Raw genomic sequence first — 71,401 nt, forward strand, 5'->3', positions numbered from 1 at the left:
AACTCATAACTGTCGGAAGAAATCTGATCTCTTCTATCTTTACTTCATTCATTTTCTTATTGTGGAGGTGTTTCCATTCGAAGTTTATTTTTAAATTCATCAAGTTAACACTATCCGCTGAATGGAGTTCAATGGCATAAATAAGTTAATGTAGATCAGTTTCGACGAGTGAAAGTAGTGCAATATCACGATAGCCTTGTCTCAAGGACGTAAAGAACAACAAACTCCATAGGGATAACTCCAATATAAAAGGCGTTGCTTACCATACAGCAAGACACAATCACACAGAACTTCAGTCAGTAAACAATCCAGCACCCCAATAATGGCGTTCAAAGTAAGACTGTCTTCTTCGATATCGTCTTGATAGCATGTTTTACAACATTTGTTTCTTTTTCTGTTCTATAGTTTGTTTTGTTGGCTACTCTGGTAGCTGCCGCTAGCGCTGGTCTGCTCCCCGTGGCCCACCACGGATCGATCGCTACATCGCACTCCACCATCCAGCATCATGCTGCCCCAGCTGTCCACCATGTCGGATCCATCCATGCCGCCCCGGCTATCTACCAGCACTCCGCTCCGACCATCGTCAAGACCATCGCTCAACCCACGATCATCAAGTCCGTAGAGCACCATGCCCCGGCTAACTACGAGTTCTCGTACTCCGTGCACGATGAGCATACCGGAGACATCAAGAGCCAGCATGAGACCCGCCACGGAGATGAAGTGCACGGACAGTACTCGTTGTTGGACTCCGATGGCCACCACCGCGTCGTCGACTACCATGCCGATCATCACTCCGGATTCAACGCCGTTGTGCGTCGTGAACCGTCGGCAGTGAAGATCGCCCAGCCAGTCCACAAGGTGATCGCTCAGCCCGTGCACGTGTCCAGCTATGCCCATGCTCCAGTAGCACACGCTACCGTCCAGCACCACCATGCTGCTCCGATCGCGCACTACTCCGCCCCGATCGCGCACCATGCAGCCCCGATCGCGCATCATGTTGCTCCGATCGCGCACTACTCCGCCCCGATCGCTCACCACGCTGCTCCGATCGCGCACTCCACCTCCAGCATCGTTCATGGACAGAGCCATCTGAGCCATCATCATTACTAAGTTCAAATAGAATTATAGTAAAATCAGTGACTTAGGAAGTGTGTAGGATTATAATAAAAAGCAATTCATAAAACAAACATACTGCTTTCCTTTTTTTCCATAAGCAATTTAATTGATTATTAGCAACTATATGACATAATTCCATCAGCAAAACTCAGAGGGGGTTAGAAGGTTCGTCTAACGATTAATTTGATAAAAATGCACCTTTCTCATTTACTTATCATGTATGAATATGGATCAATCGTTTTGTTAGGAGTAATGATACGTTCATTATCACCATGAGAAGATACATTATTCTAACAGCGAACAAATAAGTGTCTTAATATGGGTATGATATTAATTTTTCAGGCGATACATCCAATCCGATTGAACTCGTGAGCTTCGAAATCCTGTAAGAAATAACGAAGATCCTTGGATTAAATTATCTTCATTACTTTGAGATCCTTTGAAATCCTTTAGGAGTGTCTGCAGTCTTTTCCATTAGTATGTTTGATTTGTTGTAGCTTTACTAGCCATTATAGCAATTATCACATCACATGCCAACTATCACAGCACATCCGCATCGGTCGTCGAAGCGATACACGATAGCATTGGCGTTATACTGGAGCGTATGGCTACCTCCGACAAAATACTTGTTTTTGGCGACTTCAATATGCCATTCATCTCGTGGCAAAATGGGCCTGATTCTAATATTTTCATACCTTCTTGTTTCAGGCAGCACGATGCAGTATTCATCGACCGTCTATACTTCAACAATTTAAAACAGTTGTCGGGAATATCGAACACAAATAGTCGTCAATTAGACGTTATTTTCTGTAATTCTGTTGCCGCATTGGACTGTGGTCCTGTTTGCCGTGCTGCATTGCCGCTAGTTGACGAAGATGCCCACCATCCTGCCATCGGGATGACTGTCCCAGTTGCCCCAGCTCATCCTGAGTGGTCCACCCCAACTGGCACACCACGTAAGCTGAACTTCAGGAAGTTTGACCGTGAAAAATTCGAACAACTGCTCAATGCCAATGACTGGAGCTTCTTGGAGTCTAGCCCTTCTTGGAGTCTAGCGATCGACGAGGCTGTTACCAAATTTACGTCGGTTGTTTCGTCATTCCTCTCCGTCTGTTGTCCATTTCGTACTCCACCACCTAAACCTCCGTGGTCATCTACGTGCGCCCAAGCCTGATCTTAATCGAGCGCGTCGCGCTTACCGTTTGCACCGCTCTCTTTACCACCTACGCGTGTTCAAATATGCAGCATTTGTTCACCGCAGATACAACAGGATCCGATTTGGCACTCATATTGCGCGCATCCAGTCCCAGCTCCTTTCCAATCCAAAATCCTTCTGGCGTTTCGTCCACAGCCGTCGTGACAACTCTGATATTCCATCCACGATGTCAGTGGGCGACCATTCCATATCCTCTCCGTTGGCAATCAGCAACCTGTTTGCACATTATTTTGAAGGCCTTTTCGTAGACCCAACCAGCACATCCGCGTCCTTCGAGTCAGGGCTCATGGGCGTTCCTTCTGACGCCATCAACATGAACTTTGTTACGATCAAGGAACCCATGGTACACACCACACTCGCCCAGCTGAAGCGCTCCTTCTCTCCCGGTTCGGACGGCATTCCGTCTTCAGTATTGATCGATTCTAAGGTGGCGTTTCTCCCATATTAACGCGCCTATTCACTAGGTCGCTTTGTATGGGAGTTTTTCCCTCGCTGTGGAAATCGGCCTTCTTGATTCCGATCTTCAAGAGAGGATGCCGTACTTCTCCTTCCAACTACCGAGGCATCTCAATCCTTTGTACTTTATCTAAAGTCCTCGAGTCTGTCATCCACTCTTCAATCCTTCCTATTGTTCACCCGCTGATCCCTTCCTCCCAGCATGGTTTCATGCCTAGACGTTCTACCCTGTCGAACCTCATGTCAATGATGCTCGACCTGTACCCGCAGATGATTGCTGGTAAACAGGTCGACGTCATATATACTGACTTCAAAGCTGCGTTCGATTGCTTGCCTCATTGGCTGCTCTTAACTAAGCTCGAACGTATGGGATTCGGTGGTCCACTTTTCTTCTGGTTCTGTTCCTTCCTAAAGGACCGCACTTACAGGGCAAGGGTTGATGGTGTTCTCTCCGATCCTTTCGTCGGAAAGTCTGGAGTTCCTCAGGGTAGCGTCTTGAGTCCGTTACTGTTCTCTCTTTTCATCTCGGACTGCATCAGATGTCTCCCACCTAATGGATGTCTGCTCTACGCTGACGATGTAAACTTCTATCTTCCGGTGTCCTCGTCTCTTGACTTCCTCTCCCTCCAAAGCTATGCTGATGCATTTGCAGAATGGTGTTTATCCAACGGGCTCATCCATAGTCAAATGCTGCGTCATCTCGTTTGGTCGCTCTCCCGTCAAGCACCTATTTAATTATCATCTCTGTGGCTCACCCCTCATTCGGTAGAGGCGAATGCTGCTGCCCAGCTCAAAGTCTCTATAAAAACATTAAATGACAACCCCTCATTCGGGTCAGCCTAGTCAAGGACCTTGGGTTATGGCTCGATGACAAACTGTCCTTTGAACCACACTTCAATTCTCTCCTCGAGCGGGCAAACAAGCTATTGGGCCTCATCTCCCGCATGGCGTCTGAGGTTCGTGATCCGCTGTGTTTGAGGGCGCTGTATTGCTGCTGGATACAACCTATTCTGGACTATGCCAGCGTCGTTTGGTCTCCAGCAGGAGTCACCTCTATGGATAGGTTGGTGAGGGTGCAACGGAAGTTTACTAGAATCGCCATCAAACGCTTCTTAAACGACCCCAGCGCTGCTTCCCCTCCCTATACAGTGCGGTGTCAAATGCTTACTCTGGTCGGGCTAAAAGAGCGCTACGATCATGCGCGCACACTGTTCTTTGCCAACATCCTGCTATCCTATATCGATTCCCCTTCCCTTCTGGCGGCCATCCCCCTATATATCTCATCCTACGCAACCCCTCCCCCTCACACTTTCCCCTTTTCATTCCCCTGCGACGCACGCGGTTTTCCATGAACGATCCTTGGGTGCGCGCCCTAGCCTCTTTTAATTCTGTAGGTGATCTGTTTGACCACAATCTATCCCTTGCTTCTTTCCGTTCCCGCATCATGTCTACCTCTTCCTAGTGTATCTCGTTTTTGTTATTGTGTTTTTTTTTTGTTTTGTCTGTTTTTTTTTTCTTCTTTCTGACACTATTGTACAGCCCTCGAGGCAAACAATAGTGATTTTTAAGAAATAAAACTAAAATAAGGTCCTTGGATTGAATTATCTTCATTCCTTTGAGATCCTTTGAAATCCTTTAGGAGTGTCTGCAGTCTTTTCCAGTAGTTTCTTGGAATTGTTGTAGCTTTACTAGCCATTATAGCAATTATTATTATAACTTTTACGAAACACTCGTATTCTATTCTATTATACCCGTATTCCAAGGCAAAACACACATGTGTTTTACTTTACTTTGTATGTTTCTACAGAGCATGAATTTCCTAGGCTTTGAATATGTTTAAGCATAATTAACTAGGTAAATTAACTAGTAATTTAGTGAACAAATTTACTTAGTTACTAGTTAATTTAAATGGATGATTACCTTTGTAAATACAGGGTATTCAATAAGTTCGAATACACATTTGCATCGCCTAATAGGCGTCATTATTTTTTCAACTTCACTTCAAGTTCTTTAAAAAATCTCTGCGAACTAAAGCTTTACATGTTCCTGCAGAACGATGCACCAGCACAAATGGAAATTTGTGCAAATCTGGTTTCCGAACGACTTCACCGACTTTTTGAACACAACTTTGTGGACTCCCAGCTTCCCGAATTTGAATCTAGTCGATTTTATGTTTGATCGATGATGTCGATTCTCAAAGAATACAAGTAGATCGTGTAGTGTGTTTGCAGACCTTTCTTTATTTAGGACGTGCGCTGCCGGGCTGGTGTTAGGGTGATGTTGCCCGGTTTAGATGTGACGAGATAAGAGAGCTCTGTGTGGCGTACGCAACTTATTTATAATGTATCCTAACACTAATACTAGATTCTAGTTCTCTAGACCTAGCTAATTCTATTCCTTACCTATACATACATACTAACGGATGCCATAAAATTACTTAGCTACAGGGTGGTTCTTACCACAATCGATTTCGACCGGTTCAAGACGATAATTCGGAAATCTTGGATCAAGTTCCCATGCCAGGTCATGCGTGCCGCTTGCTTTTGGCTCGATCAACAAATACAGCTCGTAGAGAAGAGGGAACATCAAAACAGAGCATAATTTACATGCAGTGAAATCGAGGATAACATGAGAATGGAACCAATTGATTAGATAGGTCTTTATCTCAAATAGACATCTACGATAAGGAGAGGATGGGTCTGCATTCGTATAAAGGACTTCAAAGGCACCATCACCTATTTGCACAACATCCTTATATAATTTATATATCAGAAGCGACAAGGGATTATTCGTAAGATGTTGTTCCGCATTATTCCGTCTTAAGACACAATAACTGCAGACCGAGGTTTATTACACTTTCCTTACCTTTAAAACAATGCATCCTTTGGGAAGATGTTGAATCCTTTAAAGATGTTATTACATAGGAAAGTCAAACACCTATTACTAATATTCCAAGTATGAATAATCTTTTGGTAGTTTTGATATAGCTAAACTGTGCAAAAAAGGAAACTTTTTGACGGCATTGGTATATCACACCCGGCTTCTTAGGACGAATTTGTTCTCTTCTTCTTCTTCTTCTTTGGCCCGCTCTTATTGTTGAGCACGTCGTGCTGACATGGCCTGGTCACCAATATGTTTCCAGGAGACTCGATCCAGGGCTGCCGCTCTCCATCCTCTGCTGCACCCGATCTTTTGATCCCCGACGAATTTGTTCAAGAGTTGTGAATGAAACTTCAATAATAGAACAGACTTTCATTCTGGGGATTGTAAGTTATAACTTAAACGTCAAATGACTGAGATACCATAATTTATTATTTTGCCAAATTTCTCAACCCTGACGTGAACATTCAATAGTTCATTTCTACACTTGTTAATACACATGCGGTCCGATCGTATCTGGCAACATTTTCACGGCAGATGCGTAATAAATTGGGGTTCGACCAGGGATCTCTGGTTAGCTAAGACCAGGAAAAGTATAAAAGGGGACTGGTAAAAGGAAAAGGCATTCATTTGAAAGAACTCGCGAATATAGTAAATTTTTTAGTCCTGCTCTGCGTTGAATTAAATTAAAGGATAAAAAAAAACTATCCAGTGTTCTATGAGACAATTTTCAGTTGCAATAACGTTTGCAGCAACAGTATTTTATCTTCCGTGGAGGGTAAAATACCACGTATTTTTATTACTTTAAATTCACGATAAGTATGGAACACTGGAGGTGTGACCGTTACACCCTTATTGTTTTACTTTCATCGTATTTTTGGTGACCAATCAGTTCCAGTAGACTGGTTCGTATTTGTTTCAGTGCACTTGATGTAGATCAGTTTCGGTGAGTAAAAGTAGTACAGTTTCATGATAGCATCGCCTCAAGGACACTAGGGATAGCTAATGGAATCCATCGGGTTATAAAAGGCGTTGCTTACCATACAGCAAGACATAATCACACAGAACTTCAACCAGCAAACAATCCAGCACCCCAATAATGGCGTTCAAAGTAAAACTGTCTTCTTCGATATCGTCTTGATACCGTGTTTGACAACATTGGTTTCTTTTTCCGTTCTATAGTTTGTTTTGTTGGCTACTCTGGTAGCTGCCGCTAGCGCTGGTCTGCTCCCCGTGGCTCACCACGGATCGATCGCTACATCGCACTCCACCATCCAGCATCATGCTGCCCCAGCTGTCCACCATGTCGGATCCATCCATGCCGCCCCGGCTATCTACCAGCACTCCGCTCCGACCATCGTCAAGACCATCGCTCAACCCACGATCATCAAGTCCGTAGAGCACCATGCCCCGGCTAACTACGAGTTCTCGTACTCCGTGCACGATGAGCATACCGGAGACATCAAGAGCCAGCATGAGACCCGCCACGGAGATGAAGTGCACGGACAGTACTCGTTGTTGGACTCCGATGGCCACCACCGCGTCGTCGACTACCATGCCGATCATCACTCCGGATTCAACGCCGTTGTGCGTCGTGAACCGTCGGCAGTGAAGATCGCCCAGCCAGTCCACAAGGTGATCGCTCAGCCCGTGCACGTGTCCAGCTATGCCCATGCTCCAGTAGCACACGCTACCGTCCAGCACCACCATGCTGCTCCGATCGCGCACTACTCCGCCCCGATCGCGCACCATGCAGCCCCGATCGCGCATCATGTTGCTCCGATCGCGCACTACTCCGCCCCGATCGCTCACCACGCTGCTCCGATCGCGCACTCCACCTCCAGCATCGTTCATGGACAGAGCCATCTGAGCCATCATCATTACTAAGTTCAAATAGAATTATAGTAAAATCAGTGACTTAGGAAGTGTGTAGGATTATAATAAAAAGCAATTCATAAAACAAACATACTGCTTTCCTTTTTTTCCATAAGCAATTTAATTGATTATTAGCAACTATATGACATAATTCCATCAGCAAAACTCAGAGGGGGTTAGAAGGTTCGTCTAACGATTAATTTGATAAAAATGCACCTTTCTCATTTACTTATCATGTATGAATATGGATCAATCGTTTTGTTAGGAGTAATGATACGTTCATTATCACCATGAGAAGATACATTATTCTAACAGCGAACAAATAAGTGTCTTAATATGGGTATGATATTAATTTTTCAGGCGATACATCCAATCCGATTGAACTCGTGAGCTTCGAAATCCTGTAAGAAATAACGAAGATCCTTGGATTAAATTATCTTCATTACTTTGAGATCCTTTGAAATCCTTTAGGAGTGTCTGCAGTCTTTTCCATTAGTATGTTTGATTTGTTGTAGCTTTACTAGCCATTATAGCAATTATCACATCACATGCCAACTATCACAGCACATCCGCATCGGTCGTCGAAGCGATACACGATAGCATTGGCGTTATACTGGAGCGTATGGCTACCTCCGACAAAATACTTGTTTTTGGCGACTTCAATATGCCATTCATCTCGTGGCAAAATGGGCCTGATTCTAATATTTTCATACCTTCTTGTTTCAGGCAGCACGATGCAGTATTCATCGACCGTCTATACTTCAACAATTTAAAACAGTTGTCGGGAATATCGAACACAAATAGTCGTCAATTAGACGTTATTTTCTGTAATTCTGTTGCCGCATTGGACTGTGGTCCTGTTTGCCGTGCTGCATTGCCGCTAGTTGACGAAGATGCCCACCATCCTGCCATCGGGATGACTGTCCCAGTTGCCCCAGCTCATCCTGAGTGGTCCACCCCAACTGGCACACCACGTAAGCTGAACTTCAGGAAGTTTGACCGTGAAAAATTCGAACAACTGCTCAATGCCAATGACTGGAGCTTCTTGGAGTCTAGCCCTTCTTGGAGTCTAGCGATCGACGAGGCTGTTACCAAATTTACGTCGGTTGTTTCGTCATTCCTCTCCGTCTGTTGTCCATTTCGTACTCCACCACCTAAACCTCCGTGGTCATCTACGTGCGCCCAAGCCTGATCTTAATCGAGCGCGTCGCGCTTACCGTTTGCACCGCTCTCTTTACCACCTACGCGTGTTCAAATATGCAGCATTTGTTCACCGCAGATACAACAGGATCCGATTTGGCACTCATATTGCGCGCATCCAGTCCCAGCTCCTTTCCAATCCAAAATCCTTCTGGCGTTTCGTCCACAGCCGTCGTGACAACTCTGATATTCCATCCACGATGTCAGTGGGCGACCATTCCATATCCTCTCCGTTGGCAATCAGCAACCTGTTTGCACATTATTTTGAAGGCCTTTTCGTAGACCCAACCAGCACATCCGCGTCCTTCGAGTCAGGGCTCATGGGCGTTCCTTCTGACGCCATCAACATGAACTTTGTTACGATCAAGGAACCCATGGTACACACCACACTCGCCCAGCTGAAGCGCTCCTTCTCTCCCGGTTCGGACGGCATTCCGTCTTCAGTATTGATCGATTCTAAGGTGGCGTTTCTCCCATATTAACGCGCCTATTCACTAGGTCGCTTTGTATGGGAGTTTTTCCCTCGCTGTGGAAATCGGCCTTCTTGATTCCGATCTTCAAGAGAGGATGCCGTACTTCTCCTTCCAACTACCGAGGCATCTCAATCCTTTGTACTTTATCTAAAGTCCTCGAGTCTGTCATCCACTCTTCAATCCTTCCTATTGTTCACCCGCTGATCCCTTCCTCCCAGCATGGTTTCATGCCTAGACGTTCTACCCTGTCGAACCTCATGTCAATGATGCTCGACCTGTACCCGCAGATGATTGCTGGTAAACAGGTCGACGTCATATATACTGACTTCAAAGCTGCGTTCGATTGCTTGCCTCATTGGCTGCTCTTAACTAAGCTCGAACGTATGGGATTCGGTGGTCCACTTTTCTTCTGGTTCTGTTCCTTCCTAAAGGACCGCACTTACAGGGCAAGGGTTGATGGTGTTCTCTCCGATCCTTTCGTCGGAAAGTCTGGAGTTCCTCAGGGTAGCGTCTTGAGTCCGTTACTGTTCTCTCTTTTCATCTCGGACTGCATCAGATGTCTCCCACCTAATGGATGTCTGCTCTACGCTGACGATGTAAACTTCTATCTTCCGGTGTCCTCGTCTCTTGACTTCCTCTCCCTCCAAAGCTATGCTGATGCATTTGCAGAATGGTGTTTATCCAACGGGCTCATCCATAGTCAAATGCTGCGTCATCTCGTTTGGTCGCTCTCCCGTCAAGCACCTATTTAATTATCATCTCTGTGGCTCACCCCTCATTCGGTAGAGGCGAATGCTGCTGCCCAGCTCAAAGTCTCTATAAAAACATTAAATGACAACCCCTCATTCGGGTCAGCCTAGTCAAGGACCTTGGGTTATGGCTCGATGACAAACTGTCCTTTGAACCACACTTCAATTCTCTCCTCGAGCGGGCAAACAAGCTATTGGGCCTCATCTCCCGCATGGCGTCTGAGGTTCGTGATCCGCTGTGTTTGAGGGCGCTGTATTGCTGCTGGATACAACCTATTCTGGACTATGCCAGCGTCGTTTGGTCTCCAGCAGGAGTCACCTCTATGGATAGGTTGGAGAGGGTGCAACGGAAGTTTACTAGAATCGCCATCAAACGCTTCTTAAACGACCCCAGCGCTGCTTCCCCTCCCTATACAGTGCGGTGTCAAATGCTTACTCTGGTCGGGCTAAAAGAGCGCTACGATCATGCGCGCACACTGTTCTTTGCCAACATCCTGCTATCCTATATCGATTCCCCTTCCCTTCTGGCGGCCATCCCCCTATATATCTCATCCTACGCAACCCCTCCCCCTCACACTTTCCCCTTTTCATTCCCCTGCGACGCACGCGGTTTTCCATGAACGATCCTTGGGTGCGCGCCCTAGCCTCTTTTAATTCTGTAGGTGATCTGTTTGACCACAATCTATCCCTTGCTTCTTTCCGTTCCCGCATCATGTCTACCTCTTCCTAGTGTATCTCGTTTTTGTTATTGTGTTTTTTTTTTGTTTTGTCTGTTTTTTTTTTCTTCTTTCTGACACTATTGTACAGCCCTCGAGGCAAACAATAGTGATTTTTAAGAAATAAAACTAAAATAAGGTCCTTGGATTGAATTATCTTCATTCCTTTGAGATCCTTTGAAATCCTTTAGGAGTGTCTGCAGTCTTTTCCAGTAGTTTCTTGGAATTGTTGTAGCTTTACTAGCCATTATAGCAATTATTATTATAACTTTTACGAAACACTCGTATTCTATTCTATTATACCCGTATTCCAAGGCAAAACACACATGTGTTTTACTTTACTTTGTATGTTTCTACAGAGCATGAATTTCCTAGGCTTTGAATATGTTTAAGCATAATTAACTAGGTAAATTAACTAGTAATTTAGTGAACAAATTTACTTAGTTACTAGTTAATTTAAATGGATGATTACCTTTGTAAATACAGGGTATTCAATAAGTTCGAATACACATTTGCATCGCCTAATAGGCGTCATTATTTTTTCAACTTCACTTCAAGTTCTTTAAAAAATCTCTGCGAACTAAAGCTTTACATGTTCCTGCAGAACGATGCACCAGCACAAATGGAAATTTGTGCAAATCTGGTTTCCGAACGACTTCACCGACTTTTTGAACACAACTTTGTGGACTCCCAGCTTCCCGAATTTGAATCTAGTCGATTTTATGTTTGATCGATGATGTCGATTCTCAAAGAATACAAGTAGATCGTGTAGTGTGTTTGCAGACCTTTCTTTATTTAGGACGTGCGCTGCCGGGCTGGTGTTAGGGTGATGTTGCCCGGTTTAGATGTGACGAGATAAGAGAGCTCTGTGTGGCGTACGCAACTTATTTATAATGTATCCTAACACTAATACTAGATTCTAGTTCTCTAGACCTAGCTAATTCTATTCCTTACCTATACATACATACTAACGGATGCCATAAAATTACTTAGCTACAGGGTGGTTCTTACCACAATCGATTTCGACCGGTTCAAGACGATAATTCGGAAATCTTGGATCAAGTTCCCATGCCAGGTCATGCGTGCCGCTTGCTTTTGGCTCGATCAACAAATACAGCTCGTAGAGAAGAGGGAACATCAAAACAGAGCATAATTTACATGCAGTGAAATCGAGGATAACATGAGAATGGAACCAATTGATTAGATAGGTCTTTATCTCAAATAGACATCTACGATAAGGAGAGGATGGGTCTGCATTCGTATAAAGGACTTCAAAGGCACCATCACCTATTTGCACAACATCCTTATATAATTTATATATCAGAAGCGACAAGGGATTATTCGTAAGATGTTGTTCCGCATTATTCCGTCTTAAGACACAATAACTGCAGACCGAGGTTTATTACACTTTCCTTACCTTTAAAACAATGCATCCTTTGGGAAGATGTTGAATCCTTTAAAGATGTTATTACATAGGAAAGTCAAACACCTATTACTAATATTCCAAGTATGAATAATCTTTTGGTAGTTTTGATATAGCTAAACTGTGCAAAAAAGGAAACTTTTTGACGGCATTGGTATATCACACCCGGCTTCTTAGGACGAATTTGTTCTCTTCTTCTTCTTCTTCTTTGGCCCGCTCTTATTGTTGAGCACGTCGTGCTGACATGGCCTGGTCACCAATATGTTTCCAGGAGACTCGATCCAGGGCTGCCGCTCTCCATCCTCTGCTGCACCCGATCTTTTGATCCCCGACGAATTTGTTCAAGAGTTGTGAATGAAACTTCAATAATAGAACAGACTTTCATTCTGGGGATTGTAAGTTATAACTTAAACGTCAAATGACTGAGATACCATAATTTATTATTTTGCCAAATTTCTCAACCCTGACGTGAACATTCAATAGTTCATTTCTACACTTGTTAATACACATGCGGTCCGATCGTATCTGGCAACATTTTCACGGCAGATGCGTAATAAATTGGGGTTCGACCAGGGATCTCTGGTTAGCTAAGCCCAGGAAAAGTATAAAAGTGGACTGGTAAAGGCAAATGGCATTCATTTGAAAAAACACGCGAATATAGTAATTTTTTTTGTCCTGCTCTGCGTTGAATTATATTAAAGGATTAAAAAAAAAACTATCCAGTGTTTTATGAGACATTTTTCAGTTGCAATAACGTTTGCAGCAACAGTATTTTATCTTCCGTGGAGGGTATAATACCACGTATTTTTATTACTTTAAATACACGATAAGTATGGAACACTGGAGGTGTGACCGTTACACCCTTATTGTTTTACTTTCATCGTATTTTTGGTGACCAATCAGTTCCAGTAGACTGGTTCGTATTTGTTTCAGTGCACTTGATGTAGATCAGTTTCGGTGAGTAAAAGTAGTACAGTTTCATGATAGCATCGCCTCAAGGACACTAGGGATAGCTAATGGAATCCATCGGGTTATAAAAGGCGTTGCTTACCATACAGCAAGACATAATCACACAGAACTTCAACCAGCAAACAATCCAGCACCCCAATAATGGCGTTCAAAGTAAAACTGTCTTCTTCGATATCGTCTTGATACCGTGTTTGACAACATTGGTTTCTTTTTCCGTTCTATAGTTTGTTTTGTTGGCTACTCTGGTAGCTGCCGCTAGCGCTGGTCTGCTCCCCGTGGCTCACCACGGATCGATCGCTACATCGCACTCCACCATCCAGCATCATGCTGCCCCAGCTGTCCACCATGTCGGATCCATCCATGCCGCCCCGGCTATCTACCAGCACTCCGCTCCGACCATCGTCAAGACCATCGCTCAACCCACGATCATCAAGTCCGTAGAGCACCATGCCCCGGCTAACTACGAGTTCTCGTACTCCGTGCACGATGAGCATACCGGAGACATCAAGAGCCAGCATGAGACCCGCCACGGAGATGAAGTGCACGGACAGTACTCGTTGTTGGACTCCGATGGCCACCACCGCGTCGTCGACTACCATGCCGATCATCACTCCGGATTCAACGCCGTTGTGCGTCGTGAACCGTCGGCAGTGAAGATCGCCCAGCCAGTCCACAAGGTGATCGCTCAGCCCGTGCACGTGTCCAGCTATGCCCATGCTCCAGTAGCACACGCTACCGTCCAGCACCACCATGCTGCTCCGATCGCGCACTACTCCGCCCCGATCGCGCACCATGCAGCCCCGATCGCGCATCATGTTGCTCCGATCGCGCACTACTCCGCCCCGATCGCTCACCACGCTGCTCCGATCGCGCACTCCACCTCCAGCATCGTTCATGGACAGAGCCATCTGAGCCATCATCATTACTAAGCACCGTCCTTAAAACTGCCAATTCTGCGTAGATTATAAGCTGTAAACAGTAATAAATTGCTTTCATACTTGGTATTTGATGAACAACAACATTGTTTTGAGTGCACTTATTTCATACCATATATTGCCGAACAATATTATTTTTTACTCCAAATTCTGTATTGATCATCAATATTTGAAATAAATTACATAATCAATCTTTGATAAATTTGATACAAATTTCGCCGTCAAAATGGAATTCTGCGATAGTTTTAATTTCATTTTTCTCTACACTTCTAGCTTACTAGCAACTTCATCTAACGCACTCATAAAGGACTGACGGTGTTGATCCAAGAAATATGTGATCTCCAGCACCTTTGCTCTGTTTCGTTTAATTTCAGAACTAGAAAGGAATGATACGTTAGTAATGCAATAGCTCACGCGCTGTATCTGTTGGTGTAACTCACTTTTGCAGATCATCGCACAGTTCTTTGACCCAGTTTCGGCTTCGTGTGATAAGTCGGTCTTCTCGTGCATCGATTTGATGCATGTGTTGGTCCCGCATACCTGCTGCCATATTGCTGATAACATCCTTGTCATCTAGAGACTGGAAAACAAATTACAAATCATTTTAATCTCATTTATCATCAGCTTACATTTATTTTCTTCTCGAACCTCCTTCAAAGCATCTGGCAATTGTTCTGCCAGACCTGAAGCCGCCTTAAACGTAACAAACTGCTGTACAGTATCCACGAGAGCATCACTGAAGTTCATCTCTGCTTCACGCAGCAACACAAATTGGCCCTGCGCCATCTCGATAAATTCGTTGGTCATTTCCTTAATAGTATTTTCAAACGTCGAATTTCCTTCCTAAATGGGAAAAAATCATTATAAATAATCATGTTATACATTCAAGCTAAGTCGGAATGCATTCGTTTGGTAACCTCGGTTCTTTCGAAAAGCTGCATTTCAATACCCATCAGCGTGTGCCAGCTATCTTCAAACAGGGAGTTAAAGCCACTTTTGCACAAGTTTAGCTCATCCAGCAGCTTCTCCGTTTCGGCATTGTATGATTTGCTGTTTAAATCACGTCCCTTCAAACCAGCGACAATTTCTTTCGCCAATTTGTACAAATTCTTGTACGATTCCAGGAAATTGTTGATGATGCTGGAAAAAAACAAATATTAACCCTCTGTGCAATTTACCGTACATACGGCACTAATCCTACGTTTGCCCAATTAACTGCGCCTTTTTTCGTTCATCCCGGATGCACCTGTTGTACAGTTCGATTTCTGCTTGACGTTTGTCCTGCTGTTCCAAGCCCATCTTGTATATGTTTTGCGTAAACGAATAGGCTTCGTTTCGGTAGCTGCAATAACATTACTGTTTGTTACAAAAAGGGCAAAACCATAAAGGATAAACGATGCATAAATTGTACAGATACTTGCTCATTCTTAAGATCGACCGCTTCTGCTCCTATGCTCAGTAAAGCAGCCCCTTCCGGATCACCTTGGAACAGTGATTCAAACAACTGATGGCTATTTAGATGCTCTACAAAACTTTTCGACAGTCGTATTTCGTCATCTCGCTCCTTGGCTGCATTCGTGCGCTCTATTATTTCGACTCTTTCATGTTCTAAGATGTCGATCAGTTCTCGCCTTAAATTGCCAATTATTATGCAATGTTTAACCTCATCCACTAAAGGCCCTTTGGAATACTCACTGAAATTTTTCCTTTCCAGCATCGCGTTCGGTAGGTCTGATCAAAATGTATTCGTAGTACTTCAGCTGAGGCAGCAGGGTTGCTAAATACAATCGTAACGGTTTGGCCGTATCCTGAGCAATAGGATTTTCAGCCAGATTGAGCGATCGTAAATCCTTTAGAAATCGTAATCGTTCCAAACCGTCTAGCGTGGTGATATTATTACGCCCAACACTCAATATAACTAAACGCTCTAGTTTGTCGATGTTTTCGATGCGCTTGATACGATTACCGTACAAGGACAAAATTCGTAAATTTTCCAGATTGTTCAGGTTTTCAATGTTTTCAATATAGTTAAACGAGAGATTCAATTCTTTCAATTTAGGAAGCCGCGACAGGTTTTCAATTTTATCAATTTTGTTAAAAGATAACGAAAGAACTTCCAAATTTTTCATTACCCACAGGTGATCGATTTTTAAGATATCTACAAACCAAACAAATAAGAGAAGAGTTGAACGTAAAATTATTTAAACTATGGTAAGGAACCATTTTGCTTACTCTGAAACTCCAACCTGATCACGGTAACTGTTTCCAAATGCAGCTGACTCAGCTGGGCTAAACGTCCAGCTTCCCCTTTGTGGCCCTGCTCCAAAATTGCTTTGGTCAACATTTCATTGCTGATTACACCAGGTTCTAGCTCTTTGTTGAAGGATGAGTCGGTCGCTAAAGCACTTTCGCCCATCTTTCTTTTAATAACTTTTGAACTGTATTGTTGTGAACTTCTGTTGGTGAACTATTTCGAATACGCGTGCAAGGGAGTTAAGTGTACAACTGTTTGTACAACAAACAATTTCCTCATCCCTAGCTCATTTCCATGGCAACGAGTCATTCGCGGCATTCGTGATCGTTGTTGCGTAAAATGTCTTGTTCCTGTACATTTCATTCTTGTTTTTATTGTAATGTAATAAACTTTGCTTAAAAATAAAATTAACAAACGCGTGAAAACGTAATGTACAAGTGCGAATTTAATAAAAAAAAGAATCGAAATGGGAAAATATAATTAATTTGAATGAAACCCACAAGCTTCTACAAGGTAGAAAGAAAACATGTATATTTTACCCACTTTTGATACAAAAAAATGCATAACAAATGCTAAGCGGATGTTGCTACTCTATGCTCGAGCACGAACCACTCATTATTTTGCCTTTTTCTTAAGACTTTCGAGGTAAACTTCTAATCCCTTTTGAACAGCAGGTTGATTAACGGCATAGACAAACAGATCGATATCCTGGGAGCGGTTATCCTCCAGTTCAACTATATCTTTACTGCGCAAAGCTTGTTTCGTCATCGATCTTGCCATAGGAGAAATTTTGCGGAACTGATTCAAAAAGTTTGTAGCCTGCTCCAATGCCTTCTCTTTAGTCTCGGCAATTTCATCAATCATGCCAACTTTCAGTGCCTCGTCCGTTGTATACATTTTGCCTAGAGTAAGAGCCAGTTCGGACTCCCGGCGAGAGATAGTATTGCGAAGAGATGCCTGGAACCAGGTCGGTGCCACAATACCTAATTGGGTTTCGTTCAACCCAATCGTGTAGTTAGGACGCATGACACGATATTCGCAGCATAGAGATAATAAGCATCCACCTGCTGGTGCATGGCCCTATACGAACAAAGAAAAAGATTATTATTTTCCTATAGTTCATTACTCGGAATACGGTACATACATTAATGGCAGCTACTGTAGGAAACGGTGACCCGTACAACTTGAACCAAACATCTTGCAATGTTGACCAAAAGTCCCGCAGTCGATCCTGGTTAGGTTTGTACATCTCCATGATGTCCAATCCAGCGCTGAATACAGTATTAGAAGACTAAAAATAGGAACAAAAAACATCCATATAAAACACTCACACTACACTCTCAAAAGCGTCTGTTCTCATTTGATAGGATCGGAAAATCTTACCGAAGTCAGAATCATGCCACGAGATTTATTATTTTGCAGATCGTCTAACGTTTGCGAGATAGCTTTCAACAATTCCAAGTTTAAGCTGTTAACGGGTGGCCGGTTTAACGTAACGGTAGCATATCCCGTTTTATCATCCACCTCCGTAATCACCAACTGATTGTTTCCAGCCTCGCTGCTTAAATTACGAGCAGCTGGAGTTGCCATACGAGCGGCCCGATGGAAAACACGCAGCATTTTCGAAAGCTAAAATGGACCAAAAAGAATTAGAAAAAAGTAGGGACATTGTATCGATGATCAGCAAACTACCCTACAGCTTTGGACTTTGTACCTAGGTTCTTATCAACTAATGAGAAAGTCCAACCGTAAAATAACATAACTCTTACCTCTTAAAGATTCTTGAAATCTGGGGAAGAGTGTAGCTGTTCTAAACGTTTTAGTAAATACACCACTGCAAGTTATTGAACTTTAGACGGAAAAATACAATTTTTCCCAGAAAACAGTACCTCGCACCGGAACTAAAAGGTAAATAACACGAGAAGTCGAAATGCCATCTTAAAAATGGTATCTGGGTTTAAGTTCCCTGCTAACAAGATGTAGAAGCAGTAAAGGTGTGTTTACACGACACGAACGGTGAACGAATTTCTGTATACAGGGGTTATTAGACCTGACCTGAGAATCGAGCATGTACGATTCCTATTTGCTTTTTGCAGTCGTGTTTCATTCGACCTTTGCAGTTTTAAAAGAATTGAAACGAAATTTATTGATGATGTGTTCTGCACTGTTTTTAGGTCGCCTCCACACGGACCGCGGTCGCCGCGGTACCGCGGCGGCTGCGTATGACTGTCGTTGTCAAAAGAGAATTTGTATACCAGCTCGCCGCGCTCGACTGTCAAATCTACCGCGGTGCCTGCAGTGCCGCAGATTTGTCGATGTTCAAGAAAGCTGCGTTTCCGCGGCAACGCCTTCCGCGGAGCGCCTGTTTGACAGTTAGGCGCGGAAATTTGACAACCTGCCGCGGAAGATTTGAAAGCCGACCCGAACCGAGCTGAGCCGAGCCGTGCCGAAGTTCAAAATTGACAACCAAAGTTATACGCGGCGGCCGCGGTACCGCGGTGGATTGATTTAAAAGCAAGATAAATCAAAAATTAAATGATAAACATGTTTTCTAAGCATTCTCAAAGTTTCAAACCGACAACTCTATGCTCTCAAATGTTATTTTAAATCAAAAGTGCAAAACATACCCGGGTTAGTGGTCATTGAAAAAATGGTTCTATTGTTCATCTTTGCGACAAAAAGTACTCGATTCATTTATGCGTTTTTGCACACCCTTCTGCTCGATGTAATTTTTGTTATTTGGGTGCCTCTGGAAAGTTGATAACGATTTGACAGCTGACGAGCTCAGCTATTCTTGAACATAAAGTGGTGCAAGCAAGTGATGATTTATCCCCGTGGCTACAGCAGCTCCAGAATTAAAAGTAAAGAAAACCAACAACCATTCTCATCCAGCAAAATGCCGTCGTTAAGTTTTAACATGCGGTAAGTAAAATATCTAACATGAAGTACAGCATTAGTGAGATTTATATTAAAATGTGTTACGTGTTTCGGTACGGGTAATGCCAATGACGATACATGTTGCAAGTTTTACCCAATTTAGCTTTATGATATAAACAAAGAATTGTGCAGTAGAAAACGCGTTAAAACCGGTGTATCGCGTTCTTGTTACAAACTATTGTTGTTTACTTGGATTATTTGGAGGAAATAATTTTTTTTAGCTTGCCTTCAGTGTGGATTACCCCATCGTGAAATGTATCGCCATTTTGTTTGCCTTGCATGCATGCACCACGATATATTGTGTGTGCGTGGAATGGCATGGCTGTGTTAGTTGGTTACATCGCGAAAGTATACCGTTTTTTTTCCATTCGTTGCCAACCAGAGCCTGCGCACTACAGCCATAGGGAATTTGGAACGAAACAAACATGTTTTAGGTAAATGATGTTTTGTTTTCCTTAGTCCGTATGAATATTGTTACATTCGATTCCATATTTCGTACGATCTGATTATACGCGTTGTTGCAAAAATTATGATGAGACATGAAAAGATTTAATAACGGACGGGTTGGTATAGGTCGTAATATACCGTTAGTGTGCAAAGGCGTTGGTATGTGTGCATAACATATAGGGGACGCGCCTGTACTGAGACACTGAGCCTGCTTTGTTCTCTAATGACACGGAGAATTTTTTTCTGCTTGATGCAACGAGATGCGCATCTAGATGATTCGACGCGTTACTATGGTGACTAGCTTTAGTGGTAATGAAAAGGAAGAAGATAGTAAAAGGAGCGATAGTACTCTACTTTTCACTTTCCTGCTCTCTATCGGAAGCGCTGATCTTCTTATATGCTCCAAATAGATAGGATCTTTTCACTACATCTTCTTTTCATTACGACTTCTGGATCCAGAAGTTACTATTTCCAACGTCGCCAACAACCATAGTTGACCTAGGTTGAACTTAGTTGATGATAATGCACGACGCCATTCCGTAAAGCGACCATCGTTCGTACGTCGTAGTGTTGTGCAATCTATTTTTAGAGCGACGACCATCACAATGTTTGGTAAAACAGCAGGGAATTACATGATTTTATTTAGGCCCAATACTCAAAGGGGTTTCTCGATTATAGACCACTACATGTTCATGATCCTAGTCATCAGAAACTACACAATAGTCAATTGATCGATCTGTTTGATTCGAGTAATTACAAGATTCTTGCATCATTCAATCAATCAGATTGTCGGTACATTAGTGCGTTACAAATAGTTTTAAATTGATAACGTACTGCTAAACCACCAATGGTCGATCCAGAAGTGAATTGTTTACATTCCAACGTCCGAAGCAACATTTCACAATGTCTAAATCTGAATAAGCAATGATTGATCATTGATTTTACCAGTCCATAGGGACATTTGTATATTTGTATATTTCTTAAAAAAAAATCAACGAACATATTGTAGTCTAATTGAGTGGTGGACCAAACGCAATACAAAAATTTTAACGCAGTACTTCAACGTAACTACTCATAACATAAACGTTCCCTAAGTGTCGTTAACGGCTGTTGAAAATCGTAATACTAGTAGTTCACATTGAAACTTTTGCACATATCTGTAATTCATAAATACAGGTTGGGGGTCTTTGGTCCAATAATTGCATAAAAGGCTTTAGCTTCATTGTATCATAGGCTTAAGGGCGCCTCAATATCATTGATTTCGTGTCTGATAATAGGCATTTGCAGAAGTCTTATTTTTTTGTTTTTAATGTGAGCCATTTGGTATCTATCTCGGTATCGGTATCTTACCAATTACTGACAATTGTTTACAGAGCTTCTCTAAGCGGAACAAAGTCACTTTTCGCTGTTTTCGATGGGCGTTGTGGCAAACATTGTTTACTAATAAATAAGGTGTTATGTCTTTTTGGATATGAATTCTTTCTGTCCATTTAGCAGTCGACACGTGAAGACTTATTGAAGATGAAGATATATTTCAAGCTTTACTACAATTCAGGGGGCGAGGGGTCCTGAATACGGGCATTAATTACGGTGGCTGAAAAGAGTGCCTTCCGTCCACTCTCACGTTTGTCAGACTACTGCTGGTTCCTGCGGTTTGCTCCCGTTTTATGTCTTCCCTATTCTCGCCCGTTTCCGAAGTCAATTTCGTATTTTAATGAATTGGCGGTTCGTAGCAACATAAGGAAATAACTATTATTTATTATAAATCGTTGAAATTGAACAAAACTAGAACTGGAGAATGTTATCGAAACCAATTAATTATTACATTAAATCATTCAATAGCTAAAATCGATTTCCCTTCGAGGAAAATGATGGGCTTGACATAACATGTGATCATGCACCGGACCTTTACAAAATCCCGGAAATCGGGACCAAACCTTCGTACGCAGCACTATGGACTATGGTTTACCAAGGATTAATAATGTCAAAAAAGCCAGCAATGGCAGGCCTAGACCTCTTGAGGTTGTTCTGTCGATGAAGAAGAAGATTCGATTGATCAATAGTTCAAGCAACATTGATTTTAAGATTACTTCAGAAGACAAAACAAATTTTGATATGGAAACATTGGGTGCCACTGCACCTTTTTGCCACTTCAGCATTGTGCAGTGAAAACTAAAGATGTTGTAAAAGAGACGTACTAAGAAGGATTATCTCTTCCCATCCGTATTTATACAAATCTTTTCAATTTATACACTGTTACTGTTACACTGTACTGTCTACCCTTTATCTTATCTCATATTGAGTCGATACTTCATTAGTTCGTCGATTCTATTTGTTACAAGTCTGATGATCGTGCATCCACACGCTCACGAACCTCAATCGATGGTTGAAACTTTGATAAGAGACCATGCATTATCTTGAAAAACCAGAAACAAATTTGTTTGCTTTTTTCTATTTGTAATTGTCCCAACTGCGTCACAGATAGTAATGATATATGTGTCATGTGCTGTTGTTTTGGGGGCAGACTTACTGTTTTGTCGCTATTCACTTTTTCGTCGTATGTTGGAGCGTTCCCCTCTTCTTCTATAGTTCACCTCAGGAACATCCAAATACTTTGAATGCAGTTTAGTATATTTTTGATCGTTTAGCAGACGACAGGACAACAAGATATTCAAAGTGTTTCAAAGTGTTTCATTTAATAGACATTTAACTGAAAACACTTTGCAAAATAGAATGGATGGAATCAAACGAATACAAATCTTGAATGTAAATGAGTTGTCATATAGTTCTTTTTCTGGATAAAATTCAACGGATTTGAACAGGATAAAATTTAAAAAAAAAATGTAACATTGCTAGTTTTGGTTTGTTCAAAATGAGCAAAGCGCATACTTTACGTAATAACACGTACTTGAGTACTATGTTGTTGTATGGCATCCTTATACTGTTATCTGGGTCTGCAGACTTAAAACTGTCCATACGAAAAACACTCGCTTGATTTTAATAAACACGTGTTTGTATGATGCTCCTTATCGCTCTAGTTACTTACTGATAGCATTGCTGTCCTTGAACATCGACGAATGGTCGCTAAACGTATTATTGTGGGAATCATTTTTCATAAATGGGATTGCTTATGCAAACCTACACTTAGGATGGCTAAATATTATTATTCTATCCAGTACATTACTAACATTTTATTGTTAACTACAAAAAGTGGCAGTATGTATTACAGCTTATTACACTTTTAATAAACCCTTGTTGTGCCCATGTCTAGATAGTTTAACTCGTGCTTTATGTATTATATATAGCGAATTTATTGATACAAATAAAATTATCTTCTAGCTAACCGGCTTTACGTAAATTTCTGAGCGTATAAGATATTCTGTAAGGATGAATTTCAATTGTTTAGGTCACACCAAGAGCCATGCAATCATTTTATACAATTGTATTAAAAGTCTTGCAAACAAATGCCCATCCATAGCACGAATATCTAATGCTTGCCCCAAAAATCAGTTCATTAAAAATGTATTTCCTGCCTGCCCTGCTTTAATGCCGACACGAGCGCGCAATACCCTGAAAATGTTTTTGGAACTATTTTTGGCTGCCAAATGAATCGGTTTCGCACTCGAAATTCATCCCCTTTACAACAGGACGGAAGGAGAGGAGGTTGTACGTCATACAAAGGTAGCTGTTTAATTTTAAATGTACACACATTGACGCAATACACACCCAGCGTTGGCAGAACACACTACCATGACTGGGGACTTATCTCGCTCACGTGTTCAATGGAGGAATGTACAGCTGTAAAAGCATTCTTGTAATTTAGCCCCACCAAAAGTGTAATTTTTAAAATGGCAATGAACCTTTGATGTTTTTCGGTGCTATTATGAGGTTGCGACAGTTCCTTCTTCCTCTGTGTCCGCGCTGTTGTTTTGTCTCAGAGTTTCGTAGTCAGCGCATGTTTGATCTGTATTTTCCACCTGATTCGTTAGTGTGGCTTCTTCGCGTCAACATAATTTGGCGCAAGTTCAAGGTAAGAAAGGGCCGTGTCTTTCCGCGTGCAGTATAGCAACCACGTGTTGGTAGAAGCCACGGGAAGCTAATTTCAACACCGACACGTAAAGGCCTTTCTGTTATTTCTGGCTCATTTTTGTCTGTCCCCGTGTAATCGGTAAGCTAAGATAAGGAATAGCAAAACAAAATGTCTACCATATACACACAGGGATAAATAGGGGTGTAAATAAAACAATGATCTTACACTGTTACAGTAATCTCTTTGCCTACACACGCCATTAGCATGTGTGTGTGTGTTTTTTTTTCTTCTAAATTTAACAAATCATTCGATCCTTACATCCGTCACATCACTCCGGCGTTACTCTAAACAAAACACCCCCAACCGTAGCGAACCGTGTGAATTCGACCTTTGTAGTCGCTCATAGCGAGATGTACACTACACTGGTTTTGGTTTTGAATGGTATCTTACTGCTGTTCTGAAATAATAAATATGGTGTACATAAGGGATGAACGACGCACACTACCAGAAAAGATGGTTGATCGTGTGCTGGCTGTTGGGGTGTACAGAGTGGAAATTAAACGCATACTTACAAACAAAAGGTGGATCCCGAAATCGAGCAAGTGCGCAATTTTCACAATGACGAGACACACAAACAAGCACTTGCGGTAAAATTGTTTACACGTACGACAAACAGCCCCCAGAGCGAGTATGATGATTGAGATAAAAATAATCGAGAATGACACATATCTTTCCGTTAACTTTTAAAGGGGGGACTCAGAGTAATTCGCAGTCGGTTTTTGCAATGATTTTTTTTTGCACAAAATATCAAACGCCCGTGGAAAATGCGTTTTAAAGTTACTACGGTACGGAGGTACTACTGCAAACTGCCAAAGAAAGTTCAAATGCTTGTAAATAAGAGAGTGCACGTACATCTTATTGTTGATGATGATGTAGCAAATTAATTGGATGTCAGGGGGAAATATTCTGCACTTTTTTATTGGTGAAGTGATTGTTTGTAGTAAAGCGCTCTCGTCCATCATACGCTCGCAACTCTGTGGTCTTTTACAAATTGCATTTGAGTTTGGCATTGATCAACGATCGATGATCAACCCCCCAACCCACAACGACCAAGCCAAACACAATTACAATCAACGAGAATTCTGGCTTGTGTTATTGCTGTATTGCCCTTTATTTTGTTTTTACGTATTTCCCATCTGCTGCTTCGCTATGTCGATGTGTGAGCCACCACCGTAGCGACAATGTCGTTAGTTTTCGTAAACATACGAACGACAACGAAACCAACCACCCATGCATACACCATCGTTCGTTGCTGCCGCTTGGCCATTAAAAAACGGCATACACAGCACTTTCGTGATCGCGTCAATTTGTGTTAGTAATGAAAGTTTTTTTTTGTCGAGTCGACTGTATTATATTTTGTGATCCTCTTCAACGCCCGGCTTGCGGAAAAGACAAACAGTCGGCGTTTGTCCGAGAAAATGCGCGCTATTATGTACGGCGAGATCTCGTGAAGTGAATACAAAGATTTTCTGAACCAACGCACTAATCAAGCAGTAAAGGCGTCTTTTGGTAGTGAACCCGTATGCATAAGCTCAGACCAAGAATAGCCCGCATATGATCGGATTGATCGTTAATTGAGCGATTTTACGTACATTTGTACAGTGAAGATTGTGTTTTTTGTGATAACAAAATAAAATACACAGCATAGTACTGCATATGCAATATTGTGCTAACCAGGCAGATAAAGCAGAACGAAACTAAGTTGCACTTGTTAAACTGCTACGAAAATTTCAGTGTTTTGTGCATTTTATTTGCGCTTAGTTGGCAATCAAAAAGTGTGATCGTTATCAATATGAAGGTGCCCAATACTTCTGCATTTGTTGCTGTTACCGGTGCTGCTACATACGAGTCGGCTGACCGGACTGGTATAATGGAGAGAACTCTAGCCATGTAAGTGCTTCTCTCTTCCGTATCCAAACAAAACGGGGTTGTCAGATCGGGAAACGTATACATTGGTAAACAAATGCTACAACCTGATATGAAGTAGTGTGACGCTTGTAGAAAACGCGAGACCGTATAATAAATGCGGATTATTTAATCTCGTTATGTAAGCAATTTGGTTCGCAGTGCTATCAAGATCGAATGTATAACTTGTGCTGAATTGCACCCTGTTTTGCATAATAGTTGTGTCGTACCCATGATCCGTTCAATGTAATTCGATCTTATTCGTAGTAATTTCTAAGCAATTCTTGATAACCAAATAAAAATTCGAGTTAAATGCATTAAATGCATTCCATTATTAGCATTATATGCATTCCATTATTAGCATTAAATGCATATAATCCAATAGCTATACTAGTACCGTATTCACTAATGTTTATTTTCCTCCATTTAATCATCTTACAGTGAGCCAAGTCTTAGTAGTAGTAATCGTACGAGTAAACGTACGATTTCTTCCTCCTCCTCGTCTTCGACGGCCTCCGACTCTTACTGTGTTTCGTTGGCTGTAGGACCGCTGTGGTGGTCCTGATGTCCCAACAATCAGGACCGATCACGATAGGGCGTCTCCCTTGAAGGGTAAGCATGGCCTACTTAATGGTGGAAATGCGCTGTCCGATAGCATAGAACCAATGGTTTTGGATTTATTTGTTTTTGGTCTGCAGAATACAATCGCAAGGATTCTTTCGATTCGACAACGACCACCGCTTCGTCTGAGTATTATGAACTGGATTTCCCCGAATCAACCGTCGACTATTTGAACCATCAGGAAGCTGCTGTAATACAGGAAGTGCTGAGCCAATCCGCTCCAACACCCATCACATTGAAGCTCTTCGTAACACCGCAGAAGTGCAGCAGCTGGGAGACGGTCTTTAACCCGATCGACAACATTCTGTACGTGTCGCTGCCGTCGGCGATGTCACACGAGGCGTCGAAGCATTCCTTCATCTCGCTTCTTGAGTTTGCCGAAGAGAAGCTGGAATGTGACGCGGTTGTGCTGTGCATTCGCAAAGATCGACTCGACCGCCCGAACCTGGTACGGACGTTTTCTTTTGTTGGTTTTCAGCCGCTCAGCCCAAAATCTCCGCTCGCTCCACCACACATCGATGAGCAGCAGAGAAATGAGTACCTCTTCATGATCTACAGCATCGAGGAGTAGAAACATACGGAAATCCATTTCATTATGATCCATCCTACCATCCACCATCAAGGATCATAACATCTCAGCAGGAAGGCGTGCGTGGGTACTTTCGTATTAAAATGAAATTCGTGTCTTTAGACCGACGCTAGTAAGATATAAACGACAACATTTGGTCTGGATATGAGCAACACCAATAATTTTCCTGCTCTTAAACGATAAGGACGAAATTGACATACTGAGCTTCGATTGGTGGCAGAGATCGTTGCACTCCAAATCGGTGTTGTTAATGTTCGTCCGTTTTGATACGATCGTATGGTACACAGTGCAGAACATCAGTGTAACGTGTAATGCATAAAACACAATATGCGATTACCATCAGCGAACAACATAACGCTTGTTGAATGGTTTCTTCAGTGAAATTTCCATCTATTCACCCATTCTTAACGCAGCAAATACCTAAGGCTTATCCATGTAAAGCCTAAGAAGATAACATTTCCCTTTTCGAAGATTACAATACCAGCTAGGTTCTTCACAAAAAAAACACGCGTTACTTCAAACGAACGATGAAGATATTTTATAGCGTACATAATACTACATACTACAGTAGAATACTAATGGGAACGGACATTAAAGAATGAAGAAAAAACAGCATCATCAGAATCGGTATCACGATCTAGGCAGTCGAAATACTTGCGATTTGTAATTGTTTAAGAGAAATGCTACTATCTGGTAATCATAAAAATGCTAGAAAAAGTAAAAAAAAACAAAAAAATTATAAAAAAATCACAAAAAGATCAAATTTATTGTTTTTAACAACATAATGATTTTTTTTATATCATGAAATAACATGCAAACATAGGAGTACATCAGAGCAATCAGATAAAAGAAATTGCAAGTATCAAAAATACAATGTTTCGAAAAACATGAAACGACGTCAAGAAAAACCAGAAGTTAGAAAAAGATGCAAACACAATAACCAGCCAGCGTTCTCCCTTCAAGGTACATGTTTTAGAAGGTGTAATTTTCAACATAACTAACAAAGACCGATCAGTAGAAGAACCGAGGCAGAAACCGAGTAACGTATCGACGAGAGTAGAAGACTTGCGAGGCAAATAGGTAGTGCCAATGAAAGCGAAAAGAACGAAAAGGTCCTCTAAAGAGACAGTGAATACGATTTCCTTCGTGTCGCAAGTTTTTAACGGAAGAACAGGTTTGTTTTTTGTGAGATCTCGTGTCGAATGGAGATTGGTTAATTTCATGTTGAGCAACTTGGCTGTTCGTTTTGATTAAATCTTTGTAAAGCTTCTTGGGTTAGTTTCTGTCAACTATATTAACAACCAGTACTTATTGAACGCTGCAATGCATATGCATCAAATAATAGAGCATCTCTTTCGTTCCCCGATGAAGGTTAATACTTTTTCTGGCATGTTTCTATAACATTTATTAGATGTAAGCACTTATTATGTTATACTTATTATACATAGATATATTTCTTTTATTATCATTTTTTTTTTTGTCTGAATTTGCTAAGATTCCACCACCGATGATGGTATTGTAATGCTTTAATTTGTAGCAGAATTTCGAACAGAGCTCCTCCCTGCATCTTATAGTTTGAACTCGTGAATCTGTCTGGTTTGTAGAGAACTGATAATCGATTTTCAGTTGACGCCGAAACGGCGTAACTGCACCTCGAAACCCTGTGCCCTCAAACTGGAGAATCATGCAAAAAATGAAAACGAGGCAGTGGAAAGGACTGTTAAACTTATAAAGGGAAAATGTTTCAAACAGCACACGATACGAAAACGGGAATGTATCTCAAACCTAGTAAGGAAGAAGAAGATTCATGCTTACGAATCAAAAATGGCAAAATCTTGAGTTGAAAGGTAGTAAAAGCAGGAAATTGAAAGGAATGCAGAAAAAAAGTTGTTGTTCTCGTTTACTTCTTCCCAACTTTATATGTTGTTATTGGGTTTCGGAAGCGAGAGCGTACTATACGCAACCCTACATATATCTATATTATTACTCTTATTACTATTTTTATCTAGCAGATCAAACAGAAACACATATGATACATAATACAGAGCTTTTTCAGATACACTTTAAATTTCCATACGATTGATTATCTCGTATTTTGTTTCACCATCCTTCTGAAAACAAACTGTGCTTGATAACAATTCATACGAAATAAAATTTAAAGTGATTATACTTTCATGGTGTGAATTCGACTATACCTGTTGGAACGAAATAGTTACACGATCTATGATACATATAATTTGAGTTTTTATTTTCGAAAGTTTGCTATTTTTATCTGTATATTATACTAACACAAATGAAATTACTGTTATTTAGCCGAAAGCAATCCGCCAACAAACATAGTTTCTTCATACTAACAAAACTTGGTAGTGTTTAATTATTATTGCAAGTTGTTTGAATATTCCGAATATTTTCCACCTCATGCAGTTTACATAAGTGTAAGTTAATGTATGTCTGGGATCCAGTGGTGTATATGGTGTAACGAGGTCGGTTACACGCAACTGTTCGGTGTAAAATCTCGTCCGGAACAATCTGCCGTACGCAGGACTGACTACCCAGCGACGGCTACACAAACCCAAGTAATGAATGGCAGGCCTCTAGAATAGTGTTGGGTAATTCAGATTCAGATTCATGAATCTGAATCTCTATTTTAAAGATTCACGAATCTTCGAGATTCATGATTCGTCGAGATTCATTATTTTTGCGTCTGAAATAAGAAATTTTACACAGATGGAGCTATTATTAATACTGCTAGCATTAACGCTAGCTTGCTTAAACTAATCAAGCTGAATTATTCCAGTGACCTCTGCGTTGCCCTTAGAGAAATCTCAACGTGTTAATGCGTTTCTGGAAACTAAAAATATTTTGATAGTTTAAAGAATAAATACAATTCAATAAATCTTTATTTCAGTGCAAAGAAAATTAACACATGCACTTTTTTATCTGCTGCCTTGATCTCGTGGTACTACTCTACCCACATACCGTATTAATTTTCTGTTATTCGGACCGGAATTCCTTAAACATAGGCCAATGACGGCGCAATGCGTTTTGACGCCCCTTACATTCTTGAAAGTATAAACTTTCAGAATCCTAGTAGGAATTTAAGACCAAGGCTAGTTTTTCGGGCATCGCAAAGTTACGGTCACTAGAATGAAATTCAGCTTGATTAGTTTAAGCAATCTAACTTTAAGAATGCTGCTAATAATAGTGCAGTGCTAATTATAACTTCATCTGAATAAAATAATAACAAACAGCCCATAATGATGTTTCCGTAAAGATTTATGAATCTTCGAGGATTCATGAATCTTTAAGGATTCATAAATCTCTAAGGATTTATGAATCTTTGAGGATTCATGAATCCTTAAAGAGTCGACTCCTGATTTGAATGACTCCTCGTCAAAGATTCATATGAATGACTTTTCGCAAAAGATTCATTAAGTACAATACTACTCTAGACCCCTTAATGAGGTTACTGTGCCACTAACGATGAAGAAGATACGCAAATTGATTCGATTTTTCCGTTTTATTTTGAACAGTGCTTTATTATGCTCCCATTTTCAAATTACCGTTCTGTTGTGGTTGAACCAAATTTATCTAATGATAAAGCCTGCAGCTAATCTCCTATACAGCGATACACATGAATGTTGATGCAATGACTCATAATATCACCAACTATAGAAGGAGTACAGTCTTAAAAAAAAAACGGACAACCGAAGAAACCGGTACAATTACATTGATAACAAAAAATATGTGATTAATGTAATATTGGTACGTTAACGATTTGTTTCATAGCAACCATTAAATCGTATTATGGCTTGATAAAATCTTTCACTCTAGGTGTGTTTGGTAGCGGCAACCCATCCAGACCGTTCTTCCATGGCAAACTCTCTGACTCTCCGGCTACGTGGTAATAAAATACAGCATGGCCGTTTCAACGATAAAAAAATCTAGGATTTTCCCATATATTTAATTCCTTACGTGGCAACGCTCGTCGTTCTCCTAAGCCTTTCAGTTCTTAATTGTCTACTTATAACTAATTTATTCTAAAAGAACGAAACACACAAGTGTTAACAGCACCATACGATACCAACATAAGTTATAACGTGTGAGCAATATTCACTTTTGTCTTTATTTGAATGTATATACTTAACTATAGACATTAAAAGAAATTATTGACGCCCTAAAACCCTTTTGTGATGCATTGTTATGATAGTTTTCAATTTCTTATAAGATCGTAACATCGATCAAATTTACGTTCACGTTCACAAAATCCAGGTACTTTATCCAGTTTCCTTAACCTCATGGCTCAACAGCCTTTTGATATTGTCTTCGCGGATATGTTCGATCTTTGGATCGTTGGATCGTGATGGTTATAGGTAATCGTTGAATCGCCAGCGATCGTTAGAAATCTTGGAAAATATCCGCTTACTGCAACCTTGGGTAAGAGAATTCTTGACGTCCTTTTGCAGGATTACAAATATAGAATGCATGATGATTATTTGCTACCAGGTTTCTAGTTAAACAAGGCTCTTATGTTTCAGTTTCGGGTAGATATTACTTGGGTTTACTGTTTATTTGACTTTTTGGGATTTTCTATTTTACGACTATCATCTCCGTAGCAAGGACTGTGTGCAAGACTACGTGGTAAAATAAGTCTAGTAAGCACATTAACCTGTGAGCGTTTTCTCAACACAACTGCACCTGTTTAAATATTTCAAACTTTCACTAGATTTTGGTAGTATTTGGTCATATTTGGTTTGTAGAGTTTCGATTAGAGATGTGTGTAGTAAATTTTTTGTGGTTTGCTTTATTTCCTGTTTAATTAAATAATGTGTTTTTTTTTTTATATTGTACGTCCATTTGGTTATTGTGCCAGCTTTATTAGCGAGATCAGTACAGGAACATCTGAACAAATGAAGATAATTGCATGTCAGTCATCTGATGTCTATTCGCGTAACAAAGCTATGCAGAGGAGATATTCTTTCGAGAATCTTTAGTGTGGTAACAATTCACCACCTTCTACATACACGGTCAATGTGAACCTTGGCCAAGGGAGTCTACGGCAAGAACACCGAATAGAATTTCACCAATAATGTTATCCGCAAACACAGGTCTAGAGGATATCGATCTCTCATACGATTGTTCAGCCATCATCCATTTCTCAAGATCCTTCATCACTAAGCAGCCGTGATGCATGGCACTTCATAATTCAGCGATTTAATTATTTAAAGCATTTATTTTAACATTCGTAGTTGCAGTGGCAGCGTAGAGGTTAAGAAACTTCGCTCTTGTTTAAATCAAAAAGTAATTAAATATCGTTCCAGTGTCTAAAATCTATAAACTGTGTTCAGTATTCGTATTCATTAGTACAGTCGCGCCATCTATGTGTCGGATTCGACACCTTTAAAGAAAACAGTTGGAAGGTTTTCAATGTAAGAATTGCTAGTTGGGTTCAAAAAGTTAGAAATTTGCATGTAATGTATCGCTACTAACGCACTACCATGGTCAGTGGGTAGACCATGCGAATTAAATAAAAAACAGAGAAATAGAAAGCAAAGATTTGGAGACTGAGTTTATTTTGAATTCTACATCCTTTAAAACACCTAGTGTTTGAATCTGTAAGGAGTCCTTGGCGGGTAGCGACTTACAGACACTCATACACGTTCCCCGGTGTATTTATATATCTTTGCTAGTATTTTTGGTTCCTCCTTCCTCCCTCTTGCGGTTTGGTTAGTTCGGCGTGTCCAACAACCACTCTCGTACCCTTTCCTCCTTCCTTCTTCCCAGGACGGTCTGTTCGGCGTGTCCAACGGCCATCCATATTTCCTCTCTATCCAGGGCGGTCAGTTCGGCGTGTCCAACGACCACTCCTCTCACCTCTCCCATTCTCTTCCAATACCAAAAATTCTCTCCGGAGTAGGCCGTACCCTACAAACTGTAATTACGATGCCACAAACGAGATGGGGCTTTGAGATAACCCAAACTGCATCAAGATCACAAGTTTCCAGATGATGAAGCGTAGACCACTATATTTGGTTGTTCTACCTGTTAAGTGACTAACACTTACTATTCCTGACACGTCTATTAAGGAAGTGAATTTCTTCTCAATGTTTGTTTTGTAGGTATAATTTTAAACATTTACAGAATGCTGCTGTTACCATGCCATAAACAATGCATGGGGATAAGGCGGTAAGTAGTGTTGATTCATGTTTTAAATTGTTTTCACAACATACAACAATTATTACCAAATTCACCAACCATAATACTAATGAGATTTTAATTACTATTCATAGTTACCATACAGCTGTAGTTAAAAACACGATCCCACGTCCATTTAGTTTATAATAAGCTCTTGCTCATGGCAAACGGCATTATTTCATGTAGACGACTTTCATCATACTTTTAGCTGTACATCGCTGGCTTCATTGCCATGCGCTGCTTAAATAACGTTTAAAAATCATCAATGTGTTCCCCTGCAAATCGTTTAGAGTATTGCCAATAAATTGTCTAATGTGAAGATTCAAATCCATTGTTACCGCTACTTGACGACTACGGCCGTACCAACGTTCGGAATGTGCGGTTCACCGTCCTTTGACCAACAGCGTAAGTGGTGTGGTATCGGCCTGACCGCGCTAAGCGTCATAAATGAATTACTATACCTGATAAGAATGTTACCGGAGTACTTGTACACGGGGGTGGACACTGGAGCTTATCCGTGTTCCTTCTCCAATACAACTTATCGGGTGTTCTTAATCCAACATCACCAACCAACCAACCTTGGCGAAGATAAGATCGGAGCCTCGATCGACTTTTCCTTTTCCTTTTGCCTTGTCTGACGACAATGGTACTAACAATAGCCGAGTGCAGTCCATACTACGGGGGTTTCTTTTTGACTGTCGTAAATTGATTCGCTCCTTCTTTGCACACGGTGCTACGGGTCATTTGCCAATCAGTGCTGCTGCATGTGTGAATGTGGGTACAGTTGTGTGTGGTTTGAACTATGTGTTCGTTTGAATGATTTGATAATTGCGAAGGTGCAGATACCGCACATAAATTTTGGTAATAGTACTTAAGTCTATAGTTTGGAAAGTTTGCAAAATTTGTTTGGTTCCTGTGATTACGCTCTTTTGTAGATGGATTAGAAACGAAACAAGCAACTAAAATCATACCGAAGCTGTGTTTTTTCTGCATTCTTTTAGATACGTTCATGAATGTGTGTCCATCACAAAGAAACTCATGCACCAGAATCCATCAGATATTTAAACGTGTGTCCAGTGTGTACTTCTAGAAATGATCCTCTGCAAACCGATCATATCATACTTCATTCGATGGAAGTTAGATAGTACACATAATTTAGATCAACTTGCCAAGCACATGGTGTGAATTTTAGTGCATTTACAACATGTTCCCCTTGAACTGAAACACATATCAAAGGGTATCGATTAAAGCTGATAGTGATTTGCAACTGCTGCTGTGTTACTGTGTTTATTACTGCTCAATCGATCTATCGATCTTCATTGATTCTGGTGCAATAAACAATCTGAGCATCATGTCGATAGCAACGAATGCAGAAAAAAAACCGTCATGATAATGGTTAAACCAAATCATGTGCAATAAACAATATCTCATTCAATACGATATCTTGTAGAGCGCAGGGATGTACTAAAGAAAACAAAACAAAAGTACAAAACATTGATACGTACACATAAACACACAAAACATTAACAATATCACCTACGGATTACTTCGAAGGAAAAGATTACGAGTTCGAAGGGGGTTGAAAATGATAAATTTAATGGGTATTACAGCACCATAAGTAATATACTACGCACAATCGTACAACAACAACTAGCACACCTACCGGTACCCTAATCTGGCATGTTTATCTTTATAGTACCCAACATGATCAACACAAAGCAGTAAAACGTGTGGCACAAACCAACAAAAAAAAAAACAGGAAAACCAATACCTTTGTAACGTAAACGATTTGCGACAAGAAACGGAAAATCAGAAACATCCTGATAAAGGTAATACGGGCGGTGTGTAATCTAGGCTCTTTGCTAGCTGCGGCTTCATCTTGGCATCAGCAGTGTCAAAAGGTTAGTAGAATAGTCCTTCGTAGCGCAGTGCCACGTACGGGTGGCCAACGTGTGTGTCCCGTGCTCTCAACGTTACCTTCTGTCGAAAATTTCGGTTACCAGCCGTACCATGTGCTGCTGTTCGAAGAAATACTCCAACACCGCCAAAAAGCTATGGGCATTTGGTGGTGTCGTGGCAATCTTTGTGGCGGCTGCCTTCTTCGGGTTTGGTCTACCAGCCATCATTGATGCCGTGGCTCTAACGGAATTCCGCATCAAGGAGGGTGCCCGCGTGTACGAGAACTTCTTCGATGGTGAGGTGCCGATCTTTTTCGATATCTACCTGTTCCATTGGACCAATCCGGAGGAGATCCGGAACCCAGACGTGCGGCCAAACTTTGTACAGATGGGACCGTACGTCTTTTCCGAGCGTCATGAGCGGGGTATGGTATCGTTCAATGCAAACGATACGATCACCTTCAACCAGAAACGCATCTGGCATTACATTCCCGAACAATCCAATGGGGATTATCTCACCGACCGTGTTACTACACTTAATCCAATTCTAGCGGTAAGATACGCAACTCGTATCTCTATGTATAGTCGCTTCTTGTTCTAAATCTTCTTTTCGTCACAATCAGACCGTCGGCAAAACGTTGGAAGGAGATCCTCTACTACCACTGCTTGATGGTATCATCATGGCGAATAATCTTGCCGAATTTCTATACGAAGATGTGCCCGTGCGTGAGATGCTGTTCGATGGACATCCTGACGAATTGTTGACTACGTTACGAGATTTGCTTGGCGTATTACCGCCAGGCACTGTGCCAGACATCAACTTGCCACCCTGGGAGGGTTTCGGTTGGTTTGTGGAGCGCAACGAAAGTCTCACCTATGACGGAACGTTCCAGATGGGCACGGGTACCGATAATCGCATCAACACGGGCGTATTACGCCAGTGGAACAATGCCCCCCAGGTGCCCAACTATCGTGGCTTCTGCGGACAGGTGCGCGGGTCGGCAGGTGAAGTGTGGCCACCGATGGGGCGTAATTTGGACGGCGACAACATTCCACCGCTAAACATCTTTCTGCCGGATTTGTGCAGTGCGATAACACTGCGTCACGAGCGTGAGTTTACCGTGCACGGACTGGATGGAGAGCTGTGGGTTGGAGATGCGCGCAACTTCGACAACGGACACACGATTCCGGAAACGGAATGCCAGTGCACATCTCCTGTCGACCAGTGCCCCTTCTATCGGCCCGGTGTGCTCGATGTGTCGGAGTGCAAGTTCGGTGCCCCGCTAGTTGTTAGCTATCCACATTTCTATCTCGCCCATCCCAGCTACCGAACTGCCGTGACTGGAATGGATCCTGACAAAGCCAAACACGAATTCCGTTTCGCATTGCATCCATTTTCAGGAATTCCTATGACCGCTAATGGTCGCATCCAATATAACATGCATCTCAGAGATAATGGCTTGGCGTAAGTATTGAATATCTAATGATATTCTTTCGCAGTAGAAAAAACGACAATCAATCGCATCTCTTCTTATACCCACTCAGTTTGTTCCAAGGCGTACCAGATATTATTATTCCCGCGTTCTGGATAGAACAACGCATGGTCCTTACTGAAGACATAGCTGATGATCTTAAAGTAAGTACGGCGTCGAAAATGTTGCAGTTCACACCAAACCAATCAAATTAAACTCAAATTCTCACTCATTTTCTGTCTCTGCAGCTAATCGAAAACCTTAGATGGGGTTTCATCTATACATCATTCGCTCTATGTGGGGTGGGTGCTTTACTCCTTGGATTATCGCTTTACGCGGCGTTCTTCGTGTGGAAAGACTAAGCTTTAGACGGTCGTTACGACATACCTGATGCAGTGATTCATTAATTATTTTGTTACTAAAATTATTGTAAGGATTTTTCACTAATAAAACTGGGACATATACACTATATCAGTTTTAGTGTTTTATTTAGCATGGCATAGACCAGACGACTCTGTTCCATATCTTCCATATCCATATCGGTGATTCGTGAATCTGTCACAAATAACTTTCCATACCTGCTGATTTTACCAAGTGTACTCACTTACGTTCCGTTCCGTCTGTCTTTGTGTTCAGATTTTTCCTTCGTTGGGCAATCTTAACACGATCGAGTTTATGCCTCATTGCGATAGCACAAACAAATTTGCGTCTGTTTTAAAATTGCTGATAACGCACTGCTGCTCATTGTTTTTTTGTTGTACAGATAAATCTTACAAGCCGCTAACACCCGTATCTAATCTTCATCGGAAAATCGTATTTTTACGATTTATCCGCAAGGTTAATATATTAGTGGCTGAATTTGAGATAATGCAGCGTTTTGAAGCAAATTCAAAAAGAGGACTCTAACTAAAATAATTCTAGTTGCTTCGAGTAATGTTCCAAGTTTTAATGAAAGGATATACAATTGACACCAGAACTAGAACCAGTTATTTTTAGTGGGAAGCTTTATTTCATTCTCATTTTTCCACCCACCCCCTCCCCCCGCCCCTCTTTACCTTCAGGCTTATCGAATTGTGTGAAACTCTTGTTGGCAGATTTGATTGTTGGTTAGATGGAACGAGCAAGCATAACGATCTTGTTCAATAGTTCGGAAAACTCATTTCCACAGCATACATGAAATGATGAATATACATATATATATTGTATGGTGGTGTATATATTTGAAAATACACAATGATGAGATAAGCTCAATGGAAAAATTTCATCCAAACGTGTAGCGTAGGCTTAAGCAGAAATTGTCGTCTGGGGACAATTGTTGTCCAAAAGGTGTGTCAAACAGTATTACTTACAGGAAAATGTGTGAAAAATTGGCTAAATCATACCAATAAGAAAGTCAAGAAATCATTTTTATTAAATAACAATTATCTATACATAACATTTTCTTAGAAGAATTGTGCTTATTTTCAGAGAAATTCACATATTAGCTTAATTTTTAAAAACGTTTTTGGGTTTGACAACCCTACGCTTGACAGCAACGTTTTGACAAGCATGCACTTTCGTTTCATTCAAGATCTCGCTCTGTTTTCGTTCGTATCGCGCAAGTAAACGAAAGACTCCTTTCGTGACGGGTGAAGATAAAGGTAAATTTGGGTTTATAAAATAGTTTGCTCGTACTAATTAGTCACATTGCTACCAAACCACCACTTCCGTTGCAAAGGAAACCACAGCGCGCATTATCGATTTCCTCTGTGTTTCTAATAGAACATGCACTGAAGGTCAAAACAGTTTGTGGGGTAAAGATTGGAGGTGTAGGAATCAACATTGTCGCTTATGAAATCGAACTCTCTAATGCCTTGAACAATTCTCATTTAAGAAAAGCAATTAATCTTACATCGCCCGAAGTGAAATGTTCATAAATGATTATCGCGTTTAGTTGTGCGTCTAGTTTGTGCCAGGCAAATAAAATAAGAGTGCATCACCTTGGGTCAAGGTATAGGAGAATCGTCGTGCAAAAACAAACAATGGTTATCAGCAAAATTGCCTACTCAAATGATTATCAGCTTACAACCATTTGAAATGCGACTCTCACACGCTGTTCGCTGAAAGCCTCTACGTAATACTTGTTCCAACGCGTCGGGTAATCGAAATCATCGAGGCGACGCGAACTCAAAACTGCATCACGTTGGTACGTAATAACGGAGCAGCTCAATTTCCCTCCTCAGACTTCACATTCCGGCAAGGTCGTTCATAATGTTATAACGGCCTCTCACCTGTCCCACCAGACACATGCGATTGGGTACCGGTAGAATAGATTATGATGAGTCATCGATGTGTAACTGCGAACTGTTGCTTTAGTTTACGAAAGCACACAACGAAAGGAATGGCAGTAAAACGAATTTAAATGTTAATTCAATTATCAAACGAAAGTTACAAGCAGTTTCACAGAGAATTGTGCAACGCAATAATGTTTTGTGCTATACATTTGCAGCAAAGAAAATCAACACACTCGGAGGATGTAAGTAATCGCATGAGGCATTGCTTTGGACCCTGATGAGTAACGTGTGTTGAGGAATGAATAATATGTTATCGCCTAGAAACGGGAACACTTATATGGCAGTATGTGCTGACGCATTTGAGATACAGTTCGTATCCTAGCGATAAGTATAACGTCAAAGCATTAGCAAGAGAGGCTTTGGTTGCCCTTTCATAAGCTTGAGTACTTGTTTGGTCCAATTTTATTTCATTTGATCTAGTTTTTATTATAATATATTTGTAATAATATTGCAATATATTTCTATCGATCTTCTCCTAGTTTACGGATGAGCTGAAAGTATAGCGCAACAAGCCTCTGTACTGCCGTAGTCGGAGCGGCCAAATCAACAAAAGCAATATCACAGCTGCTTTAACACAATCTACCAAGGCGTATCTAAATTATCCTCCAACATCAACTACAATGTGTTCAACATGTACAGACTTCCAAAAAAAAATTATATCGCTCGGCTGTTCTTCATTCCTGATACTGCTAGCGATTGCACTAGGCGTTTTATGGCCATCCATGTCCGAACAGATGTTACATAATGTAAGTTTCCCATCCAATGATCATGATCATTACTTGTGATCACTGTTTAATCCATTCGCTTTTTTCACTCCGCCAGAAACTTGTAATCAAAAATGGATCGACAAACTATGACAACTGGATCAGAACGCCGATACCGATGTACCTAGAAGTTTATTTCTTTAACTGGACCAATCCGGATGCAGTACAGGCGAATCAAAGTGTAAAGCCACACTTTGTCGAAATGGGACCGTACACCTTTTCCGAGGTTCACGAACGGGTCAATCTTGTGTGGAACGATAACGATACGGTAACATATGACCAGCGCCGAATCTGGCATTTTGTACCGGAACTATCGAAAGGAACACTGGATGATGAGGTTACAAATTTAAATATTATTACCTTGGTAAGTACAGCACAGACTTACTACTGGTTCCTCTTTGGAAATCCTTCGCATAATACTAGTTATCATCTTTTCCAGAACGCGGCACACTTTTTGCGAAACTCGTATCCTTTACTGAAACCATTTATCGATATATTCCTCAAAACGGAAGGTTCGTTGTTGTGGAAAAATAAACCTGTACGTGAGCTACTGTTTGAAGGTGTTAAAGATCCCCTTTTGGATCTCTTGAAGACACTCAATACTACGACGCTAAACATACCTTTCGACAAATTTGGATGGTTCGTTGGGCGCAATTTAAGCGATACCTTCGACGGGACGTTTACTATGCGAACGGGTGCTGGTGGACTGGATGAAATGGGCTTTCTGACACAGTGGAACGGTTCGCCAAGGACGGGCATGTATCGAGGAAAGTGTGGCGAGGTCTACGGTACCTCCGGTGAATTGTGGCCCGCCAGCACCGAGACTCCGCCGAACATCACACTCTTCCCATCGGACATTTGCCGTTCCATAACGCTGCAAGGCGGGGAACAAGTCTCACTGTACAATGTTCAGGGCATGAAGTACGTCGGCGATGATCGTGTCTTCGATAATGGAGTGAAGTATCCTGAAGCAAGCTGCTGGTGCAATGCTGATCCGGCCAAATGCCCTGATTTGAAACCAGGTGTCTTTAATGCCTCGGCGTGCAAATACGGTTCCCCAACGTTTTTATCCTTTCCACACTTTTATTTGGCTGATGAAAGCTACCAAAATGCAGTAAGTGGACTGAAACCGAATCAAACTGAGCACGAGTTTTATATGGCTATTGAGCCACAAACCGGTATACCATTGGACGTTCGTGCTCAGCTACAGATCAACGAACACTTACAACCGATAAGTGGGTTCAGGTATGTTGCAGTTGCAATTTTAATCCCGAATTATCGTAGCCAGTAAAATCTAATGCATGTATTATTTTTACCATTCACTACAGCTTCTATAAGCATGTACCGGATGTGATGATACCGATGCTATGGTTCCGACAACGTGCTACCCTAACACAAGAACTTGCGGAACAAGCGAAGGTACCATTTGCGTGTGCAAAGTAAATCATACCCCAGTTTACTCATCCGTATCTATTATTAATTTCAGTTGGCGCTCGCATTACCGTCATTGGGGATCTACGTGTGCATCTTCTTTGGCTCCATTGGTACTATTTTGACAATTGTGTTCCTATTCTGCAGTATCAGAAAATGGTCCCAAAGTACCGAGCCAGTTCCGTACGAAGAGCTACAAAATTAGAAGGAGCTTTCTAACCGTACATCAATATCTCTAATAATTGATAAAGCTAATATCCAGCTTAGTGCCTTACAGTGATGGAGGAAACGGGCATTCCCAAAGAAGAAGAACACAACAATATTTTAAATTTACATGCATTATCTGTTTCTCATTCGTTGCGTATTAACAATCTTTTATCATCTGGATATGAGTTATTCAGTTTATTTTTTTCATCAATTTCTTGCCTTCCCTGTATCTCAGTGCTTAAGAAATTCAAGTGCCAAAAGAACATCCTACCTAAGACGATGTTCCAGGTGTTTAGAGATTATTTGTTTCGCATTCCGTCTGAGTTCGTTTGTATGGTATTGTTAGGTTAGATTCTATACATACTAGTGTCTTTAATCCAATACCAAACATGCTCAACCATTATATAGGCACATTTTGTTACCACTAGGATTTATTTGCTAAGTAATTTGGACTGAAATTATATACAAAAGTGGTGTGATGATTTTCAATCAGTAAGGATGAGTTCGTAAAGAACAGGAAAGTATAAGAAATTTAAATTATAGAAAACAATAGCGATCAACAGAGAAATTGTTATTTACAGCAATATTCTTAAAATATATATTTGGTATATTTTATACTTGGTGAATGTATGTTACTTTTTCTGTATGTTGGAAGCGAATAAACCTGATAATATGTTTGTTGTAATAACCAAAGGTGTTATGCATCAGGTATCATCTGTTCTTGATTTCTATCAAGATCCTAACCCAGAACCAAAGTCTAAATCAATGGTCAATCGTATGGGAAGCTTTAATTAGTGTGTTTCTGGGTGTTTGTATGCATACTATATTATCAATGGGTGTCCGATTGAGCGAGTTAGCTATGTTCGTGATTTGGGAGTTATTCTTGACTCGAAGCTTCTCTTTGATGAACATATCATATGGTTAGCTATAAATCCTTTGGGCTAATAAATCGCATTTCCTCCGATTTTAACCGACCCGCTTTGTTTCCGATCATTGTATTGTAGCTTGGTCCATCCGATACTAGAGTACGCCACTGTTGTGTTGAGCCCCTCTGGAGTTGTGGCTACTGCTAGATTTGAAAGGATACAAAAACTCTTCACGCGCATTGCGATTTGGCGCCTACGTGGCTGCTCCAATGCCGATCTATCATCCTTTTCAACTCGGTGTGAGCTTTTAGACCGTCCTTCGTTGGAATCTAGATGTAGCCATGCTCAAGGAGTTTGCCGGCTTACTTCTTGGGGTTACCGATGCGCCATTCCTCCTTTCTCTCATCCCTCTTTATGTTCCTCCCACTCAGTCCCTTCGGCCTCGCCCTCCACTAACCGTCCCAGCGCACCGAACGTTATTTGATTCTAACGACACGCTTTTAGTGTGTTTTCGGCAGTTCAATGTTCTCTTTATTCATTTTGGCAATGGCATCTCCCTGCCTTCATTTCACTGGCGTCAGTTATCCTCTGTTTCTAACTAGCTATTTATTTGTATTCTTTTCTCTTTCTCTTTTTTCTCTTCTTGCTCTATTTAGTCTGTTTTGTTATGTGTCCGCTTTCACTTATATATGTTTCCTTTCTATATGTTTTCCCGGTTTGGTTGTACTCGCTTGCTCCAGCAGTTTTCTTAATTGTGTTTTCGTTTAGGGTTTAGTTTAGATTTAATTTTACTTTTGTATAGCTTGAGAGGCAAACAATCTCTAACAATAAATAAAAATAATAATAATACGTTGCTTATTTGTATCCTCCCTTACACCCTTTATTTGTATTTTTCTCATGCATGTAAGGTCGGCGAACCTTCCCAAGAACTGTTGTTTCATTTGAAACTTGATCATATTATCACAAACGGGGGTTAAACGTTTACAGTTGGCGAGCAATAATGTACAAATCGACTCGTATGAAAGTTGCACCATCTTAACCGGCCAACGAACCAAATGTTAAAAAAAAAACGCTTGCATAAACGTTCCGTATTTTCATTCGTTCATTCTAAATGCGCGTTTGCGTATCTCACTATCGCAACGGTTTAGATAATTGCCGACCATAGCAAACGCGTCGTTCGAAATTTTCCCTTTACTGTTATAAACTCTGCTACGAATCCGTACCTGTGGTCTCCGCAAGTTTTGTCGCGACAGAGGTAAAAAAGGGATAAAAAGGGATTTCCATATTTTGCATCCATCCCATCGTTCCTATGTACCCATCGTTGCTATGGTAAACGCCTCAATATAACAGGTATGTTGACTCACGTACCTTGAAGTACGCCATGTGTTTGTGAAATCAAACGCCTGTACTCGATGACAATTCAGTGTGGAAAGGCAGCAATTGAAATCCTTGGCTATTCATTCGTAATTTAGTCTGTTTTGTCTGTATGCTGTATGCGAGAGAGTTTTTAAACAAATCTCGTTTGAAATTGTAGGATAGTCGAGTTGGGCTGAAATAAACAACAACAAAAAAGGCGATCCTTAAGAGCAAAATATGTTGAGAGGCCATGTGAACCATATGTGTAGATACAACCAGATGCTGAGGAGTGCATGGATAGAGATCTCTGAAGTATTTAGGGAAGAAGATCGTGGAAAAGAAAATCGCGAAAGCCCAACGCTCCCAAGGAAAGACCGGTGGGCGTACACGCACCGCATTGTAAGAAATGTAGCATATAAGAACGTGTTTTTTGAAGGGATAAACACTTACAGTTTGAATTCGGAATCGTTCAGACGCGTTGAGTTCATTTGGAGGTTGGCATGATCTTTTTCTTACTTCCCTTCGGATCTTACTGGCTTGTTACAACGCGTGTATTGCACCACACCGAGGGAAGAATTCCGGTTAGTGTCCAACTGTTCAGTAGCCAAGCCAAATAGTGTTATTCGTTATTCGTTGAATATACTTGTCCGAATTCTAAACAAAAGAAAGCGCGGTCACAACCGACGCACTTTTGCGCGACCGATTCAATCGGCTAGTGTCGGCAATAAGTTGGTGCGTAAAGGCGTGCTGTCGTCGTGTAAGAACAGCAGTTAGATCTTGTAACACCACAAGACCCATTTCGATTGGCAAAATATTCGGAACCTTGGATCAGTGAAATGCAAGCAGTGGTGTTATCATAGCGGTGCAATAAACTCGAGAGTGATTTCTTGCAGCAGACTGCAGTGTGTTGTGGCCCTAGTTGCGTGTTTTTTCTGTTTTTTTCTGCAAAAGATTATTTTTCTGCCTACACAAAGCATCAATACCAGAAAACGCTATACCATAATATTTAAAACTCAATGTGGAATGCTGTAAGCGAAACCGTTAAATTATTGTTATTCTTGTAAATAACAAAAATTCGGCCGAGTACACCCGGGATAAGGTGACCTTTCACGGTTTGGAGAAGGAAATGTCTTGAAACGTTTGTGAATTGTATCTTAGATTAAGCTTCCCCATTAGTTGTAAGCAATACGGCCTGGCCGTTCTTATTGAATAAAAAAAAAAATAACAAAAATTGTTCATTCCCAAATAAACCGCTACAACTACTACTACTACTGTGGCCCTAGTAAGGATATAACTAGTGACGGATATAGCTCCTTGGGGGTCCTTGGCGGAATAGCGTTTCTTTCGTGCGTTTCTGATAACGCATCAACCTTAACAGTGGGCTGCTTACGATTTGACTAAAGAAAAAGGGATGCGTTTTTTTTTTGTTTTTTTCCATCTTTAAAGCTTTTCGATGCATTTTCTATTTTGGGGAAAATTTCCAAGGGAAACCTTCAGTAGAAACGGGGTTTTTCCCGGGTAAATTGTGGTTTTTTTGCAATTTATGTTACTAATATTATAGCCCCTGGATAGACCTGGGGTATACCCACGCCTCGGTCAAACCATTAAGTACCCAGGGGAATGCGTTCAGCGGGCCAATCAGCATGTTCAGCAATGCTACGCTGGTGTAGGTCGTGGCTGCGGTTAACGGTTTTGCCGAGCAGAATCGACGTACCGAAGGTGAACAGACACATTAATACCGGCGTTGTGGCCCAAAAGTACACACACAGAGCGTCCAGATATTTCCTTTTGGCTAGGAATTGTATTTCCTCAGTCCGCTTTGGATTTTACCGATGTAAATATGATGATTATATATAATAAATATAATAATAATAAAATTATAAATTATATATAATATTATATTATAGCCCCTGGACAGACGATAGACCCCCTATGATGTACCCTGGAACATACTTGATTTGCAGGAGTTTAAAAATTAAAAATCAAGAGACGAAATCTTCCTTCTTTTAAGCGGGTTAAGCTGAGAGTTCCGTCCTTTTGTTTTATTCCGATTTAAAAATAGGTTTTGTGTTCAAGAATGGATCGGGTGATGAAAGGAAGGATATAGATGAAGGACGTAGATAACGGTGATCGTCCGGATGACGATCTTGTGTTGGTTTGGGACTGATACCGTTGCACAGTTTTGATAGCTGTATCTATGAGTCAGTGGAGTTCCGATAACTTGCCCCTCCTTAAATCTAAGGCTCCGCACGAAGGCATTCCTTCATAGTTGGTGGTCTATAGCTTGCCGATGTTTCTGATGCTGGTTGTGCATTCATGTTGATATCTGATATCTGTGACGACTTTGTCCTATTGCATCACTTCTATGCCATAGATAGGAAGATTGATCGGTGATCGCGGTAAACTAATCGTGTTGCTGGAAATAGTTTTTTTTATTGAAAAAAATATTACAATTTTCATATGCGAAGATGAACGAGCCAGAAAGGTTTCTTTTTTGTATGCCACATGTAGTATCAAATGTGAACCAAACGGATGAACTGATGAGCAAATATAATCTAAAGTATCTAAAGTCAGAACTTCTTGTGTTGATGGATTCGATACAAATTCACAGGATGCTGGTTGTCCCTTGTTAGTTGGGCGACCTATAGTGCGAAGGTACTTCGCTCGCGTACGTTTATCGCGAAAACGGATCCCTTTCTCGAGACTCAAAAGATTGTAACTTTCGAGGGTTACTTCAGAGAAGACCAAAACGCAGTGCGTCTCGGGCAAACATCCGTTCTCGAACCCTTGTTGGTTACAATCAATTTTCAACCAAGACTAAACGCTTTAGACAGGCGGAGGTTTCTTTCAACGGATTACTTCGGAGAAGACCAAGTGCAACTTGCATCGGGCAAACATCCGTTCTCGAATCCTGTCAAGATCTCTACCAAATCAAAGACGAAGTCGATCGTTCTGTATCTGGTGTGAAAAGATTTATAATAAAATTTCGTTTCTTATATACTTGTTTAATAACAATGTATTGGTGAATGTAGTATTGTAATTTTCAAATGTGTTGGTGAAGTCGATCGCGACCTTCTTTCCTGCGATATTCTCATGTTGATCCTAAACAAATAATTAGCCTAAAATCAAGTGCTATTTCGTTGATAAACGATCAAGGATTCAATGTTTTACTTAAACATGTGTTAGGCATACATATCCTGGCCGCTTAACAATTTGTCTTGACTGAACGAGCCTCTTTTTATGGCCGATCCTGAAAACGTTCGTTACCTAGTTTTATGGCTTGACCGATTGTAGCTATTGCATTCGTGGTGCATTATTGGTTCGGTTTATTGCGTTGCTCTTGCCTTTGCGCTATTTTCCCCTGACCTTATGCCGGTACGCTTGTTTCCGTTCTCAAGAATCGCGCCTTTCGCTGCTCATATGTTTATTTAGGCAAACGATAACGATCCCTTCACAGATTACAAGTTAAACGCATCGTTTTCAAATCAAAATGAGTTTCATAACATAAATTTCGTCTCGTTCTCAACATACCGCCCTTCGTAAAACTACAGTTTTACGCAAATATAGAGACGATGTCCTAGGAGAGCGGATTCTTACTAAGATTTACCTACTAAATATTGAGATGAGAATGCTTATTTTCTGAATATTGATATATAGATAAAAAAAATAATTGTGATTCGTCTGAGCGCAATCAATTTGATGATGATTCACAATAGGTTCAGCAGGTGATTGCCATGCCGTAGTTGAATAGCTGCTGTCGATGATCAATTGTGGATTTTCGCTGAACAGATGCTGCTGAAGGCAGTGACGAATTCACATTTAAACATTTTTTCAGGGATTCATCTCTTCATTGACCATTGAAAGCTGATTGCTTGGATACAACGCTGTGTCCGTCTAACTTTGAACGATCCTTCCTTGGTACTGTTTCGGGGCGGTAATGTTCTTCTCGCTTTCGATGAAAACCTTGCTCTCGTGTAACGTAGTTTCGTTTACTTGTTGTTTCATGTGGCTGCGATGTGACAAGAAATTTGTTAGGGAGTTCCAAAATGATGCAAGTAACTGCCATCCAATGCCGTAAATGACATAAAGAATGCGACCATGGATTATTGTATCGATAACAAACTTTGTTGTTCTGGTGAAGATGTAAATTCCTAGGGCTGTGGACGTTATGTTACCCAGCCACGTTGACCACGATATGAATTTAATCCAGTATTTCGCAAAAGCATTATCAAGTACCTTTTCTGTTACTAATGCGTCGAAAGGAAATCCTTGAAGATTGGGATGTTGACCGGCAATGATCTTGTATGGTACAGATGATGCACTCTTCTTGTCGCCTTGTTCGTAGATCAGACTCTTCATCTTTTCAAGGCTTTCTGCGTCGTACACCCCACTTTGCATGAGACTTGGTAGAGGCGTATATGACCAGCTCGTAATGATGTCAGTAGTTAGCTGCTTCGGTAGAGTAGTTTCTCGAAGACTTTGATCAGTAGTGTACCATTTCCCTCCAATTTTAAACTTGACTGGCAGTAGTGGTGTACAATCTATTTGCCTACCTCGTAGTTGTAGCATTCTTGTCACTGGTGCCATAAACATAGAGCGATTGCGAGCGTACCTAACTGGAATTTCTTGATAACATTTATTTTTACTTCTTGCACATCTCGGTCATTACAGTTGTGTAAACTTCATTTCGTCGTAGGTAGCTTTCGACGAGGGTAATTTTGGAGTTGAAATATGTGAAGAGATCGAGATTTACGCCATTGTTTGCTCTTCGTTTAAACGATGATTGATAACCGTCAAACTATAGGATGAATATTCGCGGATGATCAGTAACATAGCTGTTAAAACCGCATATCTTTGTTGTGCCGCGAGCTCTTATCGAAAACATGTGTTCTTTAGTCAGCAAGGTGTATACAGCGTTATATCGTTTGTTGATATTGTCGTTGTCGAACGTCTTGTTCACTGTACCTTCATAGATGACCTCAAATTCTGCCTGCTCTCATTGTTGTCTTAGATTCACTGCCCATGTAATATAACCGAATTCAGCATCCAAACACCACCCAACTGTGTAGGTGCATATAATCCCATTTCGAAGTGTCACTTGATCGTTCTCGGCGTCCGCAGCTGCCATGTAGTCGCCCCCTGGTGGTCTGATTGCGTCGCAGTTCCCTAGCCTTATAATCAATTGAAAGTGAAATTTCGCCTAACGACTGAGCTATTTTGCATTCATCGGGAGTAAACTCTTTTACGATATAAGCATTTCCATTTTCATAATCTGAGGTATGAGATAAAGCTCCGCAGTGTCTAATCGAGCGTCTAATAATTACCTTACATTGGTGAACGTGTACTAGAGTTTTTGGACTTCGTTGTAATACATGAATTCGAGACTCCTTGGTAGTAACATTTTCATTGGGCGGTATGCATGATGCTACGCTCATTAAGGAGTAGCTGTTAATATTAATGTCGTTATTGGCGCAATCATAAGCAATTAACCCTTTCATAGAGTTTCCAAATGCCTGACAACAAACTAATAATAGTAACATGTAAATGAAGGCCCAGGAGCTTAATGTTATGGATTTAAACTGCTGGATATTATCTCTTATTTTCATATTCAAAGGTCCTGCTCTCCTTTTATTGGCCGTAATATAGTTTCTTGTAGCAGCCATGTTATCGTGTGCCCATGTGCAAGGAGCTATTTTTCTCTTTTTTGTCTGCCCTTTCTTTAAACGTCCTTGAAGAGGATTTGTATTTGATAAAGGAATGCCATTGTGGTATCCAACGAAGTTTTCGTTTTCTTTATTTATTTCAATAGTATTCGTTGTCTCTACTTCTTTAGTATCTTCCTTGGACCCCATATTCGTAGATTCGATTTTATTGTAAACATCCAATATTGCTAAACTGGTTACTGGACGATGATAGATACCTTGTGAGGTTTTAAACTTAGCAGATCTTACTAGTCCCTCCTTTCCTTGGTGTATTTCCACTACACGTCCTTTTAACCACGTACCCTCACGGATCATCATATTGTGATCCGAGTGTGATCCTGTAGTATTGTTTAGCTTTCCGTAGACTAACCAACCCAATCTCGTTTTCATACCGATTGGTTCGTTTGGTTTTCCATACCTATGCTCCAGCCCCATTAGCAAATGATTATGGTTCAACCCTATCAAAATCGCAGGACGAACATTTTCAAAGTTCTGTATTGGAAGCTTTTTTAGGTGAGGGCATATGTTCCTCATTTCGTCGTAGCGTAATGATTGAACTGGCAATTTCTGTTCTCTTATAGTTCTTACGTCTTTTAAACGATAACCCTTTTTATTTGCACCTTTAATAGTCAATCGTACCAATTGACTAGAATCTTGGATGGATTTAATTCCTTGAGCCCAGTTTAGCTGAAGCGGTATGTTTGGCCCTGTTAAATTTAACTTGCTAGCAATGTCTGCTTCTATCAATGTTAATGAAGAACCTGGGTCCAAAAATTGCGTAAGTCTCAATAGACTTATCACCATTTATCAATCTAACCGGTAAGGTTTGATAGTGCGTTGACCATATCATTCCAACCTCATGATGGTTATTTACCTGCTCAGCTTGTTCAGTTTGTGCAGTTTGTCTTCCATGAAGCATCTTATGATGTTTATCTGTGCACCCTTGTATTCCGCATGGCTTAGCGGTTCTACAATACTTGATTTTGTGTTCGTTTGATGACAAGCAATCCAAACACAATCGTTTCTCGTTAGCAATTTTCACTCTTTCTGTAGGAATTTGCTTAATAAGCGCATAACATTTAACCGTCTCATGCGGTTTGATACATATTAGGCATGTTTTATTCCTGTTTTCCCCTTGCCTGGTTATTCTTTTGATTCATGGAGCGTTTCTGCGAGGTTCCCTGTTCATGTAAATTAACATTCCCCTTTTGGGTCTGAACAGAGATTGTGTTCATCATTTCTGCCGTTTTGGCAAAAGGTCTCAACCATTGGCATAATTCTTCAATGTTTTGGACATCTAATGACGATGATGCGGTTGCCATATGCTCCGCTCTCTTTACTTGGATATGATGCGGTAGTTTAGCCGTCAAATCCATAACCATGGTCGTCTATGATCGTTCAAGTATGCCGGTCTGTTCATTATGTGTACGTTCTTGACAAGATTTTCCAATGCACTTGTCATTTCCGAAACAACGTTTTTTTATTCTTTTCGTATCCTCTGAAGATCCTTTAGCAATTCGAAGTATACTAAATCTCCAAAGGTCTTCCAAAGTTTTCGTTCAAACGTGTAATTATCTCAGGAACGTTTTCAGATTTTATCATTAGTTGCTGAACGCACTTATACGCAACTCCACGTAAGACTCGTTTCAGTCGATTCAAATTTTTTATATTAGAAAATTCTCCTTCTTTCGAAGTGTCATCAAAAGTTTTCTTAAAATTCGGCCAACGTTTTGGATTGGCGTCGAACCTCGGCAACTGCATTAGCGCTTGCCTTTTTAGCATTATTTCAATGTGTGATGATTCCGATTTAACACTAACAAGGTTTGACATGACCTTTGATAGTTCCTCTGTTTGTTCCCTCGAGTGCTGTTGCTGACCTATTAGCAATCTTTCTAATAGCGATTCAAATTTTTCGCCACCTTGTGCTTGACTGCTTTTGAGACGATTAATCTCATAAGCTATTTTTTGACACTTATGACAAATCCAACACTCACTGGCACTTGGTTTACGTGTTAACTTCACGCAATCAAGGTGAAAACATCTATCACACTCTGAACATTCTAACATGCTCTCTTCCGATGTGTCTACTTTATCACACATTCGGCAATTGCCGTTCGGATTTACAACAAATTTGTAAGGCATTTAGAGTAAGCTAATTATGCCTGAGCTCTAAGTTAGCTGTCGTTAGTAATGACTACTTACTTGTCCTTCAAATTCTGATGAATTTGAATTACCTGTTACCCAACCTTGGTGTTGTTTGTTTGATACGGCTAATTCTACCTTGGTAGAATTTTTCGTGAACTCCTACGCTGTCAATTTGCGGATTGGCTGGTCCACCTTTGGCTACTTGATCCTGGATACCGCTGGTTTTACGATATTGTTAATCTACACGTCACAGTCTCGACCACCACTCTGATGCTTGTCTGCTGTTCCTAGATGCTGGATTTGTTGGCCTTGAGTACCAAATCCTTCTGATCGTGGTCGCTTCGCCGATATAGGATTAATCTGACACACAGATTTATATTTAGCCTTTTTTTTATCTTTGATCACTTTGGATACACTGAATATTTAGCAAAATCAGCCGTCGTCACGGTTATATGCTACTGACCAATCGGTGCTCTATGACACGACCGTGTGTTTCCTGGAACTTCCGTTTCCTGTGACACTTTACCGAGTAATTGTTCGCTACAATATTTATCACTGTGCACGTTACTGCGGGTTTTCACTTGCTGCTCTTAAGAGGCGACAGCACGCCTGTAAATTCGTTCGAGCGAGGTTACAACCACGCGCGATACAAATATGTAACCTCCTCTCTGGAGCCACCATTGTTAGTTATGTGACCTATAGTGCGAAGGTACTTCGGTCGCGTACGTTTATCGCGAAAACGGATCCCTTTCTCGAGACTCAAAAGATTGTAACTTTCGAGGGTTACTTCAGAGAAGACCAAAACGCAGTGCGTCTCGGGCAAACATCTGTTCGCGAACCCTTGTTGGTTACAATCAATTTTCAACCAAGACTAAACGCTTTAGACAGGCGGAGGTTTCTTTCAACGAATTACTTCGGAGAAGACCAAGTGCAACTTGCATCGGGCAAACATCCGTTCTTGAATCGCCTTTCGATGCTCATATGTTTATTTAGGCAAACGATAACGATCCCTTCACTTATTTTGTGCCTCGGCATCGGATAGGAATCTGTGGAATACAATTATTCATATATAAATTTTAAATCATTTTTGTCAATCCTATTTCCCTGTTTGGTGGTAATTGTCGTTCTGTTGACTCGTTGAATGTCAACCTTTTATAAAGTTTTGCTAGTTGAACTCGATGCAACGTTTTCTTAAAAGTCTTTGATTTGGTTGTTATAACTCGTTCTTTTTTATTCTTGATGTAAGAACAAATGTCTTTTAACAAATGTTTCCTCTTTATGTTATCCCTAAAGTTAATCAATACGCCGTGATGGATAGATTTTTAAAAAACATAGTTTTATTTTGTCGTTTCTCACGTTGTTTTGATGGATTCAGATCGTTAGAACCGAACTCCTGCTAGTACAAGAACTAGGGGTAAAATCGTCTTGTGCTATGTTCCCTATTCTTATATACTGATTAGAAGTGGGAATCGCGCTTGGGAAGAATGTGTGGTCTTCGAACGAAGTGTTGGCTTCCGTATAGTCAGGTTGCAAGAGTGAATTTCCGTAGGGGATCTGCGTTGAACGATGACGGGTGTCGTGTTGTATGGGACTGGCTTCAGACGAGCGAATGAGAGTCAAGTGCTGAAGAATTTACTCGTTTCCGTAGGGTGAGGCGCGATCATGTGCGGTAGAAATAAGCTGAAATATCGTTGTGCTAACTGTTGTGTTAACTCCTCCCCTCTTGATTACTTTGTCCTCAAAGTTTGTGCATCGCGTGAAAATTCAATGGTATTTGCTTAGGCAGTTTTTTGATCGTATGACTTCCCGTATCTGATATTTGAAGTTCTATTGTTTGTTTACGACATTTAAGAAACACGTAGAATATACCAATGCCAATAACAATTGCGATTGTTGTTGTTCCTATTGATCCGAATAAATGCAATTTAAATTTCGGCGACTCATTTTGTAGATTAATGATTTGCAGTATATTGCGGTTTTCTAATGTAATGTTGTTCAAGAACTCGGTAGGTGGATTATCTTCAAGGCTGGTCTCGTTGATGATCAATCCCAATGTTGAGTGATAAGGTCTTCTAGGGATGATGACTTCTGTATCGGAGAACATTTCGTCATTAATGTTCACACTGCATTTCTCGAACTGTATTAGAAATGAACCATTTAAAGATTGCTTCGAATTGCTGCAATTTGATGTGATTTCAGCCCATGCACTATTGATCAAAATATTTTCATCCTTTATCCGTTTGATCAATTTAGCTGAATATACTTTTTCATATTGGCATTCGCAATTTTCTCCTTGTATTAGTTGGTATATACATTGCGTAGGATGTTGAACATTGCTTCCTTCACATAAGTAATAAATACCTTCTTCTTGGCATGGTTCAATGACTTCGTATACATGTGTTTCGTTTCTTATAATGAAGTTCTGTTTTAACATTATCCGTTTCGCATCTGCTACTATTGGTTCAATTAAATCATACTCGTAGATTTGTGATAATATTCTTGGGAATTTTAGCATGTACAGAACATATAATCCACTGGGTGGATTTATTCACGAAGACGTGATTTTGTAAAATGAAATAAACGCGGACGCGACTGCTCTCGTTCGTTGTAAGATTGTAAGTCTCTTTATTTCTACAATGTATGTTCTTATATATTAACAAACTGAACTGTGTTAGTTCCTATTCTACACGTCGTGAGTGTGTGTTAGTGTCAAGAGTGTGGGAGGTAAGAATCCTAGGTTAATATTGTTTTAGGATTTTGGAACCGTCGTCCGATTTAGCCGTTTAGTTAATTGCACCAAATGTATAGGCGCGTCTTGCCTGTCGACCCGTCTCATCTTCACCGGTTCGCAAAACGTCGCCAGACCTAACAGTTTTTTAAGGATTTGAGATGCAGTTTTATTGCATTTACCAGTATTTTTCGGCGTGCGGGCGCAGGCCGTTTATGTTATCGCTTTGTTCGTACCGCGAAGGATGCAGTTTTATTGGTGTTGCTGTGGGAACAAACCGGATACGAGATCCGCCGTTAGTAGGATCGACCACGCGAAGATTGGTCTACCTTGAAACTCTCGCGCAAGTCTCGTTTGACCTTTCAGATCAACTCGGATCGGACGTTAGGCATTTCCCTGGTTTTCCAGGGCGTGTTTCTAACGGTGGACCTTTGCTTTCACTGGAACGTCTACGGAAGTGAAGGCGCTCGAAATTAGTCGGGTTGGACACTACTGTCCTTTTCTTCTGAATAAAACCAGAACAAGTATCTAAATGTGGACCTCCGTTCAACTCGATTGCCAACCCAATGACTTGAAGATACCAGGTTAAGGATTGAAGTACAAGTGAAGTTTATTAACAATTTTTCGTGCTTATATACTAACAGAGTGTCTTAAGGTTTGTGGGTGGAAATGAGATAAAAGATCGAAGTGAGATAGAACAATTTTTTCCCACATTTTACATCGTCAGGGAGGCTGTACCTTTCTAAAACTTATTCTGTAATGTTAGAGCCATGTGTTTTGTTTATCTTGTCAAAGGCCATATGTTTTAATAAGTTTTATCACCCGTCCGTTCGGCGTATTCCGTTTACCCTGTCAAGTGCATTACATCTTCTGCATTTATAGGCTGTTGCATTTTAGGCCACTTAGGAGGTTCTGTATTGTTTATTCCTTACTTGCATTTACATGCCTTATGCCCTTGCTTTGGGTGCTGGATGTTAACGGTTTGTTAATGCGTTCGCTATTAGATGTGGCTTCGTCGAATTATGTTTGTTTAGGATCTTTCCATTCCCGATGCGCGCGCATATGCCATTTGCTGTAAACTATGTTGATAGTTGTAAAATAATAATCTAAGCGGATAGGCGTAGTTGGTTTAGGACCACAACGTTCCTGTCCTTGCGACAATCGTATTCCCTATTGCGGTTATCTTTACTTTATGATTACCTGTCCCGGGTATTGACATGCTCGCTCATGGTTTCTATTCGCGTTCGTTACATTCCAACCCTGGTAAAACTAAAAGTTTTACCAATTTAACGCGATAATAATTAATCCCTTTAATCAATTTCGTTCTCAATTAATCGTTACTTATAATTATGCAATTGTTATGTCGCTGATAACTTGAAGAACGCCTGGTGCTTGTAGAATTTCTATGATTCGACGGTATTGCACTGATTCTGAAGATTTACCATTTCTTGACGTAGATCAGGATAATGAGTGGTTTTGGTGATTGGAAGACGATTCGAAGATGCTTCAGTGTCTTGATAATCAATTGTTGGAGCCGTTGCCGGTGTGACGTGTGTATGCTGACCCCTCTTCATGTGGTTGCGATGCGACAGCAAGTTCGTCAGTGAGTCCCAGAATGAAGCCAAAAGCTGCCATCCGATGCCGTAGATATCGTACAGGATTCTGCCATGTATTATGGTGTCTATGATGAATTTCAGAGCTCTGGTTAACATGTAGATTCCGATCGCCGTGGATGTGACGTTGCCCAGCCAGGTTGACCATGATAGCAGTTTTGACCAATACTTGTGAAAGGCGTTATGAATGATGCTTTCGGAGACTAATGCCTCGAAAGAGAAGCCTTGTAGATTGGGATGCTGGCCGGATATCATCTTGTGCACAACTGATGAAGCAATTCGTTTGTTGCTCTGTTCGTACACCATATCCTTCATTCGTTGTAGATTCTCGTAATCATACACGCCGCTTTCCATTAGACTTGGCAAGGGAGTGTATGACCAGCTTGTCACGACATCCGTTGATATCTCATGCGGTGGTGTAGTTTCTCGTAGTCTTTGATCCGTGGTATACCATCTTCCACCGATATTGAATTTTGCTGGCAGTAGAGAAGTGCAATCTATTTGGGTACCTCGTAGTGGCAACATTCTGGTGACTGGTGCCATAAACATCGACCGGTTGTTGTACTGTACCGGTATCTCTTGATAACAGTCGTCCTTCCTCTCGTAGGTGACGAAAACTGGCTTGCATTCAAGGATGTACAGTACTTCGGCGGCAACTACTGCTGTATGCCCTGGTCGCTTTATTAAATTAGAGACGAATTCGTTAGGATTGAGACGAGCTAACGTTAATTTCGTTTCCATCAGCGCCTTATCGACCTTGCATATCTCCGTCATCACTGTGGTATATACGTCGTTGAGTTTCTTTCCTAGGTAGCTTTCCACCAATGTTATTTTGGAGTTAAAGTAGGTACAGAGATCCAGGTTTCTCCCATTTACCGCCTTGCGTTTAAATGGCGATTGATAACCGTTTAATTCAAGGATGAAGATTCTTGGGTGATCAGTGTCATAGCTATCGAACCCGCAGATCTGCTTTACATCACGCGCTCTTATCGAAAACATCTGTTCGTGAGTGATCAAGGTATACACGGCGTTTATGCGGTCGCCTTTGTTGCTGTTAAACGTTTTGTTGACCGTGCCTTCGTAGATGATCTCAAAGTCGGTCCTCTCACACAGCCTTTGATGATCTACCTCCCATGTGAGATAGCCGTATTCCGTATCCAAACACCAACCAACACTGTACGGGCACACGATGCCACTTCGAAGCGTCACTTGATCTTCCTCGATGTCCGCTGTAGTCACGTAGTCATACATGCTTATCTCGTACTCGTAATATACCAGCGCCTTTGTCCACGTGCAAGATGGTGTCGTATAGACACCTCCGTCGCACGATGAGCCCTTGACGCTGCCGAGGATTAATGCTTGCCCCCTGGTGGTGTGATTGCGACGTAATTCCCTAATCTTATAATTATGAGAGAGTGAAATTTCACCTACCACTTGAGCATGCCTACATTCATCCGGAGTAAATTCCTTTACTATATACGCGAATTCCCTTTCATATTCAGAGGTATGAGACCAAGCCCCGCAGTGTTTGATCGAGCGTTTAATTATTACCTTGCATTGACGAACATGTGTTAATATTTTCGGACTGCGTTGTAATACCTGAATTTTCGTCTCTATTGTAGTTATATTTTCTGTTTGAGGCATGCAAGAAGCTACTTTCATCAACGAATAGCTAGTTATGTTGATATTATCATTTGCGCAGTCGTAAGCGATTAATCCATTGATTGTTTTTCCAAAGGCTTGTGCTGCGAATAGAAGAAGCATTATTAGTAAAGCGTTCCATGTATTTGATAATATCTTTGTTTTGTGAGTACGTTTTATTTGTACGTTTTTATTTACTTGTGTTACCGCAGTAACATTCCTTTTGCTTGCCTGAAGTCTCCTTGAGGACCATGTACAAGGTGTTATCTTGCTTAGTTTTGCTTTCTTTCTTGGGTTTTCATCAACATCCCTCTCGATGTGATCTTCTTTGCTTTTGCTGTAACCTTCTTGGATAATGCCCAGAAAGTTAGTTTCTACGTCCTTTTTGTCAACCGATTCCTCATTCGTTTGATCCCCATTACCTTTCTTGGTCGGCAATTCTTCGCTTTCATTAGCCTTTTGTTTGTCATAAACATCCAACACCGCTATGTTGGTAACTGGCCGGCAGTATGTGCCTTGCGAAGTTTTTATCTTGGCCGACCTTATTTGACCATCTTTTCCTTGATGGACTTCGATTACACGGCCCTTTAACCATGATCGCAATTTATCAGTGCAATCGGTTATGATGACAATATCATCTATTTTGATAGGTTCCGTTTGTTGGTTCCATTTTGGACGTTGAGCAATTAACGGAAGATATTGCTTTTTCCATTTATTCCAAAACACCTTTGCATAGTGTAATGGCAAACGCCAATGTTTTCGTTCCAGATGGTGCGTTTGAAATTCTGTTGGGACAGAATCATTACCCGCTCTCCCTATGAGAATGTGGAACGGCGTTAATGCTTCATCATCTTCGTGATTTAGCGGTATGTGCGTTAGCGGTCGCGAATTCAGGATAAATTCCGCATGTATTAACGCTGCCCTTAGCGTTTCAACTGTAGGCGGTCGATGTTGCCTGCAGTGTATCATTTCCTTTAGATTGGATTTTATTATGCGAATCAATCTTTCCCATGAACCGCCGAAGTGCGGTGCTACCGGTGGGTTGAAGTGCCAAGCGATATTTAGCTTCATTGCTTCTCCGCTGGTCATTACGGAGTTAATTTGTTTTAGCAATTGTTTTAACGCATTGTTTTCTCCAACGAAGTTAGTACCATTGTCACTATAAACCTGTGATACAGCTCCTCTTCTTCCTTGAAAGTTCATAAAACAAATCAGGAAGGAGTCTGTGTCCAATCCTTCAGCCAGCTCTATATGGCTTGCACGCGTTGTCATACATGTAAATATAACACCCCAACGTTTTTCAATCGAGCGTTTAACTGCTACGTCAAATGGACCGAAATAATCAATACCCGTATGTGTAAACGGATAAACATATGCGTCCGTCCGACAGGTAGGGAGCGGTGCCATTATTGGCTGTACTGGTTTAGCTCTAGCGTTCTTGCAGTACTGGCATCCCGCTTTTACATATCGGAAAGTTGTGTTTAACCCGATTATGAAATAATTTTGTTGTAAAGTCGATAAGACTATTTTATCGGATTGGTGGTTATATTTTTCATGATACCACTGTATGATCAAATGCGTGATATGATGGTGTTTCGGTAATATAACTGGTATCCTTGCCGGTTTAGGTAACTGTTCCTCATATTCCAATCTACTGCGGAATCGCATTACCCCATGTTCATCCAACATGGGTGTGAGCCTTGATAGAGGTCCAATCATTGTTAGCTCTTTGTTTTGTGTGAGATCATCGATCTCATCAGGGTATGCATCCCATTGAGCCTTGCGATATAGGATATTTTCGGCTCTTATACGATCTTCAATCGTATATTGTTTACTGAACTTCTTGCGTTTCTTGATCTTCATCATTATACATACGCGGATTATCAACTTCCACCAGTTTGAGAATTTATTTTCTTGTATATAATTTTCTTCCTCTTGATGGAGATTTACGAAGTTTGCTTCTTCGTTGGTTTCCGCGATGCTTGCTTTGGGCCAATTTTGTTCGGGTGCCTTAAGAAATTCTGGACCTGTTAACCAGATTAATTGTCTTGTTATCTTTTTCGTCGCCTCATCTGCTGGGTTTTGACCCGTTGGAACCCACCTCCATTGATCTACAGTGCGCTCACTCATTGCGCTACTCTGGCTTTAGCTACAAGAATTTGAACATGCGGTTTTCCGCTTACTCCTTTACTTCTTGCATAAATTACAGCCGAGAACGCCTTATCTGTAGTTCTTGCATTAGCATTTTTCCTTGAACTGTAATGTGTGATATCAGACCAAGCGGATCGAATGTGCTCATGATGAACGACAATACTTCCCTTTTGGTAGGTGGTCTCAATCTATTGAAAACTTCCTTTGGAAGAGCCGATAATTTGGATCGAAATCCTAATTTATCCTTGGCTGTGTTCCAGTAGACCCCTAAAATCTTGGGAGATCCTCCGTCTTGTTGGTCTAGCAATTTTATGGCTTCCGGGTCTATTCTATCGTTTGGAATGGATGCAATCAGTTCCTTGTTATTGGAGCAGAATTTGGTGATGAAGAATCCACCTTCGTCATGTGCTAGGATTACTTGTTTCACGGTCGAGCGAATTGAAACTGTCGTCATAATCATCGACATAGTGCTTATTTATTATCGGTTCTAATGCTTTTGGATACTTATCCATTAATCGTTCAGCATTAGCGTTTTTTGCTGCTTGAGCGCATGTTGACCCGAATGTCATTACTTACATGACATACATGTCCGGGTATCTATTTTGGCAATCTCGCCAAATAAATCGCTGAGCATTCTGATCCTCCTTTCGGATTTTTACCTGATGGAACATTTCCTTAATGTCGCCACAGATTGCATATTTTCCTTCACGAAACCTTACAAGAATTCCAAATAATGATGTTGTACTATCAGGTCCTGACAGTAATGCGCAATTGAGTGATTGACCTCTTACCTTAGCCGCTGCATCAAAAATTAACCGTGGTTTTGGCGGTTCCTTATTTTTGTTGATTACAACAAAGTGAAGCAGATAATACAATGGAGATGCTTCTTTATTATCTCCCATGGTTCTAGTTTTCTGGCATAACCTTTTTCTACGTAACTCTTAAAGGTTGCCATAGCCCATTCCTTTAAGGCTGGTTCCCGATTCAGTTTGTTTTTCAAACTTTTCAGTCTTGACATCGCATTGTCAAGACTCCATGGAAATTCGTGGTTATCCTTTTTCCACAATAACCCAACTTCATAGCGTCCATCCTTAAACCTTAAGGTATTTTTGTGTTAGCGGCCAAACCCAGGCCAGGCCACGCGAAGGAGAGGCCTTCCGAGGCCTTAGTTTAACCGCAAAACAGGATAGTTGAGTTTCTGCCCAAAGAGGGGTTACTGTCGCCAATTGTTCATTAAACTTCCCGCTAGTGTTCTCGGTACGTAGGAACCTATGCCGCGAAAGTGGAACAATCCGATAACAGCAACTTTTCGGGTGGGTCAGAAGACTCGGGTGAGATTCAAACAAAGCCTTAGGAGAGATCAAGAAAATTCAACTGAAAGTCGAGACCCTACGGTACGCCTACGCATTATGGTGGTATTGGTTAGTTCGGTCGCGTTGGTCTTATCGTCTTTCCTTTATCCTAAATAAACACATGGCTGGTGGTCTGTTTCGGTTCCTCGTCCTAAACATTGAAAGCAGCTCATTGCGCTGCACATGCGTTCCTTACCCAAGCTGTTTATTGCACTTGAGTCGGTTGTTTTAGCTTCCCTTAGACCTCTTTCGCATTATTTATTTACCAATGCTTATCGTTGGTATCGTAAACACAGACCTTTCCAAATTTTCTCAGTTTATTTTGGTCTGGCTCAACGATCCCACGCGATAAGTTACAATTTTTAAACAAATATTCAAATCTAACGTTGCGACCGCAACATTCTCCTCCTCGTAATTGATGCCTATTAATTACGCCTAATTTTAGGTTTGAATTTGGGTTTGTTTAATCCGTTTTCTTTTTCAATATTGTAATCTGGGTACAGACGCTCGTTGTTTTGCATGCAACTTAACTCTATTTCGTTAGTTAGTTTTTCTTCTTCTGCTTTGATGATGTCTTCATGTACCGTTTCGTCCTTCATTGCCGACTTTCTCCAGTTACTGCGGTGAGATAGAAGGTTGGTGAGAGAATCCCAGAATGAAGCTAACAGCTGCCACCCGAGACCATAGATGTCGTATAGTATTTTCCCATGGATCACCGTGTCAATTAGAAATTTTACTATTCTACCCATCAGGTAGATTCCGATCGCAGTTGACGTCACGTTGCCCAACCAGGTTGACCATATGATCAATTTGGACCAATATCTGTTGAAGGCGTTGTCGATTATATTTTCTGTAACTAGCGCGTCAAATGAATATCCTTGCAGATTAGTATGTTGCCCAGATATAATTTTATGCATTACTGATGATGCGACCTTTCTGTCGCCCTGCTCATAAACCATGCTTTTCATCTTCTCCAAACTATCAGCATCGTATACTCCGCTTTTCATTAAGCTTGGTAGCGGTGTGTATGACCAACTCGTCAGTACGTCTGTAGTTAATTGCTTTGGGGCTGTTGTTTCTCGTAATCTTTGATCGGTTGTGTACCATCGTCCACCAATCATAAATTTCGCTGGTAGTAAAGGAGTGCAATCAATTTCGGTACCTCTTAATTGCAGGATTCTTGTTACTGGTGCCATGAACATCGAGCGATTGTTATATTTTACTGGAATTTCTTGATAACAATCCGTCTAGCTTTCGTATGTTACAAATACTGGCTTGCATTCGAGGATATACAGGACTTCCGCGGCTACAATTGCTGTGTAGCCTGAACTCTTCACTATGTTCGAGACGAATTCGCTCGGACTTACTCTTGCCAATGTGAGCTTTGTTTCCAGTAGTGCTTTGTCGAACTTGCACATTTCTGTCATTACATTCGTGTATACTTCGTTCAACTTTTGGCCAAGATAATTTTCCACCAGTGTTATTTTGGAGTTGAAGTATGTGAACAGATCTAGGTTTCTACCGATGTTTGCTTTTCGACTGAATGGGGATCTATAGCCGTTTGCTTCTAGCACGAAGATTCTTGGATGATCTGTCAAGTATCCGTCAAATCCACATATTTGCGTTCTATCGCGTGCTCTAATTGAAAACATATTAGTTTCCGAAAGCAAAGTGTATACTGCATTTGATCTGGTTCCTAGCTGATCGTTGTCAACGGTTTTGTTGACATTTCCTTCGTAAATAGTCTCAAATTCTGTTTCCACGCATAGTTGCTTCATATCCACCTCCCACGTCATGTAACCGAATTCCACGTCAAGACACCATCCAGTTGTGTATGTGCAAATAATACCATTTCTTAGATTAATTTGGTTATTTTCAATATTTGCTATTGCAGTATAGTCATACATACTTATTTCATATTCATAATAGACTAATGCGTCTTCCCAGGTGTAGCTTGATGTGGTATATACTCCTCCTTTGCAGGAGGTTCCTTTAAGACTTCCTATAACTAACAATTCGCCTCTTGTAGTACTATTCTTTCTTAATTCCATAACTTTGTGGTTATCCGATAATCTGATGATTCCGGTCGTTTGAGCCTGTTGGCATTCCTCAAGCTTAAATTCCCTGACGATGTACGCGTAACCTTGTTCATAATCGGAGGTATGTGAAAATGCTCCGCAGTGTCGTATCGATCGTTTTATGATAACCTTACATTGATATACATGGACACTTGTTTTAGGACTTCTTTGCAATACTTGAATCTTTGTTTCAGTGGTCGTTAAATTTCTTGCTTGTGGGACACACGATGCTACGTCCATTAAAGAGTAGCTAGTAATGTTTATATCATTATTTGCACAATCGTATGCAATTAATCCCCTCATTTCTGATCCAAGTATTGTGGCAGTAAAGAACATTAGAATAAGCATTGCAATAGTTTGCAAATGAAAACTCATTGCCTTTTGTCTTTTTGCTTGAACCTTTTCAGCAGTTGTTTCCAATGATCTTTTTATTTGTTTTTTATGTAGTAAATGTTCTTTTGGCTCAACGTTTATAGCTGCTATTTTTACCGCAGGACGTTTCAAAATTGAACCCTTTGTTTTTACTACTACTGATCGAACTTGCCCATCTGGAGCCGTATTAGTTTGAATGATTTTCCCTTTTAACCATTTACCCGGAGCTGTATTGTCGTCTGTCAATACTACGATATCTCCTACCTTCAGAGGTTCTGTTTTGCTAGTCCATTTATTTCTTTTTATTAGAGTTGGCAAATACTCCTTCTTCCATCGATCCCAAAATGTTTTTGAATGGTGCTGAATTCGCACGTAATCTTTTCTAACCAATTGATTTGTTAAGATTGGGTTCGGGGGTATATTTTCTGCTGACCTACCAATTATAAAGTGAAATGGTGTTAATACTTCGTCTTCATCTGTAGACAAAGGTATATCCGTGAGAGGTCTTGAATTAAGCATATATTCTATTTGAATCAGCGTCGCTCTCAATACTTCAGCAGAAGGCTTTCTATGCTTCCATTCTTCTGCCATAAATCTTAACGCTCTTTTTATTACTTGTATTAGTCTTTCCCATACTCCCCCAAAATGTGGCGCTGAGGGAGGGTTAAAATGCCAATCAATTTGGTATTTTGTAGCAGCTTCTTTCCCCATTTTCTGGTCGATTTCTTGCACCAGATTTTTCAATTCTTTTTCTGCTCCCACAAAATTCGTACCGTTATCGCTATACAGGTGGGCTATTTTTCCTCTTCTATGCTGGAAATTCTTAAGACACACAAGAAAACTGTCTGTGTCTAATTTTTCCGCTAATTCGATGTGTACTGCTCTAGTAGACATGTACGTAAATATTGTACCCCATCGTTTTTCTACGGACCTTTTAACTGCTATTTCTAAAGGACCAAAGTAATCCACTCCAGTGTGCAGAAATGGAGGGTTGTACGGTTGTGCTCGAAATATTGGCAAAGGGGCCATAAGTGGTGATGTTGGTGCCGCTGAACGTAAAAAAAAATTTTTGACAGCAACTTTTTACATTCTTCAATACTAGTTTTAATTTTACAATCCAAAATGTTTGTCTTATGGCTGCGATAACGACATTATCTGCCTGATGCAGATATTTCTCATGATAATGACGCACGATAAGTTTCGTGATTCTTGTCTTTTGGGGAAGTAGTATGGGCTTACGAGCGCTCTTCGTAATGGTAGTTATATTTTCGAGGCGTCCACACGACCTCATAACCCCATCTTTATCTAAATATGGCATAAAACACCTAATATTGCTCTTGTCTGATACGGTTTGTCCGTTTGTTAGAGCTTTCATTTCTTCGGGAAATCCTTCCCATTGAGCCTTTTTAAGAAAATGAATCCTCGCAATCTGGGTGTCTTTGTTGGTTATAGTTTTTGTAAAAGATCCTTTATCTTTTATATAATCCACAAACTTTTTTAAGTATGTCGCATGGGCTAATAATCTTTCCCAGGTTGAGTAATTTTCTTCGGGTAGTATTATTGTTCTTTCGCTATGTAAACCCATCACGCGGATTTCTTCTGTTGTATTTTGTTTATTGTATTTCACGGGCCAGCCTTCATTTGCTTCTAAAAATGACGGGCCGTTGAACCAGAGCTGCATATCATTTGATGGCTTAGTGGCCAAATCCGCAGGGTTTTCCTTCGACGGAACATATCTCCATTGACTCATACTGCTAGATTCCAAAATTGCGCTCACTCTGTGAGCTACAAACTGATGGTATTTTCTGTGCTCACTATTGATCCATGCTAGCACGGTTTGTGAGTCACTCCAATAAGTTACTTCGCCTACTGGCAGGCGGAGTTCTCTTTTGACAGTTTCCGTCAACCTTACTCCCAATATAGCTGCTTGCAGTTCTAATCGCGGAATAGACATGGCTTTGATCGGTGCCACTCTTGACTTTGCTGCGATTAATCTTACAATGTATAACGTATCTGCTTTACTTCTAGCATAGGCACATGCAGCGAAAGCATCTTGGAATGCATCTACGAATGTATGTAGTTCGATAGATTTTGGCTTCATTGCTACTATAGGCCTGATAATAGCCAAATCACTTGCGGAGGAAACCAATTTTCTCCAGTCTAACCATTTGCTTATTAAGTGATCTGGTAGCTGCTGATCCCAGGAAGCGCTGGATACATGCGCAGCCTGCATTAGGATTTTTCCTAATTAATCCAGATTTAAATGACTTATTAAACCCAGAGGATAAAAAATACTCATAACTGAGCTTAATAATTGTCTTTTAGTTAATTTCATACTTTCCGAATACTCGGGTAGGCATACTTTATATCCGAACGTATCGGTTAATGTATTCCATTGAACTCCTAATATTTTCTCCACACTAGAATCTTTTTCTTCTATTGGCACTATTGTGGTCTGCTTACTTACACGATCACCGGAAATTGAGTCTAACAATTGTTTTTTGTTTGATGTGAAATTCCGGATGTGAAAACCTCCTTTTTCGTGTACCTTTATTACTTGGCATGTTGTCGACACAGCTTCTTCAAGCGTAAAAAATCTGTCCAGATAATCATCAACGTAGTGTTGATTTAATATGGGTTTCAGTGCCAGAGGGTAGTCACTTTTATACTTTTCAGCGTTTCGATTTTTTACGATTTGCGCACAAGCTGGTGAACATGTAGCACCGAATGTCATTACTTGCATAACGTAGGTATTTGGTTCTCTCTGACTATCACTGTTTTTCCACAATATTCTTTGCGCATCCTGATCTTTTTGGCGAATTTTCACTTGGTGAAACATTTTCTTAATATCACCAGTTACAAATATACTTCCTTCACGGAAACGCACTAACACGCCGAATAAAGAGGCCATCTCGTCCGGACCTTTTAGGAGTTGAGAGTTCAAAGAGATACCTTGAACCTTAGCCACTGCGTCAAAAACTAAACGCGGTTTTGGTTTAGGTTTGTTTCGGTTCACCACGATGAAGTGCGGGAGGTAAAATGTTTTCGGAGATTTTTTCTCCGCTTCTTGTTTGGATAGCTTTCGCAGATATCCCTTCTCGACATACTCTGTAAATGTATTTCTTATCCACTCTTTCAGAGAAGGATCTTTTTTCAAGTGTTTTTCTTGTGATTCTAGGCGACGAAAGGCGTGGTTACAGCTATCGGGAAAACATATGTTTTCTGTTTTCCATAGGAGTCCTACTTCATATCTCCCATTCTCTTCTTTGAGCGTTATCGATTATTTCTTTCGATCGCTCTTCTTCTTGGGACAAAATTGTCTTTGATGCTTTAACACCGAAGTCCTCAGTGGAAAAATATTCTTTTATCATATCGTTCATTAACTCTTCGTGTTTGTGGATCATAATATGATTCAATTCATCATAGTTATTCATAAAGTCCACTCCGAAAATAATCCAACCTAATTTTGTTTTAATAGCAACGGGTTCTTCTGGTTTACCCATTACTTTCTTCTGGGGCATTAAAAGCTGGTTATTGTTCAGACCAATAAGAATGGTCGGTCTGGCATTTTTATACGGTTGGGTCGGTATGTGTCTTAAATGGGGATATATCATTGATATTTCTTCGACATTTATGGTTTGTTCTGGCAACTTTAGATTCTTTACTGTTCTAATTTCTTTCAGACAATGTTTCCTGGTGTCAGTTCCTTGTATAAGGCAACTTACACGTCTGCTATCGTTTTCTTGTACCGATAGATTTTGAGTCCACTTCATCGTAAGTGGATCATTTTCGCCAACCAAATTCAGTTTATTGGCTATTTCTTCTTCAATTAATGTGAGCGAAGATCCGGTATCTAGAAATGCAAATGTTTTTTCTACTTTGGTGCCATTGATCAATTTTACCGGTACGATTTGATAATATATCTTGCGGTTAGCTTGATGATAGTTAACCGTTTCTATTGTTTCGTTGCGGTGTAACAAAGGATGGTGTTTCCTTGTACAATTTTGTATTCCGCACGGCGTACTTTGACAATCTTGTGCCTTATGTCCGCTGCCTTTTAAACAATTGCAGCATAGACGTTTTTGAAATGCTATGTTGTGCCTTTCTTGAACACTTTTCTTTTTAAATTGTTCACATTGTGGCAATAGGTGCGATCCAGTACACATAGGACATTTTGGTGACCATAATGGTCTTCTAATAACCGGACGCCGATTATTTGGGCCTTGTTGGGGATTTCTTCTATGTTCCCTATTTCTTACAAAACTTTGTTGCCTCTGTGGCTGTTCTGGGTTATTTCTGGTTATGCTTGGTGATGGCTTTGCATCATGCATATTGATCGATTGTCGATCATTTCGTTTGGGAAGCAGTCTTCTTGTTGCTGCTATTGGCATAAGCCAACTGGATAGATGCATCAGAGTTACTATTTCATCCTTCTCTATTATCTTTTTATGCTCTATCCATTTGGTTTGAAGGTGAGTAGGCAATTTCAAAGTTAAGTCATCTATTAATCGATGATCATACAGGTATGCCGTTTTTCTCATGACTTGAATGTTTGTCACGAGGTTTTCTAATGCGTCGCTCAGTTCAGGAACCTTAGTATTATCCATACGAATTTTCGTAATGTCTCTTAAAAGGTCTTGATATACCTGCTCTGGACGACCGTATAGTTCTTCTAATCTCTTCATTATAGAACTCACATTTTGCGGATCCAAAAGCAGCGGTCTAACGCTTCTTACCGCATCACCCTTCAAATGCTTCTGCAGCCTGTTCATGTTCTCCAGCTGACTAAACTGGGCTTCCTTCGTTGTTTCATCGAAAGCCTTTTTGAATTTGGGCCAGTCTTTAGCCTTTCCATCAAAGTATGGAAGGTTTATTAGCGTCGTTCGCTTTATGTAGGTGCTTTCACCTATGCTGTTAATCTTCAGTGCTTCGACCAAAGCTTTGATCGCCGAATCTTGGCTTCGATCATCGGGAATTGGTAACCCTTGTGAGCGGTCCACCTTGCACTTGATGCAGATGAATTCATCCCCTTTTGCTGGTATCTTATCCAGCTTTACGCATGATAAGTGGAACCATCTATCGCACTCATCACATTCTACCATAGTTTCTTCAGCTTCATCCGGCCGGTGGCAGAGTCTGCAATTACCGTTCTCATTGATCGTAAAGTATTTTTTCCCTTTTGCATCCATTGTGCTGGGATTTTTCTTGGACATTCTGACTGTGTCTTACTTCCCTTGCGGAATAGGTTTTTCCTACAGGACAATTACTTGTGTGCCCTTCGCCCAGTTAACACAGGTTAGCCTTCCTGACGGAAAACTTAAGGTGTGTTTGCCTATAGAAGGTTCTTTTTATCCTCCTATCCCCTAGAACTGATACCTTTTCTGCAAAGTAGGTATGTTCTTTATTTTTGAGAATTATCTCCGTCCTAGACTATCACCTTTTCTTCAAAGTAGGTGTTTTCTTTAATAGCGATCAAAGTAATGTGGATGCGTTTCTATACGGAACCCACGATTTTACTGGTACGTAATTTGCTCTCTATAGCCCTAACTTGTAGTTTTATTCCTCTCTGGAGCCACCAATGTTAGCGGCCAAACCCAGGCCAGGCCACGCGAAGGAGAGGCCTTCCGAGTCCTTAGTTTAACCGCAAAACAGGATAGTTGAGTTTCTGCCCAAAGAGGGGTTACTGTCGCCAATTGTTCATTAAACTTCCCGCTAGTGTTCTCGGTACGTAGGAACCTATGCCGCGAAAGTGGAACAATCCGATAACAGCAACTTTTCGGGTGGGTCAGAAGACTCGGGTGAGATTCAAACAAAGCCTTAGGAGAGATCAAGAAAATTCAACTGAAAGTCGAGACGTTCTCCGTTCAAGTTCTGAATTAAATCTGATTTTATTAACAAATTTCTTTTCCTTATATACTAACAATGTTTGACAGTATTTATGTATTATTTATGCGTATACGCCTACGCATTATGGTGGTATTGGTTAGTTCGGTCGCGTTGGTCTTATCGTCTTTCCTAAATAAACACATGGCTGGTGGTCTGTTTCGGTTCCTCGTCCTAAACATTGAAAGCAGCTCATTGCGCTGCACATGCGTTCCTTACCCAAGCTGTTTATTGCACTTGAGTCGGTTGTTTTAGCTTCCCTTAGACCTCCTTCGCATTATTTATTTACCAATGCTTATCGTTGGTATCGTAAACACAGACCTTTCCAAATTTTCTCAGTTTATTTTGGTCTGGCTCAACGATCCCACGCGATAAGTTACAATTTTTAAACAAATATTCAAATCTAACGTTGCGACCGCAACAATCGGTATTTCGTCATGAAATTCTTTCCTATTATTCCGTCTAATGGTAGCGGAAAATCATCTGTTACTATGTGGAAATCCTGATTAAGTTTTGCTCCCTGTAATTGTATAAAAGTAGTGATGTCATACTCCCAGTGATGTCACTGTTCCTTCGCTTATACCTGTAAGGGTGCATTTTCTGTTAGGATTTATGGGTTGTGTTGCTTTGACTTTGTGTCTTTTTATAAGACTGAGGTCGGCACCGCTATCGACTAGAAGCGTGCAAGGGGTGTCTGCAAGCCCTAGTTTTACATAGATGAAATTTGTTTCTTCTATGTTTATGGAAAACGTGGACCGTGTGGTCTCCTGTTTGGATATGTGGTCCCTGTATTGGTATAGTGGTTTCTCGGGGGACCACCTTGCTCTAAAAAATTGTTTCTATTTGGCGATTTGGATCTATGCCGCCAATTCTCCTGATATCTGTTGTGATTGTATGGCCTTCTGTTGTATGGTGGCCGATTGTTTGTTTGTCTGTCCCTACGGTGTTCGTATGGGAATTGTACCACTTTCTTGATCGAGTGGACTGTGTTTTCTGTCTGTTTCCTTTCTATTTCTACCAAAGGTTCTATGGCCTCGGGTAACGTATTGAACCTTCCAGACATTACAATGGTCTGGTGTTGTTCCCTTTTAAGTCCGTTTGCAAATACAGTAATGCCTGCTTTGTTTGCTTTTTCCAGCGCTTTTGCCGGCGCAGTTTGTTCTGCGATATATGCCTTTTCTAGTTGTTTCGCAAGGTTTTGGATTTCATTAGCGAAATCTTCTGCGCTTCCCTGTTGCTTGCTTGCATTGAGAGTTGCTGTTAAGGATTCTGGAGTAGTTTTCCTTTTGCATTTCTCCTTTATTATTTTTATAATTTCGTCGATTGTGGCCGGTTCATTCCCTATTACAGTTTTTGCTTTTCCTGTCAGTTTGGAAACTATAATAGATATTGCCGTTTGTGCATTTTGTTCATTGACGGTGGTTTTTAAAGCCGTCAATGCTGCAATAATGTTATCAGTTTCTTTTTCGTTTCCATCGTACTTTGGTACTACTGCCGAAGCAAGTTTTAACATTTCTGCTGGTTAAGTCATTGTTGTGTCTTTCTGTGGCCTGCTATTGTGAATTTGTATTAATGTTAGAATGTCTGTATGGAGAAGCCTTCCTTGTTTGACGTATTCTGTAAGTACTGTTTCGTCTATTTTATTCTCAGATTTTAGTAATTCCTGTTGGAGCTTTGTATATGTTTCCTTAGTTTGCTGTGTAAATTGTTTTAGTTGGTATGTTCTAAATTTTTTTTTGTGATATCCTCTAGTTGATTTTTATAGTTTCTAAGCTTTTGAGGTTTTCCTTAATTTTTGACATTTAAAAAAAAATTCTCAAATTCTGAAGATTCTTTGCGTCACACCGATTATTATTAATGCTTCTTTTGGCGTTATTTGTTTATTAAAGTACCTCGTACCTGTGTCAGGTTATAGTCTACGGCGTACAGCGACCGAAATGTTGATAATGCTCTCCTAGCATAGAGTAGGTGCTCCTGTTGCTTGCTTTTGCGCTTGGTTTTTCACGTGTGTATAGCAAGCTTTTGCTATTTTTATAATGCATAGCATTGTCACCATTATCAAAATAATATTTAATTTTAACTCATGCGCAAGATGCTGTTCTGAGTGAATATTTTGTGTCTGAACTATGGTGAGATCGTGGTCTCCACTTACGTTTGTTTCTGGTTTTGCTGCCTTACCACCCATTGCGGATTTAATTGTTTCTTTTTTCTTTGTCTATATGTACTTCGCTCACTTTCACTTCACTTTTATTCGCTGTCTAGGCCACTGTCATAGTCTTCATCATGAGGGAATGCGTTAAGCATTACGTGCAATTCTTCCGTAAAAAAGTGTATGTGTTGATGCGTTTCCAGTATAAGCGTTT

At 40.8% G+C, this 71,401-nt stretch overlaps 7 protein-coding genes across 7 annotated transcripts; 5 read left to right on the plus strand and 2 right to left on the minus strand.

The window, feature by feature from the left end:
• The first annotated feature begins 307 nt into the window (after window positions 1-307).
• On the plus strand, window positions 308-1,110 carry LOC128711385 (cuticle protein 7-like). Its single transcript, XM_053806255.1, has 2 exons — window positions 308-334; window positions 406-1,110. The coding sequence occupies exons 1-2, from the start codon at window positions 323-325 to the stop codon at window positions 1,108-1,110; spliced, it is 717 nt and encodes a 238-aa protein (XP_053662230.1). The 5' UTR covers window positions 308-322.
• A 5,657-nt stretch (window positions 1,111-6,767) lies between these two features.
• LOC128712582 (histidine-rich protein PFHRP-II-like) lies at window positions 6,768-14,002 on the plus strand. Its single transcript, XM_053807474.1, has 4 exons — window positions 6,768-6,779; window positions 6,851-7,497; window positions 13,181-13,226; window positions 13,298-14,002. Exons 1-4 carry the CDS (start codon window positions 6,768-6,770, stop codon window positions 14,000-14,002), a joined length of 1,410 nt encoding a protein of 469 aa, XP_053663449.1.
• Window positions 14,003-14,269: 267 nt separating this feature from the next.
• LOC128711776 (dynein regulatory complex subunit 3) lies at window positions 14,270-16,424 on the minus strand. The gene is made up of 8 exons (XM_053806663.1): window positions 16,241-16,424; window positions 15,704-16,166; window positions 15,430-15,639; window positions 15,210-15,350; window positions 14,926-15,148; window positions 14,657-14,851; window positions 14,449-14,588; window positions 14,270-14,384 (listed from the first exon to the last, which is right to left on the minus strand). The coding sequence occupies exons 1-8, from the start codon at window positions 16,422-16,424 to the stop codon at window positions 14,270-14,272; spliced, it is 1,671 nt and encodes a 556-aa protein (XP_053662638.1).
• Window positions 16,425-16,877: 453 nt separating this feature from the next.
• LOC128711108 (enoyl-CoA delta isomerase 1, mitochondrial-like) lies at window positions 16,878-17,882 on the minus strand. Its single transcript, XM_053805973.1, has 3 exons — window positions 17,646-17,882; window positions 17,407-17,553; window positions 16,878-17,342 (listed from the first exon to the last, which is right to left on the minus strand). The coding sequence occupies exons 1-3, from the start codon at window positions 17,880-17,882 to the stop codon at window positions 16,878-16,880; spliced, it is 849 nt and encodes a 282-aa protein (XP_053661948.1).
• A 7,646-nt stretch (window positions 17,883-25,528) lies between these two features.
• On the plus strand, window positions 25,529-26,936 carry LOC128712583 (ornithine decarboxylase antizyme). Its single transcript, XM_053807475.1, is given in 4 exon segments — window positions 25,529-25,626; window positions 26,083-26,203; window positions 26,205-26,253; window positions 26,340-26,936. Coding segments are annotated over 4 exon segments (762 nt in total). The 3' UTR covers window positions 26,834-26,936.
• An 8,120-nt stretch (window positions 26,937-35,056) lies between these two features.
• On the plus strand, window positions 35,057-36,778 carry LOC128716131 (protein croquemort-like). Its single transcript, XM_053811051.1, has 4 exons — window positions 35,057-35,497; window positions 35,568-36,409; window positions 36,490-36,580; window positions 36,665-36,778. The coding sequence occupies exons 1-4, from the start codon at window positions 35,057-35,059 to the stop codon at window positions 36,776-36,778; spliced, it is 1,488 nt and encodes a 495-aa protein (XP_053667026.1).
• A 2,591-nt stretch (window positions 36,779-39,369) lies between these two features.
• On the plus strand, window positions 39,370-41,149 carry LOC128716132 (protein croquemort-like). The gene is made up of 5 exons (XM_053811052.1): window positions 39,370-39,495; window positions 39,572-39,877; window positions 39,953-40,758; window positions 40,842-40,932; window positions 41,000-41,149. Exons 1-5 carry the CDS (start codon window positions 39,370-39,372, stop codon window positions 41,147-41,149), a joined length of 1,479 nt encoding a protein of 492 aa, XP_053667027.1.
• Window positions 41,150-71,401: the final 30,252 nt, after the last annotated feature.

Source organism: Anopheles marshallii, chromosome 3 (assembly GCF_943734725.1).
Source record: "Anopheles marshallii chromosome 3, idAnoMarsDA_429_01, whole genome shotgun sequence".
Taxonomy (NCBI): Eukaryota; Metazoa; Arthropoda; class Insecta; order Diptera; family Culicidae; genus Anopheles; species Anopheles marshallii.

Bases quoted from the DNA above. Each gene is read 5' to 3' on its own strand.
- LOC128716131 (XM_053811051.1), top strand. From the start codon at position 35,057: ATGTGCTGCTGTTCGAAGAAATACTCCAACACCGCCAAAAAGCTATGG. The intron at 35,498-35,567 runs GTAAGATACGCA...CGTCACAATCAG, and splicing joins CACTTAATCCAATTCTAGCG to ACCGTCGGCAAAACGTTGGA. The intron at 36,410-36,489 runs GTAAGTATTGAA...ATACCCACTCAG, and splicing joins CTCAGAGATAATGGCTTGGC to TTTGTTCCAAGGCGTACCAG.
- LOC128711776 (XM_053806663.1), bottom strand. From the start codon at position 16,424: ATGGGCGAAAGTGCTTTAGCGACCGACTCATCCTTCAACAAAGAGCTA. The intron at 14,589-14,656 runs GTTCGAGAAGAA...TTTGTTTTCCAG, and splicing joins TGCCAGATGCTTTGAAGGAG to TCTCTAGATGACAAGGATGT. The intron at 14,385-14,448 runs GTGAGTTACACC...ATTCCTTTCTAG, and splicing joins CTGTGCGATGATCTGCAAAA to TTCTGAAATTAAACGAAACA.
- LOC128712582 (XM_053807474.1), top strand. The intron at 7,498-13,180 runs GCACTCCACCTC...ATAATCACACAG, and splicing joins CACCACGCTGCTCCGATCGC to AACTTCAACCAGCAAACAAT. The intron at 13,227-13,297 runs GTAAAACTGTCT...TCCGTTCTATAG, and splicing joins CCCCAATAATGGCGTTCAAA to TTTGTTTTGTTGGCTACTCT.
- LOC128711108 (XM_053805973.1), bottom strand. From the start codon at position 17,882: ATGCTGCGTGTTTTCCATCGGGCCGCTCGTATGGCAACTCCAGCTGCT. The intron at 17,554-17,645 runs GTAAGATTTTCC...TCCTATTTTTAG, and splicing joins GTGGCATGATTCTGACTTCG to TCTTCTAATACTGTATTCAG. The intron at 17,343-17,406 runs GTATGTACCGTA...TTGTTCGTATAG, and splicing joins CTACAGTAGCTGCCATTAAT to GGCCATGCACCAGCAGGTGG.
- LOC128716132 (XM_053811052.1), top strand. From the start codon at position 39,370: ATGTGTTCAACATGTACAGACTTCCAAAAAAAAATTATATCGCTCGGC. The intron at 39,878-39,952 runs GTAAGTACAGCA...CATCTTTTCCAG, and splicing joins ATTTAAATATTATTACCTTG to AACGCGGCACACTTTTTGCG. The intron at 40,759-40,841 runs GTATGTTGCAGT...CATTCACTACAG, and splicing joins CAACCGATAAGTGGGTTCAG to CTTCTATAAGCATGTACCGG.